The sequence below is a fragment of the Serinus canaria genome, chromosome Z (assembly GCF_022539315.1).
Source record: "Serinus canaria isolate serCan28SL12 chromosome Z, serCan2020, whole genome shotgun sequence".
NCBI classification, from domain to species: domain Eukaryota; kingdom Metazoa; phylum Chordata; class Aves; order Passeriformes; family Fringillidae; genus Serinus; species Serinus canaria.
In genome coordinates, this window is record NC_066343.1 from 58872705 (window position 1) to 58944793 (window position 72089).

A 72089-nucleotide genomic window follows, 5' to 3' on the forward strand; every position below is an offset into this window, starting at 1 on the left:
CTCTTCTAGTAATTTGGTCCTCTCCCAGGCTGTGTCTCCCTTGTTTCAGACACACTTCTTGCTACATACTTCCTATGCCCTTCCAGGCATCTCATTCACAGCCCTCCTGAAAATGATCTGGTTAGAGCCATATGGGCAGTGTGGAGGTTACCCTCGAGACCTGGCAATACAAACCTGTGGTGATGGTCCTTCCTCAGCTGGAGATGCCGCCTCTGGGGGCCAACATCAGCATAACCAGTAATACTGTTGCTTGTATGGATTAGGGGATCTAGGATCCACAGAAGCAGCCTGGCAAGTGACTGGCAAGTCCTTTTGAAGTCTACTCCTCTTGCTGCCAATCTGAATCCATTTCTTTAGACAAAGCAGGCACTGGGGGACAAGTGGGGCTCACCCATCATCTTGGCAGATGTGCAGCACAAGCAGTGCACGGTGCACCCCACTGCTGGGCTGTGTGCATGCAAAAGACTTTCTGTTTTAGCAATACTGGCAACATTTCTTCACCTGAGCAAGACAGTACTTTTGTTGGTGCTGCCTAAACCAGTTCAGAGTGGAAGAAACTCCACTGACAGGAGACTCTTTTATTGGAATAAATTCATAGCCACTAAGGCTTTTCTTGGCAATTTTCTTCAGACTCATAGCCAGCACTACCACGATGCACCGGCCTGCTGGTGGAGTGGCTATTTGCTCAAATCATAATGTCAAGGAAGTCTGATTCCAAGTGAAAGATCCAGGTGCTCTGTTCATTTCTTGTTAAGAAAGAAATAATTTCTTTACCTCTGCAAACTTTACTGGGATTGTGCTTGCAGTCAGTCACCTGAGAATTTCACCATTGGCTGAAAAAGTGTTGCTTAGCTCTTGCTGATCTAAATCTCCTAAATATGATTTTACTGGATGAAATCTGAGGAGTTAAAAGTGCAGTTCAAGAAACTAGGTGGAATAAAATAAAGAACTGACAAATCAACAAATCATGGAACCTGGACATTTGTAAGAATTACTGTGTTGGGTTTTTTCCTTAAAGCAGTAGTAAAGTGCTTTGGGAACATTGCAGGTTTGGATATTGATGAATATTTGCTTTAAAATGTAGCTTGGTAAATTTTATGTAAAATCCAGATAAAAAATAATGAAAAACATACATTTTAGTATCATGCCAAAATCCATTATAACTGTAAGTAAGCACTTTAAAATGAAGTTCTCTAAGTAAAATAAATACTTATTACACATCAAATATTATGAATAAAATCTATAAGTAAAATTGTTATGATAACATATTATGTTGTTGGTATTTTCTTTAACTAAGAACTATCAAATGACATCTATTTTATTCTTCATTTGCTTCAGAATGTTGTTGGCAACATTAATGAGTGATTTTTGGTTATAACTATTGGGGAAAAAAAGACCACAGATGAAGGCTTTTCTGTTTCTCTTTTCATTTGTTTGTTTTGTGTGGAGAGGAAGAGTTTTATATGTTGTATTCTGAGCCAAAAATTGTTGTAAAATGATATTGGCACAAATATCTGAAAAATGCCAGAGAAAAACAGCTTAGGAAAATAAAGAATAAATATTTTTCAAGAGGAAAGCTAGTGGGGTTTTATGTTTTAAAAATGCACTCTCTGTGGTAGGCCTCACTGGCTGTGAGCTCAGTTCTCACATGAGATCAGCTTTCTGACTGATGTATTTAAATTTAGGAATATAAGTAAAACTCTATTCCATCATGCAGCTTGGAATACTTGGAAAACACTTGGAAATTTCCCTACATGAGATGCAAATGAGATTCATGGGATTCTGAAGCTACCTCTGGGATAAATGGAGAGGCTCCCATTTCTTGTCAGTGACTGATTGCTGTGACTCAGCTCTCATTAGCCAAGTATGCCATCAGAGGACATCATCGCAGCTGAAAGGACTTCAGGACTTAGACTCTACTACCACTGTACTGCTTTTTCTTAGCTAAAACGTAGATCAAAACTGTTTGGAAATGGCATTTGAACGCACAAGACAACCAGATCTCCTGGAGACATTTCTGGGGATGTGTGATTCTGTCACTGGAATTCTCCTTCCCCCTTTATGTTTGGGTTTGAGCAATGTCTCAGTGAGACCAGGCTGCCTGCAAGGTGATGCTAGACAAAATCTTAGACTGCCTTGGCCAGCAAGATGATAGCTCAAGTATTTACACGTGCCCCAGAATAAATTTATCTTCAAATCAATCAAATTTTCTTACTAAGGGATGCTGCTCTCTGTTTGCAAGAAAAACAGCAGGTAGGACATGTGCACAATTCATCCACGAGCATTTGCATAACTAAAATCCCACCTGTAATTGATTTCTCAAGTTAAAAATACACGTTTTAATTGCAAAACTGGTATCTTGTTTATGAACCTAGGACAGTGTATAGGCCTACCTAAGGCTGACCGGTGTTTGCATCCCGCCTCTTTAAAGACAGAATGTATCTGCCATTCCTTGTAACAGTGGCTGAGCCCTCAGAGCATTCATTGCACAATTCGGTGACAATCCATGTACCCACTGTGTGCAAGGTGCCTCTGTGAGCTTGAGTGAACTGGTAAATTACACCTAGACAAAGAACAGTGCTGACCTCCTGAAAAGATAAAAAGCAGCCAAGGTGAGAAGGGGGGGGGGGGGGGGATGCACGTGCAGTAAAAAGGACTCTGAGCAGGGCTTACCACATCAAAAGGAGATAGGCTGCAAACACTACCAGTCTGGACTAAGAGAGCTTAATGGTGTGGCCAGTCAGCATGTGCTAGTGCCAAGGTGACACAGAACTATGTTGCCAGCCAAAAAGCTGTGGTTGACCTCATGCATCATGTCCACCGTGGAGGGCAGGTTGGACTCCAGCCCTCCACGGTCCCCTCTAACTACCACCTACACAATTCTTATTTAAAGTGCTCATACAACTGTAGAGTCATTAGCTTTCCTTCTAAACCTGTAGAACTGTAAACCCAGGTCATTCACAACAACTGTACACACTCATCCAACCCATTCTTGATGTTCTTTAGAGGGTGAGAGGAATTGTATCAAATAACCTATTCTCTATAAATTATGTAGGGAATCTAGGACAGTGTAGGGAATCTAGGGAGAACAGATCACAGAAACACAGAATCACAGAATCACAGAATCGTAGAATCACAGAATCACAGAATATTCTGGGTTGGAAGGCATCCACAGAAAAATAATAGTTTTCTGCACTGCACTTGTGTGAGTTAAGTGAGGTGAACATTATTTCAGTCTTTCAGCTGAGATAAATACCACAACATTCTTCTGGACCATGTATTAAAATAGTACTTATAGCTATATACATAATAGATATAGTGAACCATAACACAGTACCAAGGACACATATTATCTGGCAGTTGGTGAGAGGAAGTTGGATGGAATGGAATGGAATGGAGTGGAGTGGATTGGAATGGAATGGAATGGAGTGGAATGGAATGGAATGGAATGGAATGGAATGGAATGGAATGGAATGGAATGGAATGGAATGGAATGGAATGGAACGGAATGGATTTTTTCCATTGGAAGGCATCTACAAAAACCATCTCACCCAAACCTACAATGCAGTGGCAGAGAAATCAAGGACCTTTTTATTGCTATTAGACCAGAATGAAGTAAAAAGAAGAAAATAGAGTTGTCAAGAGGGAAGTAGAGGAATATGTAAAATTGTTGTTGATTGAATAGATATGTGCACATTCTGTGTGAAAATAAAATTTTCCAATAAGACATCCAACTATGGAAACAGAAGCAGGGCAGAGTATGTGAATAAGTTTTTCTACCTGACATTGACCTTTGAAAATCTAGGTTTGACTGTTTTCTTGGACATTTGGCCTTGGACAACTGTGACAAATATGAAAGCAATCTGTTAGACAAACAGAAAACAAATCAAAGTGGCCAAAGCATCCATGCAGAGGAAAAGGCATTCTGATTTGGGGTCATAATTCTGTGATGATCATGACTGACATTTCTGTTTTCAAAAGGCACTTAACAACAACAGAAATAACTTTTTCCTGTGGAATGAAAGAATGATAATAGAAATATCTTGAGAGAGATGTTAAGCATATCAGGATCCCTTACTGAGGTTTTAGAGAGATATAACAAAGCACAAGTGTCTCACCATCTTGTTGGAAATGGCTTTTGAGGCAGTTACCAGAGATCAAGAACTACAGAGAAACAACAGCAACAAAATATTCAATGACTCAGAAAAATGACAGATCCTTTTTCTTCCTCTTTCCTGAGGAGTGATCCCAAACACCAAACCAGTAGGAGTAAAGAATCTGAAATATTTTGGATAAATGTAATTCTGACTACATTCCATCCTGCGTGGTACTTAAATAGAAGATCCAGATTTGTATCTTAAACCCTTACTGAGGAAGGAAGAACTGCATTAAAACTGTGCATTCAGAGTGTAGCTGCGGATATGACTAGGGAATTAGGCATTTCCTAAATTTCCAAAACATTTTATTGGAGTTCATCTTCACCAGGTCATCTGGGTCTGGCAGTAGGTTGAAGAATACATCAGCTGTATGAGTGAAATATTAAGCCGCGGTTAATTCAGGCCACACAATTGCAGAGGTGCAGCCAAGGGCAGAGCTTGTACAAGTTGGAGTTGACACCCCAAGAGGTGATGCTAAAAAGGCAATGTGTTGGGAAAAAACTGAAGGGACTTCAGGACTTTATGGATTCTAGAGGGCTGTGTGCTGGGAGAGAACCCAAGGTCCTGAAGGATACCAGAGAGTGGGAGGTGAGCTTGCTGCTGTGCTGGGGACTTCATCTGTTAGTCCTGAGCTTCTCTTGGAGTGGAAATTACTTTACTTGGGGGGATGGCACACTCTTATGATTTGATGGATACTTTCCCTTAATGAAAAACAACAGATAGAAAACTTTGTTATAGCCTGCTTAATAAATAATTTGTGGGTTTTGTAATTTTTTTTCACCACAAAGAAAAAGGTATTTTGCCTAGTTTGTGAATTCTTAAACTGATAGCTTTGTGAGGAAATCTATCTGATTCAGCTTTGGAACCAAAAATTTGCTTTCAAGGTGTGGAAGTTCAGAGGATAAAATGTCACAACTAGAACAACCTAATAACCTGAGATTTCTTAAATTTCCTCATCTGAAAAGCAGCCAGATCTCATTTGGCTGAGCTTACGGATGAGGACAAATTCACAGAAATCAAGTAGGGGTAGAAATGAAAAACTTTTTACGGAGCCATGTAGATTACATAGCCTGCCTGGACAGGAACAATTGAGCATTTTAAGAAATCATATAACATCTACATGTTATCCAGAAGTTAAACATGTCAGGAGGAGAAGGTAATTAAAAACCTCGGTATGAAGTTATATGACATGGAGAGTTTACTAGAGCATGCAGTGACAGAATAAGGGGGAATGGATTCAAACTGAAAGAAGATTTTGATTAGATATTAGGAAGAAATTCTTTACTGTGAGGATAGTGAGGCACCCTCACGGGTTGCCCAGAGAAGCTGTGGATGCCCCACCCCTGTAATTGTTCAGGGCCAGGCTGGATGGAGCTCTGAGCAACCTGGGATAGTGGAAGATGTCTCTTTAGAACTGGAACTAAGGTTCCTCCCAGCTGAAGCCGTTTTATGATCCTATGATTTTTATTAATGTTATATCACATACAGATTTTGTGAGCTTATTCTAAGTCCTTAATAATAGCAGCAGAAATGAAGGAAAACAACAGTGTCACACACTCAGTGCAGCACTGAAGTACTAAGTACCAAATAGAATAATATGCAGCCACAAATAGGTTGTGGACATGTAGGTTCGACTCTGAGATTTTTCTCTAAATCTTATAGCACAAATGCTAAGAAAGATGCTATTTAACAATGATGAAACAAAAATATTAAACCCTGAGAATTTGGTAATGAATCTGAATAGCTACTACATTACATATGAGTTACGTTAATAGAACTTTACTTTAGCCAACAGATTTATCTCTTGGTGGCCTTTCTGGTGTGTGTTCTCTAGGACACAATGTCGTTTTGCCTATAACCACAATATTTCTACAATACTTTAGGAAAAAAATATCTAGACCTCCCAAAGTTTGGTTTGTTACTAACTTTCTTTGTTGTTCTACTGCAATTCCTTATTGCAAAATCAAGATATTTTGCAAAGGTTTTTGGCTAGGAGTGTACCGCATATCCATAGAGACAGACATAAAAGTAGGATAGCCAAAACCACTGAAAAAGATTTAGGAGCTACACCGTAAATAAGTTAGATAACTACCCTGATAATTATATTGGTGACTTTTGACACACTGGTAAATACAGTTTATATAATAATATTATTTAGCAGAAAGAATATAGGCTTCATGTACTCTTAAAGAGAAAAAATAAAGCAACTTGGCAAACTATCTTAAAGAAAACATTTTTGGCCATATTTGACAGCATTTGCTGAAAGGACTCTGGATTTTTGAATTACCTCTGTATCTCTTCTGTAGTCCGTGTTTTCTCTCAAATGAAAACAGCCCAATTATGCAAATCTACACACACAGATGCAAACTATTCAAGGTTGTCTTCATAAACTTTTGAACCCTTCTGGCATCTAAAAAGGAACACAATCACAAAAGAATTTTAAAGAATTATTGGAATCATTTATCAGAATAGGGGAGCAAGTACTAGCAAACAATAAGCTGTCATTGGTATTTTCCAAAGATGCAAACCTAGTTCACAATTACACATTGCAAGTATTTGTGAGACTTCCAATACGATACCCAAGGACTGTGATTAATGTCATGTGCCTGTTTATTTTTCCCCTGAGAACCTGAAAGAGTAAAAAAAAGATCACAACTAAACAAAAGCATATCAATAACAGGAAACTGTTGGTGAGAAATACCCCGATCTTCCTGTAAATTCACGTCACCACATTCCCCAGGGACAAAGGTGCGTGAACAGCATGGTAAATAATTATGATTTAATATGAGGCCTTGCTATGCTGTTTACAGTTTAACAACAAAAAGGAATTGTTTCTCAAGGCGCAAAATAAGCAAATAATAGAAACACATATCAATATAATCAGGAAATGATGATGTTATGTCTGGGTCAGCTGCTGAAAACAGATTGCAATCTATCAAAGTATCAACCTGATATCCCTGTGCAGCCCAGAGAAACATCAGTGATGGGAGACAGTCTTTCCCTGGTTTACATGCCAGTTATCTAATTTTGATTGTTTTATGAAAGTGCTGGGGTCTTGCAGAAGATTCTCTATGGCTATTTTTGCTTTCTGATCAGGGAATTTGACACTTGTATTTGCAAATTCCTTGCATTTTGCATAATAAAAACTGAAAATAAAACAGAAGAAGGATAGAATGGAAAGAAGAATAATAGCTGGTCTCTTTTGGGAACATTATTTTGTTGAATCTAGCTGGCAATAATGAGAAAAAAATAACAGTGGAGAAGCAAACGCCACTTTCAGCAGACACCACTGAAGATTCTTAAGTCCTTAAAAATATATTTTAATGAGAAATAAAAAAACTTATAGGATCTCAGAGTTCAGTAATTTTTTCCTTCAGAAATATTTTTTAGGGCTGCCAAGACAAAATCAGCTGTGTAAAGGTCAGATAGAACAATTTACCGTTGATCAGAGGACCAATATTGACAGTAGAGGCCTCAAGCATTTAAACATTCATTCAACCCTTAGATACAGAAAAAAATAATTCCAGAACCTTCTGGTCAGATTTTAAAGTTAAGCAGGGTCAGGTAAGGTCAAAGCTTGAACTGGAAAACATCAAGAATTTTCTTAGTGTTGCCTGAAATAGCACTGATGACTGGAGAGACTTTCCTCTATCACTCAGGGCTGAAATAAAGCATCAAGACTTGAAGTCTGTCAGGTACCAGCTTCTAGGATTGCAAACATTCCTTAAAGCTTCCAAGAACAATTATATTTGAAGAACTCTGGGGTTTTTTGTCTTTATCCAGACTATTTCCCTTAAAAGTATGCTGGAGCTTAGCATCTATGTAAATGTCAGCTCCTGCTGAAGGAAGCAGGGTGTGTATGCTTGCCATGAATAGGGAGCCTAGGAAGTAAGCAGCAGGCTTTGCACAGCTGCTTTAATTCTCCTGGAATTAAAGCATATGTTTTATCATAGCCTCTGCAGAATGAAGCTACAGTAAATTTTGTTTGGCTGTGCCTGCCTGCCTTCCCAAGCAGATGATTTCTACACTGTTGTTAATATAATGCCAGTCATCTTAACAGATGCTTGCACTTTTATCTGTAGTCTGCATCACATTCCTTGAAGAGAAGGCTGCCAGAAACAAAAAGTTTTTCTGAGGGTAAATAAGGGAACAATGGACAATAGAAGTTGTTTTATACTGCTGGGTGTAAACAAGAACAACCTAGTTCACATGAAATGAAAAACAATGTTTACCAAGCTGTATGTCAGTGGCTGGCAGGTGGCAGAAAATATTTGGCATCTGACAGTGCATTAGAGCAGGCCACAGGCATTGAGTTTGTTTAAAAAAGATGCTTCTCTGGTTGGATGGAGAGAATGGTACTGATCAGGTTGGTTCTGTAAACCAGAGTAAGAAAAAGATCATTTATTTATTTCTAGAAAACTCAAGACATGTAATTCTAAAGTTTCCAAATAGACTATTACAAAAGATCTTTTGAAATGACTCTTCAGGACTATCAATTGTCGTTACTGTTCTCCAAATATCAGATTAGGAAAAGGATATCACTTTAAAAGACATTAAGCTAGTTGTCAGATAGGGTGTCTTTTCCCTATAAGTCAGACAGGATGCTTAGAAAGTATATGAGGAACAAGAGAAAACATCTCTGTCCTCTCCAAGCTTTTATCTCTTCTCTCCCCAGCTGCCTTCCTGTATACTCTCAGATCCCAGCATCTGGCTCTGTTGGATGACATGGCTGGATAAGAAGAGAAAGAGAGGAAGGGAAACATTTGCCAGAGTTGGATGGGAAGGGGAGGTGGTGTTGGCAATAGAGCTGCTATTTTTGGCTGACAACTTCTTAAAGATATTCTTTCAATTGATTACTAGGATTAAAAATCAAGGTTAAGAGATGTGTTTAAGATAAAGCTCAGCTAAATGCAAGTAAAAAAGCTGTAAGGCTGCTTCTTTCCCTTACTATTCCTTGACAAAGAAGAAATCAGTTCTGTTGTGATAAAATGGGCAAACTCATTTGCACTTGCTTATATGCAAGCAAACACTGTTTCACTGTGCTTGCTTTTCAGCACTGCTGAAAATTAAATAAACGATATGTTAATGGATCTAAAAAAATACTTAATTTCACCACATTTTCAGCACTTTTCTTTCCCAAATTATATCCAAAATATTCCATGAGTTTGCTCCCTCATTGAAATATAAAATGATTCTCACCATCCTACAAGAATATAACTAAGACTCAGACACTTCAGAGTTAAGTGCTTATTTGACTATCCTTGGTGTGTCCAGAAAATGATAACGAACAAAGATGCCATAACTTTAATCCAAACATTATTCTCCATTGTTGCAAGAACAATGTGACTGCCTTGCATGCTTCCTAAGAATGTCTTAAAACACATCGTGAGTTTTACCTATGTACCAAAACGGGTCTGATAATTAGACAGGGGCTGCATATGTTTTCCCATTTATATTTGAAGAAGACAAGGTAAGAACAGGGGATGAGTCATCAGAAATATCAGGAATGAATCATATTCACACTGGAAAATGAATCTAAGATTTTCATCTCTTGACAAGAAGAGTGGGTAATATTTGCAAATTTAAAATATTTGCAGACAAACAAACTTACTGTATCCCTATATCAGCAAGTGAGGTTTGTAAAAGCTACTTACAAATATTGTATCTGAATTTTTGTATATTTTTCATATTACTTTTGCTGTGGCTTGTAACATTAGTAAGACTAAGTGAGGAACTAGAAAAAGAAAAATAATTAAACTCCAGCATGCTATGTTACTCAGCTCACTGGAATATACCTTTCTCACCATGGTTACAAACAGCAACATGAACTCAAATGCTCAGATGGTATAAATCATCATTGCTACAATCACTGAAGCAGAACTGAGACAATTTCTATCTCAGCTGGACTTGGGATCCAGTTAGTCTGTTTTAAGTTTTCACAAGTTCTCTCTGGAAAAGCAAATTACTGTAATGTTCAAATTCCAGTGATTAACTAATGGACATCCATTCCTAAGTCTCAATGGTCTCCAAGGCATCTCCTTTCACAATTCAGAAGTTTTCTCTGCCTGATACTGCAGTGGTATCTGCCACATTGGTGCTAGCATATGCTTATCCTCACTAGCCAGCACAGGCAAGATTTTAGGGCTACTCTCTGATTTCACAGACAGAAATAACTGGTGACTTTGTGGTTTCTTTGGCAACACTGACATTTGATTGCAAGTCTTTCCACTGAAAACACAATGAAGGAAGTGTTAAACATTTAATTTGATCATTCAAAACAGCAGCAACTGGGGAATATTGAGTTTCGAGACAGGGACAAGAAGTTAAGATGATTGGTTAAGATGTGTACAAATCCCAACTCCATCCCCTAGACAGGTGAACAAGATGTCAGTTTTTTTAAAAACAACTGGCCATGAAGCACTTTGTTTTGGAACTGGAAGGAGGTGTTGAATGCTCAACACGTTCAGGTAAGAGGACTGGAAGCACAAAGGAAATTCTTTCTGCTGGAGGATGGAGGGTTTAGCCGTACAGTCCCTGCACTGGGATTCTGTCAAAGGAGAAAATAACAGAAGAAGTAAATTTCTCCCTTTGTTATTATTTCTCTCTTGATTACTGCTACCCAAATGGGGGAATATTCTATAAAGAAGATTAAGTATCAGGAAAAGTAGTTCTCTCAATGGGTCTATTTCTGAAGTCATGCTGCATTCAAAGAAGGCTGAGCATCTGCAAAATTTAGTTCCTAGGCTACCCATAACAGAAGAAATTCCCGTTTGACTGTCAGACAGATGATTAAAGCTACCTCCTCAAGCAAACCCAAATGTTAAGGACATTTTTACAATAGAAGGATTTTGATTGTCAGAGCAACAGATATTTGTGTAGCATTGTGTTTAAGGGAAAAAGACTGCAACATAACATGACTCAAATGTCAGTTATCAAAAGACTAATCCTGTTTTTTCTATATGAAAAATAGTATTCACAAAAAGGAAGGCAATGGACTGCCTTCTTTCAAAACCCCAAATTCTTTAATAACTACAACAAAAAAAACCTATCTTGAGCTATTAAGCATTACACTTTGAGAGCATCTGTGGTGCAGACCTAAAAACAAAGTTAGGAGTGGGATGGAAAAAATTGCAAACACATGTAAAATACACACAAGTAGGTGGGTTTGATGCTGTTCTCATTGTCAGCAGTGTTTTCAAACACTGGAGTTCAACTGGGTTCAGTGATGTCACATCACTAGGACTGAGGATGGAGCAAGAGTCCCTGCAGGCAGTCTGCTCTTCAGAAAACATCTATGGAAGTGCTTAGGCCTGAGATCTCATTGCGAGAATTCAATTAGATTTGGCTCTGCCACTCTTAATGAGAAAATTGGGATAATACTGGAAAATAAAGCTTTTGTAGTTTTAGAGTGTTTTGGTCAATGTCTGCCACAAATTGTTCTCAATAACCACACCAGATCAACAGTGGCAGAAGATGTAAAATGGCACAGATCAGTGTGCTGTGAATACAGAGTGCAGTGGAGATACAGGTCTGTTTTTCTAATATGTTGGGTAAAAAGAGAAAGGAAGCCAAAATAAACCAGACATGCTGTGTTTAAAAGCTAAAGTGTTTGCAGAAGAAGCATGGCCAAAGTATGTAACAGTAAAAGTAGTGTTCTGTGCAAGGAATACAAATGGAGAGCCTCAGAAAATCACACTTCATTGTGAGCATAAAGAAAAGGGAAGAGAATCTCTCTTTTGAAGGAGAACAGGAATCAGCAATTTGCAATTTTCAGCTTGGGGATATGCCTATGAAGTAATTTTAGAGTCTCTGGATTATCCTAGCTTTAGGGGAAACACTGACAGACTGTTAAAATAAATGGTCAATGAAACCTCTTCTGTAATTCGTTACGGCCCTCTTCTTTCTAGTATCTCTATCCCAGGCACACACTTACCACCTGCAGAGCAGGCAGCAAGGGAGACACTCTTTCCCTTCTCTTTCTTTTCCACATTTTTTCCTTTTCTGCCAACATTCCTTTCTCTGTCTTCTTCATTGACCTCCCACAATCCTTTCTAGGTCTCCCAGATAGAAGTTGGACTGACCACCAGAATCCAGGCTACCTCTGTTTTGAAGCAGTTCATCTCTGTTTCCTTTTGACTCCAGTGATGCTGCAGTAAAGAAATTCTACTTTGAAACTCCCTGCAGAGTGAACACATCTTTAAAGAAGCCAGAAGCAGCCTGGATATAATTTGGAAAGTAATACTGCCACTCCATGTACCTGGCCCTATTTTTGCTCTCAGAGCCAACTCAGACATGCTCATACCATGCGTGGCCATGGCTCAGTGAAGCTGCCATGGTCTCCAAACCCAGATACTGCTTTCAACCACCATACCAGTAGGCCCACTCTTCAACAAGAGCACAAGTTTTGCTAGTGCTGATAGTATCCCAGGGGCAGTGGGAAAGTATGGAAGTAGTGTAACCTGCCTTGATGAGATCTGCCATTTTTAAACTGTTGACGAGAAAAATAATTCCCATTCTAGCCTGAAGCACCTGGTGAAGAACAACAGCACTACACAGATCTGAGATGACCAGCAATGCTCCTCTGGAAGGAGAAACTAACTCTCACAACATTTCCTTTTAAATTTTTTCACTGAAAGACATTGCAGATCAACCCTGCTGATGCCTGTGATTCCTCAGGGCCTTAATGCATATTTCTTGCTCTACAAGCAGTTCTTGCTGAACACAGGGCATCAAGATATTTAGATGATTGTTTTATCTGTGTCTTTTGTATTGAGTCTTCCTACCTAAATAACAACAAGAAAACAAACTTTCATCAGTGATCAGTCTAAAAGAGGTATACAGGATTAGCACAAGATCTGACAGCCGGAAAAAAACTCCAGGGTGACTGTATTACTAATATTGGAGCCCCTGTCTCCAAAGGGGTGTCTGGGAACATGTGCAATGAACTGTGGGTCTATTTGCAGGGCCAGTGGGTGGGCAATGGTCAGTTTTGTGGACAGCTATACACCAGATAGGGAAGAAAAGCAGAAGACCAGTACCTCCTGTAGTGTAGTCTTCAAGCATATGACCTGGAGTAGTGAAAACATTTGATAAAATGGAGTAGGCACTGTGGACACCATTTACAGCTGAGGAGGTCTGTGGCTGGTTTCAGAGTACATCTTTCTCTCTCCCAGTTGCCACAGGGCCACCCAAACCCCTGAAACATTCTTTGGTAGTAACAGCACAGAGTGAACTGGCTCCAGTTCAGCTGGTCTGGACAATTGAGTGGGATACAGGACTGCTTCCAAAATGTAATCTCAGAGTTGAAATACCACACACTAGAACAAAGTGTTCACACCCGATTTGTTATGGCAGTGAGAGATCAGTCAGACAGGATGAGTCAAACATACCCAAAGTGTTAAGACATTGCTTTTCAAATCCACATGGACTTTCTTAAGGAAATTATTGGATTTAAAATGAAAGCAATCTTCCTCTTCTTCGTATAAGAAACTGTAGTGGCTGGGAGACACCAGGAAACCTGGCTGCATGACAAGTTAGCCACAGAGCAACAAAAACTGAAGAGATGTCAGAACTTTTTCCTGCTGCTTGTAAAAATTACAGCCATTAAGAACCCACTTCTACTGGTGACCAAGTCACCTTGAGACCTCCCATGTCTCCATGTTTCTATGAGTACTTAATTAAGAATTTTTTATTAAATCCCAGCTCTGTGAAGCTCAATGCAAATGTTTTTGATAGGGCTAGCAGGTCTTTAGGTCAGTAATATTATTTGTCTTTCTGTCCAAGGCCATACATCACTGAATTTTTTCATCTGCTTCATCAAGGACAGTAGCTTTGATGGTTTTTCAATCTTCTCTTCACTCTAAATCTCTTATGTACTTTTTCAGATAATCTAATCTGATGCAATGCTCCAAGCACCAGAGCACCAAGCCAACAGCCCAGCCTTCAAATCCTATTCTTCCAAACTCTGTGGCAAAAATTACACAATATATAAAATATTAACCCTATTAATCATTGCAGTAACACTATAACAAAGTATTAAAAACGTACAGGCTGCCTTTCCAGTCCTGGTCATCACACCGCACTGAGGTCCATCGTTTCACTCGTTTCTCATTATTTATCAGACCCATTTCCTAAACTATTGGGCTGTGACTGTTTTTAAACTGTCCATACAGGGAGGAGTACAGTACTTGTATTACCCCATACAAATAAATGACAATGATGCAGCAAAAGAGAACTGGCAGAGAGTTCTCAAGAAAATTTGCAATAAAGCAACTTGTTTAGGTATGAGAAAACCAAAAGAACTCAAGTTCTAAAAGGTGCATGAAATTAATAACATAATTATAGGGATTAAAGAGCTAATATGGTGAATCTAATACAGTGTGTACACAGGCTGTCAGCTGGGATAAATGTGGTAAACCCTGTTAAGACACAAGGTCAATGCCAATGCCAGTCATGCTCCTCATGTAGGGCATGGGGAGCCTAGTTATTAATCCAGTGTTTCCATTGGTCTAATCCATCACTTGGAGGTTGTTATCAGAAAGCCAAACCAGAGAAATCTGGAGCCTCTGGAGACCAGCATGGTGGCAGCCATCTCCCTTGCCAGATGTTGCAGCTGTTCCCTTCTTTGCCAGGTTTGAGGTGAATGGATTTCTCTTGGATTTGACACTCTGGTCATCTGGTCTGCTCTCTAAGAGCCAGCCCATCTGAAGCAATGAGAGGAAAGTGTGAGAAAAAGCCTTTCTGTGACCAAGTCTGAGTGGCTACACATTATTCTGTTTACCTCTGTTTCTGAAAGGTAGATTCAAACCAGCAAAGAAGGAGAAGGCTGAAAACAACACTGAGTACTTAATTTGCTAGAAGAGGCTAGATAGACAAGGCAGGCTTGTTCAGCCAGGGCTGATGGGAAAAAGAGTGTTAGCTACAAATACATTGAGGAAAATGTCAGCACATAGAGTTTGCTATTTTGATTCAAAAGTAATGTTGGCAAAAATGAGATATCAACTGCACATGAAGAACTTCAGTTGAAAATCAGTAGTTTCCAATCATGTTCAGGGGAGGCTTTGCAAAAATTACATTAGGTAAAGGACAGGGATGAGTCCAAGCCATCTGAATGCTTTTAAGAGTTCAATAACTGAGTAACAGTGATTATTATATCAGGTGATGTTTGCAGAAGCTGGAAGGTCTCATTTAATGATACAGGTGGTTCCTTCCATCCTATGTTATTATTCATCCATAGCCAACATTGTTCTGTAACCATGGCTAACAGAAAAAAAAAGGCAGGATCACATTTCTCCTAATGCGAGTGCTTTAGTATGAACAAAACAGTCAAAATCATCAAGGTTATGCAAATAGCTAGCATGAGCCAGAGGTTGTTTAGCCAGTGCAGCAGCATCTCTGTAAGACTGATGCAAGACAGGAATCCCATCCAGATATCAACAAAGGGTATTGATTTAGACAAAGAGATGGTTTTCTGCATAGCACTGGTATGAACTTACTATAACTGCAGTTTGATGAGTAATCCAAAAAGCAAAGCCATACAAAATATATTTGCAAATGCATTTTTTAATACTGGCAGCAGGAATGAAAGTGATGTGAGTTATCAGAGCAGGTGGGCTAGAAAGACACCACTCACTTACAGTGATGCTAAAGAGAGCACAAGAAAAAAAGTACGAGATCCTCCACCACATCAATAACAGTGGCATTGGACAGTTCTCACAGATCCAGGATGAGTTAGTTTTGTGGGAAGAATCCAAACAATTTTCACAGGGAATTGAGAAAAACAGATTGGTGTGGAGGAATGTAAGTGGTTTTCCTAAAGAAGAAGTGTCTAACCAAAGGAGACTGGGTACAAACAACTCTCATGAAGGTCCTGATCTGCAGAAGTGGCATAAAAACCTGCTAAAGCCAAAAAGTATTAGTGAAGTGCACAAATCAGTGCAGCAAAAAAATCCCCCAAATTCAAATCTGTAGGAATGTTTTGGGTTTTTTTTCCCTATTTAACTACTTTTATTTAGCATTCTGTCACACTGCTTGTAATTGAGCTGCTTCCCTCTCTGATCCCTATACAGTCTCTAACTCAGAATGCGATGATATTTTTCACTAAAACCTAAGAACCTAAATTCTTCAAATATCTTAAGAAAGACCATATACAACTGCCCTAGAAGTGAAGCCCTCTCCAGGGAGTTGCTTTATCTCTTTCAGTGTACTGCAGCCAGGGGCATGAAAGCATTTTCTTTCGCAGCATCCCTTTGAGTTCCTCTGCCTCCTTTGACCTGTACAAAAGCTGCATTCTAGTCTCCTCCCTGTGCAAAGATAACTTGCATAGTTTTGCTGTGGCTGCTGTTTTTTTCTTTGCTGGACTTTTGGCTGACTGACAGTTGATTTGCTTTGGTAGATAGGAATGAAGGTCTGTTTCAAGACTCCCAGTTCTGAAAGATTATCTCTGAGGAAAGATTATCACTTTTGGAGTTGGATGTTTTAAATAGGTATGAAAAAAATGACCAGAGACTTTTGTACAGATTTTCAGAAGAGAGTACACTAAATTGCAACACTCAACACTGAACTTGGGACAAAGGAAGGTTCCTTTTAAGGCCAGTGTGAAAATTCAGACTCTTTCATATTTGCAAATCAGTAAATACCCAGGATAAAGAACCACATTTTCCACACAGCAAAGAAGAACAAGCAAGTAAAAATGATACAAACTAAGGCTTCTGCATTGTTTCCTGCACTTCCTTATTTATTTTAAAAATAATACATTGATTTCAATAATACTTAATATGCAAGGTTCTAGTTATACTAGTTATTATATTCTGTAAATTAAGTAAGTGTGTTGCTAGAAAATAACGATAGTTTGATCTGTGACTAGGAGAGATCACAGGGTGAGTGGCCTGTGTTGGCTAGCATTTACCCTACAGGGGATAAGGCAGACTCTATGCCATGGCATCATAATATACATCCATGCTTCTTTGTCCCTTCAAAAACTCTACTGCTTTAGCAGCCTTTATTAGAGCAATTGAGCAGCCATGACAATTCAAGCATGAATGTGAAGACAGCAGATCCTCTACTGCAGTCTGAAGATGTACACAGCTGCAAACTGATGTAATTGAGCCTTACCACCCACAGAGGAAAAAAGGAGGATGAGCAAACCTTTACTCCATGAATATCTTAAGGGAGAAAGTCTGCTATATGGCCTGCTTACATGGCTGTGATTTTTCTCTTCCCCTGATAACATTATTACAGTAGGGCTCTCCATTGGGCTGGCCTCTTAATAGCTTGATCTCAAAGGCACACTACTGTCTTGCAGGGAAAGGGCACCACTACCCACCAGGGTCATTCCACCAATTTCTTCTCTGGGTTCTCCAAACCTCTTCCTCCCAGTAATAGTTGCAGTGTCCTGTGCTGACTGCTGTGTTGAGTTTCTCAGACTATGCCATTTTAGCAGAAAATGATAATTTTGTTTTCTTGGATGACCTATGCCTGAGTCAATATTTGAGCTCTCCAATATTGCCCACTCAACATCAGGAGAGGAGCAAGAGGTGAGCACTCATTCTGTGAGATCCTGGAAGGGACAAGAATATGGTGAATACCTGAAGCAGGCTAAGAGGTATTGGTTTGAGGCATGGAGAAGAAAGGAAGCATTTTGATCCCTAGAGAATGCCTATGTCTTCCTCCCGCTTAATTCAGAACATAGAGCTTTGTCTTGCTTTAGGCTTACAATTTAGGATCTGCCACATCATAAGAAATATTCCCAATCCCAGTGGCACATGATAAACTATAATTGTGAGCTACTGAGGACTTCCAGTCCTGCATGCATATGAATTTCTCTTTCAGATACCTGGAGTTTTCAAAATTGTCAATGTGGTTTAGGAACATGCATGGGCCAGTATACCACAGTACTTGTGGGATGCACCAAGGCACTTTTAGGAAACCTATTTTTATTGCAAATGTGATGCTGAGAGCTTATAACTGCCATTAACTTCAGTAAAAGCCTTTACTCTCACTTGAAAACGAACAGCCTATTAATTTTAAGTCTTCAGTTTGGTAGCATGAGAAGAGCATAGCTTTTTAGAACAGGTCCCTTGTAATTTAAATTACCAGAACAATAATGTGAGAGATTAATTTTGAATGATGACTTTCAATACACTCTTTACTGAAAAAAAAAAAAAAGAAAGCTTTTATTAAAAAAAAAAAAAAGCCCTTTTAAAAATTCAATTGTATTAATGAATCATTGCAAGCTTAGAATTTAGAAGTTAAATACTGTTTGATCCCATCTAAACTAACAGTTTCTTCACTTTTCCCAGGAGCTCTATTTCAACATTTTCATTTATAAGGCACTATTTACTTAAGGAGCTGTTACAAGAAAAAAGGACTCCCTCTAGTGTCATTCCAGCTGACATCTTTGGGGATTTGTATGGACCACTGAAAGCTTGTGCTTGCTTTTGATGAGCCAATAGAGCATACACACACAACTACTTTGTATCTGTGATATTAAGACGCTTTGTCCACTACTCTGCACCTCCATTCAGGAAATCAAACTTCAGTATTTTTGAACTGACGTAATGTAGCCAGTGTTCAATCTTTCCCATTATATTTATCCAGGCATATCTGCTAAGTCTTTGTAACTTACCGTCAACTGCAATTTCAGCATAATTTAACCAAATTCAAAGAAATAAGTTAGAAGTTGTTTCAAAACATGTTGAGACCTTTGGTGGGGAATTTTTTTAAATTTGTTTTTGGTTTTGTATTTCCCCCCAGCAATTGTTGGAAAGCCTATGGGAACCCTAAGAAAATCTTGTATGCAGCAGCAATTTGCAAAGAGTATGATTAATTAAAAATTATATAGGAACTAATTTTAAAGTGGTTTCCAGTACCACATGAAAATCCTGTCTTCTAAGTGGAACCTTTTTCCAACCAAACAAAATGAAAATAAACTGTTATGCTGATAGGCGGTCAGATGAAAACAAGCAGATCTCCATCGTTATTAGGAAAGAATCGGTCAACTAGTTGCATGATCTTACACATTCGCACAGAACTATTCAGCACTGAGATCAACTACTGGATATACAGCTGGCATACAGAAACCATTCCATGTAGGCAACAAATCATGTTGTGCTTTTAAGACATAATAAATCCTTGAATAACATATGCCAAATATTATAAAAAGGGGAAAAATTTAAAACCCCCAAATCACAGACATATGGGAAAAGAAAAAATAAAAAAAAGGAAAAAGATTGATGGTGCTTAACAATGATGAAGTATGGTTTAACAGAAATAGTATTTATCCAAATCTTTATTGCATTTCTTTGGAAACCTCTGTTCCACTAAAAGCGAGTAGGATCTATAGCTGGAAAATCCTCATTGACTTGAGAAAATGTGCCTTAAAGCCATAGCCATGTAGGCATTGTTCAAAATATGGCCTTTCTCTTTGCAGAAGTCTCAATGTTTTTTTAAATATCCATGAAATTTCTGACTCACAGCACCACAGAGCAGTTGAGAGCCTGGAGCCTGTCCAGACCAACCCCTCTGTTCCAAGTAGAGTCACTGAGAGCTGGTCGCTCAGGGCTGTGCTCTCTCAAGTTTTGAGTGTGAATAAAGATGGAGATCCTGCCTAAGCAACCTGTTCTAGTGCTCCTAATCCTCCTCATCCTTCTAATCCTTCAAGCATGAGGAGGATTTTTTTGCATTTAAATGTAATTTCCTTTATTTCAGTTTGGGCTGAATTGTGCTTGTACTTTCCCTGGACACCTGTAACAAGTCCTACTCCTTCTTTTCACATGCTCCTATCACCTGTTCATAGACATTGATAGAATCATGGATTAGATTCCCCTGAACCTCCTCTTCCCCAGGCTGAACAATCCTAGCTCTGTCAGTCCCTTCTCTGATCTGAGTCAATTGTCTTTCTTTGGACAAAAGGTAAATTTTAAATGAGCATAGAAAAAAGGAGATTATTTTGTTTAAGGAAAATATTTGTTCAGTGATTCCCACCATTACTAACTAGAGACTGATTCCCTTTTTTCGACTGTACTGATAGCTATAACGTGAAATAGATTACCTAAAATAACTGCATCAAGTTCCCAAATTTCATCCTATACCATGAATCATGAGGTATTTTAAAAATATGTCTTGTTAATATTTTTTCATATTCAAAAAGATTTTGCAGCTCAGCCCAGCGACATTGTTTATTTATTTTTCCTTCTCTGAACTCAGACCTCCAGTGGTGCTCTGGTCCAGCACAGATGTGCCCCCTGCTTGCAGTGTCCTCCTGCACATGCCTCACCAGGTGTACATGTGATGCCAGGGCCCTCATGCTCCCTATCTCACTGTCTTTGCGTTTAGTCCCAAAACCCCTCCCCTGTATGGGACACTCATTTACCTACCATGTGCCCCTCATTCAAGCACCTTGCCGCAGTATTTTTTGATTACTACTTCTCAAGGCCCACAGTGCAAGTGATGCTCTCCCTTCTGAGGTATAATCCAGTGACTTTCCCTGCAAACTTCTCTGCACAGGGTAGGGATAAGTTAAATGAGACTTGTGCAACTCAGGTGAATGATGCAAAGGCAAAACTTCTCCCCAGGCTTCCCTGTTGCAGCACAGGGGTTTGTTGATGCACATCTGCTTTTCCAGTATCAGTCATGTTATAAACTGTTCTCCCACAATAAATCCTCTTTCTGACCTTATTGTTCACATCTTAAACTTTTTGCAATACGTTCTCCAGGTTTTCACAAATCTTCTCTAAGTGCCAGTCTGAAGTGAATGAAATTTATCAGGCCTCTGCCTTTGAGACCTTTAGTAAAGCTTTAAAGAGATATTTAGAGGAAGATTCCTCTCCATGATTTCCATCTGGGCACAGATTCCCTCTGCTGTCACATACATTATTCTAAAACGGTAAAGATAGCAAAGCCTGCCAAAATTTTCTAAGGAAAATCTAGACTAAATGCTGATTGCAAACCTCAAAGGAAGAGAAGAACCAGACAGCTGACCCAGAAAAGATATTCATGCCATCACCATTTTTTCTTGGTTTTTTTTTTTCAGTTTTGGTATCTCAGTTACTCACTCTGCTAGCCTAGTGTCATATTTCAGGTCAGAGATTCCAGTCCTATGTGTAAGGAAGTAACAAGTTAAAAAAACAACCGACCTGTTGAGACACATTGCAATGCACCCTGCTAGCTGATAAAATCGCAGAAAATTTTATGACTGCAAGGCGGCTCCTGGCACGGATCACATCTGTAACTCAAGGCATGTCTGCATATTTGAATTAGGTGTGGTAAAGGCTTATAAATGACTGGTTGAAATGTGCCCTTTAAAAACATTTCCTAAGCTGACACTGTGCTTTTAAGCACAGGACTGAAGTGAGGAGGTGTGAACTGCATATTTTTTCTAATTTAGGACCTGTACTTGTTGTAATCAGACCTTATCACTATAAGTAGCTTGGAGGACTTTGTAACCAGGTAGGGGTTAGCCTCTTCTCCCAGGAAACAGGATGAGAGGACATGGTCTTAAGCTGTGCCAGGGAAGGCACAGGATGGACATTACGAGGAATTTCTTCTCAGAAGAGGTGATTAGACATAGGAATGGGGTGCCCAGGGAGATGGTGGAGTTACCTTCACCTGAAGGTGCTGAAAGAAAGGCTGGATGTGGCAGTCAGTGGCATGATAGAGTTGTAACAGTGCTGTTCGGTCATAGATTGGCCTCAGTTTCAGAGGTCTTTCTAGCCTAATTGATTCTATGATCATCTCAACTTCTGAAACCATTGTTTGGTCCACCTGTAACATGTTTCTTTGCTAAAGCAGTGTGATGTGTTTCTTTAGGGACAGCATGCAAAGACTCTGAGGGATGGAGATGCTCCAGCCAGCCGAGGGGAAGATTTGGGGTACCTCAGGGAAATCTCCCACTTCGACAGGCAGGCCATGGAGACAAAGGGTGCGCAGTGGGTGAGTACGGACAACAGCTGTAACCCACACGTGGGCAGGTCCCACCCGAAGCACGCACTAAGCCGCAGCCGTGAAGGGCACTCGACGCTGCAGTGAAGCACTGCCGCGTCTCCCGTCTCAGGCCGGGGCTCCTGGAGCGGGGGCGGGCCGGCGCGGGGGCTGCGCTGTGAGGAGGGCGGGAAGGAGGGGAGTGGGGCGGAGACCGTCCCGGGGTCGGGCGGGGAGCGGGGCCCGGGGCTCGGGGCTGTGACGCTCCCCGCCGCTGCCCAGGGCTGCGCCCCGGCCCTAGCGCCGCCCGCGCTGGAAGAGCCCGGCCGGGCCGCGGCTCCTGCATGGCCGGTACGCCCGCCGCGCTGCTACGGCCGGCGCTGCTGGTGCTGCTGCTGGCCTCCGGCCGGCCCGCTCTCGCAGGTAGGGCCGTGGCGGGGCCGGAAGGCACCTGCACCCGCGGGAAGGGGCTGCTCGGCCAGAGCTCCGGCGCCCGAGCTGCTTGGAGCGCTGGAGCGACTTGTTGCCGGAGTTCTCGGGAAAGCAGCAGCCCGACGGGGAGTGCCCCTGTCCCGGCCCGGTGGGGCGGCGTGGGCCCCGTGCTCGGGCCGGCTGCCGCCGCAGCCCCTTGGCCGGTAGCAGGGGCGGCCGCACAGGTGGTGGGGCGGCGGGCTTTTTGTGAAGGCGTGGTGTCCTCTTGCCTTAGAGTGAAGGCCGAGCTGTCCGCTCGGATGTGATGGCGCCTTGTGCTTGCCTCCCCTCCTGCTGCAGAGACACTGAGACGTGACACAGCTATTCTTCGTAATAAAAACGTGGATGCTTTGCAAGCAACGTAGATGTAAACCTTTTCCCTTCGCCTCTTATCAAAATTGTAGTATGTCATAAGGAAAAGTGCTGAGGTAGAAACAGGAATATTCCCTGCATTTCCTGCCCTGCTCGTACCTGGGAGCTAGTAGTCCCGATGATAAGTATCAGCCAGCAGCTGCAGGTATCTAGGTTTTAGCACACAGCTTCGGCTGTCCTGTGCCTGGCTTTTCAAGACTGGCCAGGCACCTCACCAGTAGTGATGCATATTAAGGTGCAGGTCTTGGGCAGTCATCAAAACCGTTGAAACAGCCAAAAACTTGACATGCAAATTCTGTTTCTTCTTGACATGTAACTTGGAGTACATTGCAATTTGAGCTTAAAAGACTGGTAATAAAGTTTATTACTTTCATATATTTTAAAAACTATTAGATGAGCATGCATTTGAAGAAGTGTGGTCTTTCATCCACCTTCACCCATCTTCCATTCCTCACTGCAATCACATATGAGACAAGCCAATCGCTGTAATGTTTTTTAGAACAAGTGGTCAGTTCTGTGGTTATGTGGCAGCTGTTTCACTAGCTGAGAAGACTGGTTAGAAATGAACTAATATTTAATTGTAACCTTAAAAAAAAACTTTTTACTTCAGAAATTAATGAAGAGATTAATGAAAGGATTAAATTCAGATACTGTCTATGAAATACACCAGTCTTTTCTATCCATGAGAATTTCACTGCATGGAGCTCTGGAGTGATGTTCATCAGTTTTGTGAATGAAGACCCTGCAGCCAGAGTGGATGGAGGAATTTTTTTATTTCTTATAGAGATGTCTCAGACATACCAATGATGTCAGAAGATTTGAGTGCCACTGAAATGGCAACCTCTAGTAACAGCAGCATTATCTTGAAGACATGACAAAGGGTTTTGTGGATATTACTGATAGAGGTGTTAGGCCAGGCAGTGCTTTATGGCTTGTTGTTATAGTGGTGTCCTCTGTCCCTGGCACTGCAGGGAGTGCAAGGCAAAGCCAGATGATACATTTCCAAACCACCTAGTAGGGACACAAGCCTGCTGCTTCTAGGTGCACCACCCTTTGATGCTCTGCTGGCGCTGCCTTCAAGCTGACGTTGGCTAGGCCACGTGGACTGACTTCACCACCAGAAGAGCTTGTTAAAATCCAGCTCTCTTCATTTGCTCCAGGTGCTGTTACAGCTATAACTTCACCCAGAGGCAATCTAGCAAAAGGAAAGAAACAGTTGAATGCTGGGAAGGAAAAAAATTCATGAGCTTCTTATAGGCAGTGCACTGAAATTAGGTTTTTAAGTGACTTTTTCAACTCTTCAGTTTTCAGTGAGTTTCTGTAATAGAACCAGAAAATAACGTCAGCACTGTTCATTTCACATTCAGTGCTTTAACTACAGGGCTGTCTTTTATCTGGAAGTCATATAATGCTTTGGTTTGGAAGGGACCTTTAAGCATTTTTTGTGGTGTGTAAAGCATTTGTAGATGCAGCATAGAGATATTCTTCATTGTGTACCTTTTAGGTGAGTGTAACAGGCTTACACACTCTGGTAGTGTTTGATTTACCCTCAAAATCTCACTAGATCTTACACTGAGAGTGTGAATCAACCCTCATAATTCCCTTTTGAATAATTGTTATATTTAGCCTTAAAGGGCATTCCCAATGAATCTGGCAGCTTCCTTTTCCACTTCATTTTTTCCTATGTTATATGCTGTTGATATCATCTGCTACCAGCTTAGATAGGCTGCCAAAAATGGAGGAATGTTTTTTCATGATGAAGTGTCCTGTTTTGATTCTTTGGAGGTTTTTTCACCTCTCATTCTGCTATTTGTCCTTGTAACAAAGCTTCATTAACCCAACTCCTGTGGGTTGAAATATCAGCACCATGTTTTGGAGAGTATAAGATTTGTAAGCAAACAAAATTATGTATTTTGTCATTGTGGTGATGTTTTTCAATCTCAACAGTGGATTTTGTTCTTATCTGTGATACAGCAAGTAATGTGTCAAAAAAAAAAATACAGTTCTGCTAGCTGTAAAAGAAATCATGCCAAGGCATTGTCGGTGGTTCAAAATCTTGTTAACTGGTGGATCAGTGGCTACCTGCCCCACCTTCAGTGACGGATTCGGACTCTAAAGAGTTTTATGGAAGGCAGAAGGTTTAACTTAGGGTTTTTTTTTTTCTTTCCAGAAAATTCATATATAGTATAAGTATCAAACTGTTGCCTAGTGGTACTCTGTGAAATATTGACTTCACAGCTTCATTGTAGCTATTCTAAATTGCACTGGATAATCCATAATCTCTCTGCTTAATTTCTTCCCCCAAAATCCAATATATGAATTTAGCATAATATAAAAATTTATAATTATTTAACCTATTTCCTGTCTAATTAGTTAGTCCTTATTCATACTGGGGATTTGTCTCTAGGTATGTTATTCCACTACTTGCTTTAAAGAGTAGGTCTTTATTTACCTCACAGAATAACATTTTTATGTACAAGAATAGGTCCTCTCAGTATATAAATTTAATCTAAAACCTGCAAGGTGTATTTGAGCTTTTTGATGAAAGCTTCTTTTAAACTAGAAGCAAATTGCTGGGGAAGAATTCCTTTTTGTTCCATTTGATATCAGTTTTTCTAGGCACAATGGTGACTGTTTCATTGGAAGAAATATGTGTATTTCAGTAATGGAAAGATCTTTCTTGTGTTTCTTTGGGTACTTAATATAATTTGATATTACCTAGTTGTTGGCTGTGGGTTTTGCTGAAATCTTGTTCTTGGGAGAGCTATGTAGAATTCTTATACATCCTATAGGATAGTTTTAGATACTATTATTGATAGTTATTTCATGAATGAGCTACTAAATGAGGTCTTTGGTTTGGTACTCTGTACAGAGTCCAGTTCAGAGTCAGAGTTAAAGTCACACTTTATAGGAGTTGTCAGAGTGCGTTAGATTAAGCATGGGGACAGCTGATGTAGGAACTGGAACATTTAAACCTCAAAAGTCCTCTGCAGTAATGCTTGATTTTAAAATGAGAAAATTATTTCAGAATGAAGCTAAAAACTGCAAAATCAATATTTTACTGGTGGTGTTCTTATACGCTGTATCCAAACACAGCTGAAAGCATCATAACCTTTAGCAGATAGAATTTGAAAATAGACGTGCTTTGAAAAAAAAAGGTCAAGGACCAGCTTGAAGGAATCAAAGCTTTTACTAAATCCTTCTTAAGTACATCAAGAACAAAAACCCTGCAGAGGCTCTGTGCAGCCAGTTGATTAAGTTACTAGTATAAAAGAAACACTCAGAAAGGGCATGGCTGCTGCAGAAAAGCTAAAGTAAATGGCGTTTACTGCTAATTGGGAAGATTCCCAAACTGAAATTCCTTTTTTGGGGTGGTGAAAGGGGAGGAGAAGGCTTGACCTAAAAACCTTCGTGATGAAATAACTTGCTTGCTAATGGTAGTGTCTGATCCCGTGTTTAAACTCCCTGGTACCTGAAACCTGGATGGTGGCAGATTTTATGCTAATATTTAAAACAAGAATTACCAGGGGACTGTAAGCCTGACATCCATAACTTTGTAGATATTGTAACAAAGGATAAAAGATGCACAAGTGAGAAGGATCAATTTTGAAGGAGTCTGTAAGATTTCTTTAAAGAGTCCCTTAAAAACCCCTTGGAGTTTTCTTGATGGGTCTGGCAAGGTGACCAAGATTTAGTGTTTCAAATACTTTTTATAAAATTTGGTGCCAAAGGCTTTTTAGCATTCATTGGAGTGCAGGGCTTTGTATATTAAGTAATTGATTAAAGAGGAGGAGTGGTAGATTTTTTTTTTTTTTTAATGTGTCAGCTGGAAGTTACCAGAAGAATTTTGGAGAATTTGATCTTTGAATCTGTTGTGTTGTTCAAAATAGTAATAATGGGGATGGTAAAAGCAGTGAGCAGTCACATGAAAACTCTTGCTGGTGTTACTGTTCTCAGAGCAGAAAAGAGGGAACACAATGAAGGAGGCTTGTTTAGATTTGAGTGAGTGGCCAGCAAGATGGTGGGGTGGTTGGAAGCTGCATACAGGAAACAAGAGGACAGTTATGCCGGGAGGAGAGGGATGAAAACATCTGAAAATGACACATGTGGCAGGAGACTTGACATCTTTTCTGCAGAGATGACATAGATTGTCTCTGATGGAGATGTATGAGACAGAGTATGTTGTAGATGAAAATGTTTCCAAAGAGAAACTAGAGGAATACTTCAGAGAGAAATTCTCTGGCAACTACAAAATAGACTGGGTGTGACAAGCTCAGGAGAAGATCTGAAACAAACAAACAAAAAAAAATTAAAGAGTATTTAAAAGAAATTATTAAGTATAATTTCTTGGTTCTTACCATTCTAGTCATCATGGCTGGAGATAAGAAAACTGGGCTGTATTCATCCCTTGTCCATTCTGGTATCGCTGTTGGGCTCTTATTAAATTGCTTGGGTTGGTGAATTTGATATCTGAGATTTATTTTCATTTGTATGTGAATGAGTGTATAGAAAATAATATATATTGTTTGCATATATACAGGTATGAATAAGAAAGATTTTTGTGTGTGTGTGTGTGTGTGATTGAATTTCCTATTTATTTTCCTTTATTTCTTTCAGTATCATTTTATGGTGGTAGCTTTGTGGAGCTGAACATGGCAGAAGCATCCCCTCAGACATCCTTACAGTTGCAGTTTCGGACAAGCAAGCCACAAGGACTGCTTCTTCTTGCAGCTGGGAAGACTGATTATTGTTTAATGGAGCTGCGCTCAGGATATGTACAGGTATGCTTTATAACTGTAGCTGAAAATCATGTGTAGCCTATGTTTATCAGAGTTTTTCTTAAGGCTTTTATCTATAACAAGATAACTAAACAAGTTGCTGTTCAGAGAAATTGAAAAGTCACTTAATATAATTGATAATTTCAAAGTATGGCTTTTATTTATTACAATTATATCTCTATAGCCTTGAGATCTCTAGATCTTAAAATCAAGATCATTGTGTTCAAAGCATGAGGTTCGGCAAAGACAAAATTTCAAATTTGATGTTGTTAGCATTACAGAAAATGCTTGTATCCAAGTAATTTTTTTTTTCTGCAAGGTAAGTTTTTGAAAGATCACTTTTATTTGGGCTTTCAGGAGTTGTTTTTTCCAGCAGAATTGCAGAGGAGTCCATTGCTGCTTCTGCAGTTATTCAAACACCTGTGACAACAAGTAAACCTAGACAGAATTTTATTAGGATTTTATTTTTTCAAATCTATTTTGTAAATTATATGGTTAGTGTGAAAAGATATGAAAATTAATATATTAACTATATCTAAATGTATGATTGTGAAAAAGATAATTTTGGATTTTTATAGTTAAAATTCTATCTCTTGCAGTTAAGAATTAACTTTGGTGTGGGAGAACAAGTACTGCATTCTCAGCAAAGATCTCAGCTGAATGATTTGGCCTGGCACCTGGTTGAACTACATCATGAACATGATAATGTCACATTGATAATTGATAAACATGATAGAACTAGTGCAAAAATGCCTGGAATTCTTTATGAATTAGACATTGATTATGGATTCTACATAGGTGGTACTGGTAAACTTGATGTTCCCTACCTTGTTGGAGCACTACCCAGTTTCCGAGGATGTATTGATGGTGTGATATTCAATCAGTTAGACATTTTGATGCCTCTGAGACCTTCTCCTGGCTTCAAAAACATCCATGAAGTTTCAGTGAGGTCAAGTGATGAATTCTTTGCAGGTGAAGAAGAACCCATTAGTTTCTTCAGTTCCAGGTCATATATTTCTTTCCCAACATGGAATGTGGACGACGAGGGAATCTTTGAGTATGCCTTACAAACCTCAGCTGCATGTGGCTTGCTGCTTTACCAGCCTGGGCAAATGGGAGATTTCATTGCAATGGAAATGGAAAATGGTTTCATTAGAGCTTATGTTGGAAAACATGAAAGTAGAACCCATCTTTCTTCTCGTAGGTCAGTCAATGATAGTCGTTGGCACTACATCAAACTGAAATTTACTGCAGAATATTTGCAGCTAACATTGGATGAAGAAACTGTGAAAAAGTCATTACCTCCCCAGAGTAAGCTGCCCTTCTGAAGGGATCTTTCTTTGTAGGTGGCGTAGATGACAGCATACGATCGGAAGTGATGAAGTTAATCTCAGTATCTAGGAAATATGCCAGAGGAGGATCCTTCAAAGGCTGTTTAAGGAACCTGAAAATCAACTCAGAAAAGAAATCACTGAAGAATGTTGTAGTAACTAAGGACATTTCAGCTGGATGCGAAGCTGAAATGCCAAGTTCTTTTAAAACAAATCTTTCTTTAGAGATGGCTGAAAAGAGCCCTCCTCCAAAAGCAGCTCCTGTATTTGCCATTTCCCATGAAAGCTCGATTTCTCTGGGCAAGGAAGACAAAAGCCACCTTTTAGTTCTGAGTAACTTGATTGTGCTAGAGGGTGAACAAGCTTCACTTGAATCTAAGCATATTAAAGTTAACTTAGACTTTGAGAAATTAGGAATTAATCAGTCACAAATTCTTTTTGATATAAAGAAACCAGCCTCTCATGGGCACTTGAAACTGAATGTTGAACCATTGCAGGAGGTAAATACATTTACTATTCAGGATGTGTGGCAAGGGAAGATTCTATACGTCCATGATGGCTCTGAGGTCACTTCAGATTATTTTAATTTCTCCATTTCTGCCAGCAGTGAGAAGATTGTGTCTCCATATTTGGAAGGAAATGAGCAGCATATGTTTAGCATTACTGTTACTCCAGTAAATGATGCACCTGAGATACTTCCTAAGGGAAACTTGCTTCTTCTCTCAGAGGACTCAAAGAAATGTTTGACTAATGACCTGATAAAAGTTCTAGATGACGATACAGACTCTGTGGGTCTCAGACTTTCAGTGCTTGGAAATCTGAATGCAGATGCAGGATTTTTAGAAAATTCAAGGCATCCTGGAAAAGCTATCACTACTTTTTCTTGTGAGGATTTAGACAAAGGCACTGTTTTCTTTGTCCACACTGGTGTCCGGAACTCAAGGATTGTTCTCAGGGCAAGTGATGGTGAGAAGGTGAGCAACACTGTTTTCTTACGTGTTATGGCAGTTCCTTTGGATTACAGAGTTGTCAACAACTCAGGAATAAATCTCCTCCAAGGTGTTGCAGCTCTTATAAGACCCAGGCATCTGGCAGTTGAAACAAATGTTATCCTCCAGGAACTGGAGATACGGTACGAGATCACAGAGCCATCTCACTTTGGTCAGGTCCAAAGACAGCATTCAAGGGGGATATGGAAGCAAGTCAGCTCTTTTTCTCAACGCTCTCTTCAGCGCAGCCGGGTGAGGTACTGTAGCACTTTTAAAGACATTCATCTGGAAAACATTACTGACCAATTTAAGTTCAAAGTTAGCATAGGAAACAAAATCAGTGAAGAGCACACATTTCCAATCAGGGTGAAATGGTTAAGGTACAATTTATTGAAACTTGCTCCTCTAAAAATTGAAAAACCAAAAAAGAAGTACTTGAATTCTGATAATCTGTTTGCTGTGATTGCAGATCTAGAAATACCTGAAGATGAGCTTCATTTTAAACTTCTGTCCCTACCAAAGAGTGGACAGATACTGCTTAATGACCAGCCTTTGAAAAAAGGTTCAGTCTTTAGCCAGAAAGATATTACTGATCAAAGAGTGGCATATGAATTAATCAGCCAGTACCATGAAGACCATGATTCATTTAGATTCCTCATTTCTACAAAGTATCTGGATTCTAATTTCTATGACTTTGAAGTCTACATCAAATCAGATTTCAGAAATATTATTTTGACTAACAATGGCCTTAATGTTATTGAAGGGGAAGGACAATTAATAACAAGCACAAAGCTATTTGTGCAAACACCAGATAGTAAAACTTTCCAATATGAAGTTACACAGTTTCCTAAGCATGGGAAATTAAAACTTACTAATTTTTCTGGTTCATGTGAGAATAATGACAATCTTACAACTTTCACTAATGAAGATATAACTGATAAGTGCCTTATGTATGTGCATGATGATTCTGAGACCATGTTTGATGAGCTTCTTGTCAAAGCTTACAGCAAAGAGTCAGGAAAGGGGGCAAACTTTGATCCAGAAGTAGAACCTTTGTCAGTAGAAATCAGATTCTATATTACTGTCCAGCTGAAGAATGATGAGAAGCCAGTTCGCATAGTTGATAGGATATTTGACATAGTGAGAAATGGGCAGCGATTATTAACTTTGGCAGATCTTTGCTATCATGATCCTGATTCTGATTTTGATGATGGACAGCTTCTATATACCAGACATGGTATTTCCAATGGGGACTTGGTGCTAACAAATGATACTTTGCGTAGACTCTACCAATTCAAACAAGTGGACCTGGAGCGAAAGCAAGTTCTGTTTGTACACCATGGTGCAGATTTTGGGCGTTTTGTGCTTTTTGTGACAGATGGCAAGCACTATACCTCCTTGCTTTTGGAAGTTAATGCCACTGATCCTTATGTTATGTTGGCAAATAATACAGGATTGTTGGTTCAAAAAGGAAAAGAAGAAACTGTTTCAACAGCTAAGCTCAGTGCTACGACAAACCAAGACATAAGAAATGATCATGAGCTTACATACAAGATACTCTCTTTCCCAGCATATGGAAGAATATATGTGAATAATGTATTAAAGGATTCCTTTACTCAGCTTGATCTGATAAAAGGACATGTGACCTACAGACATGATGACAGCAACAACCTTATTGAAGAATTTAACTTTACAGTCCATGCTGGAGATGTCCATCTGGATGCTGGGCTACAGGTTCGCGTGTATTTGGAAAGTCATCAGCAGCCACCAAGGATTGTGAACAAAAACAATCTCTTGGTTGAAGAAGGAAAACCAGTGAAAATCAGTAAAGGAAAACTGCAAGTATGTTAACTGTGTTGTCCATTCCTCCAGTCTTGTACTAAGTTTTCCTCAGTTTTTTCAGCCATTGGCAGTGTCTTTAGTTTGTGTTTTCTCTTCTTTAACTCCTTTTGATTACTACTAATATGACTGCATTCTGGGTGGTTAGTTCAGGAGAGATTGACACAAGCAAGCTTCCATTTTTAGGAAGGAAAACGGATTGCGTTAAAGAAAATACTCCCCATAGTCTTTGACTTTGTTACATATTGGAGCATAAGAAAATTATCATTTGGAGATTCTGCATGTATATATTTGTTTTAGGTGTAACAATTATTTGTATTTCGTGTAATGCTCTTAATTGAGCTAGTGGGAAATGTGAAGGATGAAAGTTGTTTGTTTGAATTTGGAGCTAGCTCAGTTAAAATTGTTTGAGAGTGATATCCAAAATTTTAAAAAAATAAGTCACAAACTTGAGGCTGTTTCTTTTTTATTAATTCTTCTCTGCCCAATTTTTGTGCGTAGCCTTCCAGTAACCACCACGAGAGGGCTCTGGCTGCCCGTTGCTGAAATCCTGAGTTCCTTGTTTCAGGCAGGTATCTCTAGATGTGAGGCCAGTAGTTAATTATGCAGTGTGTTCCTTTTAAAAACTTACAAAACATATTTGGGGTTACAAAATGGCTCCCATGCAACCTTTATTTAACATGTGTCTGCTTAAAGTATTGTATTGCTTTGGGAACTGTGTAAACCTACTAAAAAGTGCCGGTTTAGTTAGGCAGACAATCCCAGAATTAAAAATTAAAAATTCAGAAGAGAATTATAGAATTTCTCCCATTGAATAATTCCATTTGAATAATTTTGGGATATGTTCTTAAATTGAAGGTTGTTCATGAAAATAGTCCTCCATCTGAGATTGTGTTCACAGTAAGGCAGCTTCCAGTACACGGATGCATTCAGAAGTTTTCCTCAGAAGAAAATTCTTTCAGTTCTGACCAAAGGCCATCTTTGAGCTTCACACAGCAGGATGTCGACGAGGGCAAAGTTCAGTATGTGCAGACAGTTCTGACCAACTAGATGACCATTTTTTTCTGGATGTGACCAATGGTATCAGAACAGTGAGTGGAATAGAGATCTCTGTAGACATCATCCCCAGAATGATTCCACTGGAAGTACGGAACATCACAGTATTTGAAGGGGACTCAAGAACCCTGGTGGAAGACTATCTAAAAATTTCTAGTAGACACTTTGCAGAACTCAGCTGTGAATTCATTTTAACAGAGCAGCCAAAACATGGGTATGTTGAAAACTCTCGTGTTCCTGGAGAAATAATAAAGTTAGCCACATTTACCAGAAAACAGGTAATACCTTTAGATCTTCTTAGACGTAGTCTTGATTAATTATTTGCTTTGCTAAAAGCTGTGGGATTTTGTGAGAGTTAGTGAGATACAGGAGTTTGAGCTTTATCCTGGCCTTGAGTTAAAGATCTTTCTATTTTTTTCCATCTGGTCATTTGGAGTTGGGAGGGAGGATGCCTTGTTGTGGTGAACCACATCACTTCCTTGATGGCACTATAGACACAGACTAATGTACTGCAGCCACGGTAGACTGATGAACCACTCACATTCAGGCAGAGTTGTAGATACTCTGGAAATGTGAGACTGTGGGTGTATTTTGAAAAGACCAAAGAAAGTGCTATGTAGATTTAGCAAGTAGAAAAGCGGGAAAAATAGTAATATTTTGAGGTAATTTATTTGCTTACAGATAGCCACTATATGCCCAATGTGCTAATTTTCAGTCATTCTTCTCCAAGAAGCAAGATGGTATCATGGGTCACCATCTAGCACTGTGTTCAGTTTATAGATTCTAGGAAATGTTGTTACATATAGTGGGGTTGGATTTCCATTTTTCCTTCAGGAGGAAGGAAAGAATGCCAAGACTGGCAAGATATTCTGACTAGAATATCTTGAATGGACAGATAAGCAGTAAAATTTACTGTTGTGAATGGAGCAAAGATAGAGGTACAATCTGATATTATAGCATAAATAAAATGTTCATGCAATAAATACAGAGAGTCATGACTAGGATGTTTTTCAATGGGACATTTATTTTCTTCTAGCCTCTTCAGTTTTTCAGCTTGTTATATCTTTCAGGTGGACCAAGAATTAACCTACTATGTTCATGATGACAGTGAAGAACTGATGGACAGTTTTACTGTGATAGTAAATAACACAGAGTTGTGGAAACAGAGTTTACCCCGAACTGTGTTTGTAACTGTTACTGCAGTAAATGATGAAGCTCCTTTTGTAAAAGTAAACAGAATTCTTCAGGTAGGTATGTCAACCTGTTAAAGTGTTAGAATTCATTCCATTAATTCTGATGCCATTTAATGAACCTTCATTAACAGACTATTAGGTTTGTATCTGGTAGGATAGTCAGTATGTAGTATATATGTAGTAGTCCTTGGATTTAGAGAAATTAATGCTAATGAAAGGAGCCAGTACAGAGATTATTTGTATTTAGGAAGATTTTAAACATGGAGAACTCTTTTGGCTGTTGTAAAGTTCATCTAGATGGCTAAATGAACATTCTTTTAATCTTAAACTTGTATGAGGTCTCTTGGACTGATGTAGGGCTTGTGAGGGTGGATGGCTTGCACCTGGATGTTTGTTACATTTTTGTGTTGTTTGCTGAGGCGTCTTGAGGGCTGTTAATAAACATGTACTTGATAGTTAGAAAAGTACTAAGAATAGTGATGATGAGAATGCCAGCTTTTCACTATTGTTTTTGCACAGCCTTCCAACCCTATGCCTCTTGCCATGAAGTGCCCTAAAAGGTCAGACCTGCTGAGGTACAGTCTACCGCCTGCTCTTGTCTGGATATACACATAATAAATTCTCTCTTGTCCGGTAGGATGGGACAAGAGAGAATTTATTATGTGTTGGTTATTTCTTACAAAAACAGGAGTAGTTCCCTTTTAAGAAGTTGCAAATAATATGATGCAATGTGTGGAAATCTAGGGTCATCAAAATATTAGTCTAGTCACTAAAATTATTACTTCAGAGAATCGCAGTGTGATACTGTGAGTTAAGAAAAAACACGTTAACTTTTTCTAACTGCCTTATCCCCAGGAAATCCTGAAGAAAATTTGAAAGTTACCTTTAGCTAAAGCTACCTTTAGCTCTTAATAACCACAGCTGACTTTATAAGCTACAGATCCTTGAAAAGTTATCTACCACTACAGAAGTGACTACTGTCATTTCAGTTTCAGTGCACTTTTAGATTGATTAATTAATTAATTTTTTTTAATGGTGTTTAAACCAGGACATATTTATATAGTATTTGTTTGTGTTATGATAGCAGTCAATAATGAAAACCATTTTAGTAAAGACACTGTGCCCAAAAAGCCCCCCACATGTAAAGACTTTAAGTCTGAGGTCTGATGAGTAAAAACAAATTAAGTGACTCCAAAAATCAGGATGAAATAAACATGGTCAGCTAAGCGGTCACAGTAAACCAGGTGGAAGACATTAAGGTGGAGAAGGTATTTAGGAATAGGCTTGAAAGAAGATGTGCAGGACATTTTGAAGCTGCAATCATTCCCTATTCTCTATGTTGCAGTTTATAAATTGGTGGTACCAAAACATGCATTTAATTTTAGGTAGTTAATTGTGTGTTGGAGAGGGAGAGTGTATTACTGTAAAGATGATGGTAACCTTGAGTTGTATATTTCACATATTTTCATATGAGAAAATACATAATTTTTTAACTAGCTGTAGTGGAAGTATTGTACAACTTCACAGTGAAAGCAGATAACCTGCAGATGCCCACAACAGAAGATAGCCTGCCCTGTGCAGAGACTGCTGGCAGAAGGGCAGACTGCATTAACAAACATTTGGGTGGCACAGAGCAAAATCTTCTGTGGTTAAAGTAATTACAGTGGTACTCTACAGACATCAGCACAGCAGGCAGAAATCTTTGTCTAGTCACAGAGAAGAGAGCACCATCTTCAGCCAAGTTTTTTGGGGTCTCTGTTCTGGTGCATTGCTGGCATTAAACTGTTGGCATTGAACTGCTGGAATTGCAGTCTATTAATAGACCTAAGGCTGTGTATTGCACTGCAATGCAGCTTATGGATTTTTCTAAAAACATCTGTGAATCTAGGCTTCCCAAGAGCAGAGTTAACAAAGCTTCACCTACCCAGAGCTGGTGCTCTCTACTGGGGAGGCAGTCTGTGTACTAAAACCAGGATGCTGCATTTGTGCCTGTGGTTTTGCTAATCAAGCACAAGCTATTGTTGAAAAATCAAGTTTGTATCTCTTGAGAGTGGCTCCCAATATGTACACATGTGGTGGATTCATGTGCAATCTAAAACAAATTTGGCAGTCAAGTTTTCTGCTGGGAGGAATATGCTGAGATGATTCTTCCTTGAATCAAACTTGCACATCTTACAGTGGATGGAAGAAAATGGGTTTTGCTTAGTCCTTCTAAATATTGAGATGAGATGGGCATTCCTGTGTAGGGTGATGGTGGCTGACTCCATGTTCAGCCAAACAGTCTGTGCTCATAATGAACATTGCTGGTGGTAGATACTGAATAACAGACAATGTTGCTTTTAAAAACTCAGTAGCTCTTTTATCTATTTTGTAAGGTTGGAAATGTACAAAGTATAAAATGACTGACAAGTACTGTGAAAACTGAAGTCCAGTAGAACTGTTGGAGTTGACTGAAGTTTAGGACCTCAGAAATTTGGCAGGTCACAATATAACTAGTCAGAAAGAAATGCTGAATAATTAAAAATATAGGCTAGGATATGGCATCTGCTGCTGAGAAGTAGCTTATGTGAAGAGGTGCATTATGTGGCCAGTGATGTTGGGGTGGGCATATGGAAGTTAACTTATGCCTTTGTCATGGGCTTCTGTCCAAACGCAAGTAACTGTTGGGTGTGTGCACACATGCTGAATGAGTGTAGCTCTAGCTTCCTCACTTCAGAGACAACCATAACATCCCTTCTTCAAACAGCCTTGTCTGTGGCTGTCAACATTATGAGCGCCATGGGGGGAGTTTCAGGGTGACAGACATCCAACCATTTTGGGAATTTTTCTCTGTTTTTTTTCTAGGAAGCAGAAGTAAATGAGGTTTAAGGTGTTTTGGTTTTTGGTTCCCCCCCCCCACACCCCCGCTAAGAATTTATGACATAATATCTGAGATACAGAAATTTTTACTGTCCTGAAAACTTCTGTAGTGCATTTAATTTAAATCCTTTCTATTGCAACACATTTGTGAGATGTATTTTTACTTAGAAACTTAAATTATCAGCATTTTAGATATAATTTCTTGAAATTTCCACAGGTTCCATGGACTTTTTTTTTCCTGGAATGGGAATGGATGAAGGAAAAAGGATGTTTTGAAAAAAATCCTGGTTCTGGCATTACATGCTGCAGTTATATGTGTTTAAATACATGGGTGGCAATCCTATGAAATGAATGTATTCTGTTGCCACAAGAGGGCTATATTTTCCTAGAATTAGATTTTTTTAAAAATGCACAAATTTAAACTGATTATTTTTGTTATTTTCTCTAAATTGCTCTCTAGAGTGTTAAAATGTGAATACAGACTGCCTGGTAGAATATGTGGCATGCAATGAGATTCTGATGAGCTGAGTCCTGTAAGTAGAGCAGAATAAATTATTTTACATCAGCAAGGTCATGAACTTTCTTTTGGACTCTGCCTGTGGAATATGTTAGGCAATGAAAAATCAGTGTCATGCTACATCTTGGAAGTTCAGATACAGTTTTCATGGTGCTCTTCAAGGAGATTTTGATCTCAGATATGAAAAATAATATGCTTGTAACATTCTTGGTGTGTCCTCAGTGTTTGCTTCCCTATAGTTCTTTTCAGCTCTTAGATCTCCTTTCACTCTTCAAGGATCATGTTGCAGGCCGTGCACAGTACTTAAAAGCATTAAGTGGTAGTGTGCTGGGACAACAGAATTAAATACTGACAGAAAAAATGTTTTTCTATAATTAGATATTTTAATTCTTTTTTCCTTTAGTAAGGAAAATAATTTGAAACTTAGTGAGTAATTTGTAATAACATGTGTCCATTATAATTTCTTATGTTTTTTCATATTCTGTATGTGTTTTCTTCATAGAATAATCTACGCAAGTGCTACTGAGACAAATTAAAAGGTCTCAATACAAAACCTGTGACACTGAGAAGCTTATTTGTTGCCACTCCCTAAGTCACCCTGTGCTGTTATTTGTCATTCTCTGCCATAAGTGTAATTCTTTATCAAAATTTAATATTAATGATTACATTACAGCAAAATTCATATTTCAGGGGAGAAAATAACTATTTGCTAGTTGAAAGGTATTCTCTATTATAAACTTACTTCTCAAACTTCTTCTGATTAGAAAAAAAAATCAAACTTTTCTTTAGTATCTCTTTTTCCATGGCACATATTTTGTGACACAATGTAGAATGAAATCTTTCCTTTATTGAAGTGTGGTGGCATGAATTTCAGTCTCTTAAAAGGTTTTCTTTCATGGTTCATGTTAAAAAGTAGAATTAATACTTCGTGAATTGTGATTGCTGATTTTTTGGCTTTGGCAGAGGTAAAATGCTCTTTGTTAAGGATCATTTGTCCCCTTCAACCATTTGGTGTGATGTTACTACTAGATATTTATTAATTGTTGGTTATTTCTTACCATAGAAATTACCATAGACCCTAGGAAGAGAGGAGGGAATGATGCAATGTGTTTTGAAGCTCAAGTTGAGGTATTTAAAGGTTTAGGCTCTTAAGATTTTACTCTCTGTTATGAATTGTGTATGGAAATAATTGGTATTGATGTAGTGAATATTTTAGAAATTTCACTTCATGTTGAGATAAATATGTATTTTTCTTTGTTAGCACCTCTGTCTGTGCTTCCAGATATATACAGCAGAGATGAAGAATAACATGGGCCATTGCTTATCCTTTCCAAACAAGAAATTATCCGGTCAGATAGGAATGAAGCCCAGAGAGCAGTCCTTTCTGCTTGAAATAATGGACCTTAAAGATCATCTAGTCCCAAATCCCCCTTCTGTGGGCAGGAGCAGCTCCCACTAGACCAGGCTGCTTGAAGCCTTATCCAACCTGGCTTTGAACGCTGCTGGAATTTGGGAATCCATAACCTCCTTGGGCAACCTGTTCCAGTATCTCACCACCCTCACAGTAAAGAATTCGTCCTAATACCTAACTAAAGTTCCCCTCTTGCGGTGTATACCCATTCCTTCTTGCCCTGTCACTTCAGTTCCAGTCAGAGAATCCCACTCCAGCTTCCCTGTAGGCCCTTCAGATACTGGAAGGTGTCTGTGAGGGTTCCACACAACCCTCTCTTCTCCAGGCTGAACAGCCCCCATTTTCCCAGCCTGACTTCATAGAAGAGGTGCTCCAGTCCATTTATCAATCTCATGGCTTTCTTCTGGAATTAGACTTATAATGTGCTCCAGCTTTAGATTTACCAGAAGTAAATAATGGATTTTATACCATCTTTCTGAAAACTACTTAACTATTTTTCTGCAATTGTAACCTTACAAAATGGTAGGCAGCTTGTTGGAGGCATTGGTTGTTTCATCTCCCTGAGTGCTCTGACTGAGCGTCTCTGGGCTTTTTAGTGCACTAAAAAAGGGCCTTCAGTGCATTTTGCTAGAATAAAATAGTGCAGCTACAAGAAGTGTTCCATTTGTATTAGAGTTTGTGCTGTCCCCAGGCTGTTTTTCTTTCATCTTTTCTGCTGGTGAAAGTAGAACATATTCAGTGCCTTACCTGCTGTGAAATACATGACACTAATATTCATGTGTATGTGTTGGAAAGCAGCTCCTTGACTCAGTTATCATAATACAATTTTTGTTATGTTTCTAAGAATTTAGAGCACTTGTGCTCCAACTGTCTGAAATTCTTGACTAGTGTAGGGTGTGTTTGCTTGCATTATTTCAAGGTCTTGTATTTTGCAGACTATTTGCCAAGATGAGCTATGTCAGTCTGTGATCAGAGATTTGGATGGATAGTTAGGAAACTTATTATAGCTCCAAGTGTTGCACAGCACAAATCTTTATTCTTCCTTTTTCTTGGAGTCATGTGTCATTCATTCCTGCCCCTCGTTTCCTGTTGTCCCAGTTTTATTTTGTATGCATTTTCTTTCTTTATTTATTTTTAAAATTATTTTTGCTTTTCTAGGTCTGGGTGGGTTCAGTCACAGAAATAACTATTGATGAACTCTGTGTAGAAGACAAGGACTCTTCACCATCAGAACTGGTGTATTATGTTACTCCACCTAGCAATAGACACTTGGCTCTGACATTTTCTCCAAACAAGAGCATCCTTACTTTTACCCAGGCTCATATAATTAAAGGGCAGCTGGTATTTGTACACAATGGTATGTGATTTCAAAAATACCACATCTGATACCAGAGTAGTGCTCCTATTCAGTATATTTGTGCTTATAATCCATTAAAGATCCCATTGTAATGTCACAAAGATTTTGGAACACTGGTTATGTGAAGTATTATACACTGGTTATACATTATCTCAAAAACTAAACAAAATGTCTGATGTCTACTTAAATGTGTGCTCACTGGGAAACCTTGGTGTTCTTGTGGTTCATTAGATAGCAGCCTTCTTTCTCACAGCAATTTTGCAGTAGGGGAACATTTCCATGCACCTTTCAGAGATAGGAAATCCATTTTTTTGACTGCTGTGATCGAAAATTTCCTGAAGCTTTTCTGTCTTGCTACAGTGCAGAGCTGTTCATGGACCAGCAGTCTCACAGATACCTGCCATAGTGCAGTGATGGATGATGAAGTTATGGTTCATCTGTGTGATGTTGGTGTCCCTTTCAGGTTCTGGAAGAATTAAACTGTAAACATTGACTCTTTCTCCTGTTGTCCAGAGCTAGAGATTGGGGTTTTTTCATTTGGGAGAACGTGTGGGGAGTAAAAGAAGTCAGGACAGCTTCATGCATCCTTGAGTGGCAGCAGTGGGAAGCCACAGTAAAGAACTTCCCAGTGGGGTTCCAGCCAGAAGAGGCAGGGCTTTCACAGGGTGATAGCTACCTGTTTCCTGCTCCAGTTGTATTACTACTTGCCTCAGTTGAAAGAGGAATGGAGATGCTACAGAAGGAATAAATTGTTGTTTTGGGATGAAGATAGAAGAGATACACTGCTCTGCTGGCAGCCCTGAGGCAGGCTGGAGTTCCAGTGCTCCCTTGGGTGCAGCAGTCACTCCAGATTTGTGCTGTGTCTTCATGAGGCTGAAGTACTCTGCCTTATGATGCACTGTCTTGCAAGGTGCATATGTGTTGTTGAAATTGCTTTACAGTCAGCTGCTGATGAGCTGTAAGTGTCTTGCTCAAATAATTTGGTCAGGAAATAAAAGGTCAAGAGCATGATAAAAGTGAGCCAAGCTATTTAAATTGGTACAAGAGAGACTTTGACATGTAAGAAGCCCTGTGATGGTAGGACAGTGGTAAATGTGATCTGCTCTGTGTTCCAAAAAGGGCAAAACTTGGAGAGTGAATCTTGATTAATAAAAGTGAAAAGAACAGAAAATTTTGTTTTCCAGTGAATGGAGTGTAACGTAAATTTGTAACATAAAATTACCCAGGTTGTGTGTCAGGTCTTGCAGCTGCTCTGGCTCTGCTCAACCATATGGTCTCCAGTGCTTCACAAAGTACTCTCATCATTTTGCTTCTTTGCATTTCATGGTCAGTGGTTTTCTTCCCTTCTCCATCTTGACCTGTTGCTGGAAATGTAGTTGTTACTCCCATCTTATTGCCTCCAGCCTTACCTGGGACCTTTTCTTATACCTGGGGCCTTTCCTTATGTTGTTGCTGTCATTCAGCTTTTTATTCCTTTTCTCTGTGTTTCCTCTGTTCCTTGTCGTCAGTTTTACAATGAGTGCTGGCTACTTTGTCTCCTCTTGGAAGTACCCCCATCTACTCTTCCTACTCACTTGAACCCTTTCCAAAGGGAAGAGCAAGTTCTTCTTGGCTGAGGCAACTCTTCCATCCTCTGGCTACTCCTCATGGCACTATACATTTTTTACACCTGTAGTACGTGGCAATGACTTCATTCTCAGTGTTCTTTTTTACTGCCAGTGAAAGTACTAGTATACATTGCTTTTATGCCTCTAAATTAAACCTCAGAATTTTCCCTTCGCATTGCTCAGCCTTATAAGTTACATTATGCTGTGGTGTGAGTTGCAAACCTTCCTCTTTGCTCTCATGTTTTCCCCTTGGATTTTTATTTCTTTCCTTCATAATCCCTAATTGTTCTATCACTAGCATAAATGCAAAACTAGAACAGACTTTTCCTTTTCTGTACCTCTCTTTCAGCATAAGAATTCCTTCTCTTTTTCACTCTTGCTTCACTCTGGGGTTCTCCCCTCTCACTTTTGCAGTATGGGCCCTGCCCTTAAACCCTCACACAGTGTTTTTCTTAGGGCAGTAATAAATTGAACTCTTGTTGGTTCTGAAATCTTTGTGCTTCTCAGTGCAGCTTTTATAAACCCTCTTTCTGATGTCCTTTTAATCACCTCTGATCAGACACATTTAAAAAAATTAATTGTGATAAAATGATAAATGCTCCACCCAATCAGAACTTCAAGATGGAGTTCTGTTCCTGACTGCTGATGACAAAATGTCTGTGTCTATCAAGCAGTTGACCTTAGCCAAAAAAGCAAGTGAGGTTGAATAAGCAGGTTTGTTTAGGGTGTTTTTTCAACTTAGTACATATAGTAGACTCCCAGATGCTTTTTTTAATAAACAACCGGTTCTTTTTTATTAAAATATATCAGAAAATAAAAAATTTTAAAATAAAAACAATATGTTTAGATCTTCTAGAGCTGCTTCAGCTGCCTTGCTAATATAAGAGCATTTCCTAGGTGTATTTTTAACTGCAATCTCAGACACATATTTGATTCTTCTGATATGTTAATTTATAGTTAGGCAAAGTATGATGGTCTTTACAAGAAAGTATGGGGTACTCTCTAGCTTTTAGTATCTATATTCTTGTAGCAATATCTTATGGCTAAATTGGGCAAAGCAAATATGAGAGCATGGTAATTCTTTGCAACAGTTAATGGTTCACTTTTTTTGGGTCTTTTTTACCTAATTGAACAACCTGGAGAACCTCTGCTTAAAAGCAGCCTGTCAGTTCTGAGATATGTATTTTTACAGGAATCCACTCAGACTCCTGGAGGTATTTTGCTATTGCTTGTGCCAAAGTACATACAGGTCCTAAGATTAAAGGGAAAAATGTGCATTTATTATGAGTACACATAACCTCTGAAATAGTTTAAGCTGTGACAACATACCTTCTTCAGCAAAGCTGAAGTACAGCGAAGAGGCTAAGAAAACAACCCGAGAGTTTACTCAGACCTTTAAATATAAAACAAAATGAAGGAACATTCAAGTTACCTTTCTCCCCAAATTCCTTCTTTGCCAAAATGTGACTGCTCTAAGTGCTTTGGACCCTCCTAAGACATAAATGGAGTTGGAAATTTTGGAGTAATTTTCTCCCCAAGTTTAACTAGATTTCAGCTCCACTGAGTCAGTGAAGAAAGAGAAGAAGGGGCACTCTTGCTGATATACATCTAAGGGGTGTCTGGCTTTTGCTGAATAGTAGTTCTTCCTGGGGAATGTGTTAATTGCATTATAAATTTATTTAATTCTAATTAAAATACAAGGGCTCTGATCAAAAGTTACTTTCGGGATGATCTTGTATATATTGCAAAGGAAACTTTCCTGTCTGCTCATCCGGGAGTCACTTTGTCAGTCACACTGACACCACCCAAGACTTTGTGGAGATGGACCCCCTTTCTCATCTGATGGCTCCAGTGAGCCCTGTTTGACTCTCTACAGACCTAACACTCACACAGTCAAACAAGGATTCCTCACTGACTTCACTCAGGTTTCCCTTAGCAGAATCTCAGGTGCCTGTATCCTTAAAATAATTTAATTATTGTGCAACTACAGAATAACGGCTCTGGCTAGCAGCCCCTGACAGGGGACCCTGACCAAAAGACTTTGCAGTTTAAGCCAAGAAAGTCTGAAGTCCTCAGCTCCTGCCATGTCTCTGAGTGTTGGTCCCCTGGCAGCAGGTCCCAGTGCCCTTGTTAAGCAAAGGCTCAGCAGTTCAGGACTTCTTGCCTCATGTTCCTGCCCCCCAGAGCTCAACCTGCACAGCTCCACTGCAGCTGCACCCAGATCTACCTATCTTGAATGTATTCCTTAACAATATTTCACTGTAGCTACGAGTGAAAGGTGTCCAGTGTATGTTTGTGTTTTGTGTGACAGAGTAATACAAGAATAAATTTATGGTTTTGATTTCCACAGGATGTCTGGAGGCTTCAACTTTCAGGTGACAGATGGTTTGAACTTTGCACCCCGACAGATTTTTAGCATCACAGCTCAGATGCTGGTCATTACCCTTGAAGTGAACAAAGGGCTCGGAGTCTTTCCAGGTCTGTTTTTTGAGATGATTATGATTTTGTCTGCTTGAAAATATTGCCTGATAGAAAGTTATTTGTCAGATAATTAGCTGACTAAACTGTAGAAAACTGTTGCTGGGAACATTTATGTGTGTTTTTAAAAAAAGGGTTAATGTTTTCTCAAACAGAATACTGCTTTTTTTGCTTTGCAGTCTTTAACCTTTTGATATGTGCATGCTTGGAGTCATAGAAACTGGCAGTGAAATGTTCAACTAAAATGTGAGAATAAAACCATCTGCCTAGGCTCTGGAGATTTCCCATTTAGGTTTGTTTAAAGTATCTGTAGTCCATTCGGATATTTAGAGATGTCTTAGATGGTTGTGATAGTGCCTTGTAAAAGCAATAGAGGAGTGAAGCGTGTGGCCATGAGATTCTGAATAGCACATGTAAGTTTTCCAGATTGCTAGTTCACTTTTTTTGTTTAAAATGAGTTACAGATAGCAGCACAGACTCACTGAGGAATCAGAAGGCTGGAAAACTTTGATTCATATTTGTGCATTTGTAGCTACTTGGTTCAGCAGCTTAGTATTTTTTTAATGAAATTATACCATTGAAGGAGTTGATGTGCAAGAGGTCTCATCAGAGCCATTTATTATTGCACTGGCGAGAGTAATCCCTCATTGAGTTAGGAATCTAACATTTATTGCAGGACTCAAGGAGAAATAAAGATTAGTTTTCTCTCAGTAGTATCACTTTTGTTTGTGATGCCTTCTTTTTTTGTTTCTCTGAATGTGATCTGTAGAATCAGAGAGATACTAAGAATTGGCAGAGTTCTAGACATTGTAATCTGTACCTTAATTTATTAATTGGATATGGAAGAGGAGCACTTTATGTTCTTACACTTCCTGAATATAAGTTGCATAAACAAAAGTTTGCAGCAAAATCCACTTAAACAGAGGCAACAAAAAACAAGATTGTAGCAGCATGATCTTCTAATTCAATCAATATAAATGGGATTCACATAATCCACTTGCAAAGCTTTTTAACCTGCAATTTTGGTGTGTAAGGTTGCCTTGGGCACAGGGATTTACTGGAATTCTATCTTAAGCCAATGATAATTGTAAGAAAAGTGTGCCTAATACTTCCATAGAAGGCAAAGTCGCTAGGCTGTCAATCAGTTCTTCCATTTACAAAATACAGTATTTCTTTCAGCACTGCAAACTGTATTCATCCAAGATTGTAGTTTTTTCCCTGAATTCTCACTTACTTTGGATTAGCAAAATTCCTTTTAGATGTTATAAAGTGTTACCTGCTTTTTTACATGTTCTCTTTATGGTATTTTTTAGAGACTTTCAGGAGCTGTATGGCTTTCAGCTGCAGTTTGCCATCATGAAATGACTATTGCAACAACTAGGGTGCCAAATGATTACTATATATAAAAGCAACAGCCAGTGTCCTGTTAAATTTTATAGCCCTACTAGAAAGGGATGTTTTTGAGCCAGCTTGAGAAATCTTCTCTCTGGGGTAGTGAAAATTGAATTTATTGTGAAGAATTTGCCATGTCTTCATAACTGGGTGTAAACTATTCTCTAAAGCATATTGTTCTGCAATTTTAAAAGAGCATGAACTGCGGTCTTTTTTTTTTGTGTTGGGTATACCAGATCTGTTGATATAATTCATTGATTTTTTTCTGTTTTTACAGAAGCTTGGTTTATTCAGCATACTCAGAAAATTGACTGCTAGATATACTAGCTTTTTTGCTGTATGATAGATATGTGCAGTGCAAGGATTTGCTTCTTCAGGAAGGCAATTGCTCAAAAAAGAATTCAGCTGAGTTTCTCTGAGGAGCGTAAGCCTGACTTGTAGTTAATTGGAAGCAGAGCTGTCTAATCAGTCTGTGGAAGAGATGATTTATAACTTTCCAGCAGTAGTAGGGAGAATGCTCATGCCAAAGCATTTTCCAAATCTTAAATGTAGGCAGTAAAAATGTGTAACAAAATTATAAGGCAACAGCATTATGCTGTTGCACTCTACTTGAATTGATTTGCTTGGCCCTACTCAATGTCACCTGTTCTTGTTGTGTCTTCCTCCTCTATCTGTTCCTGTCCCCTGTGTTTGGGTGGGGTTTTTGTGATCTCTCCTTCTGTGACTGGGAATACACAGGCAGTGTTCTCACTTCATTTTCTTTAACCCAGTCTGCTGGCTGGCGAATAACCTTCTCTCCCTGTTGAGGTGTCAGACCTGAGAACTACTGTAAGTGCTAGGAAAGTTCTCAACTCGCAGGTGAGAAGTGGATGAAGGAGAAGGTTACGTTTGGAGAGGGTGCTGATTTACAGAAGAGCATGATAGACTATGTTGTCTGTGTCTGTAGACTGTATTTCAGCCTGTGGTGTTCAGTGACTGAGGTCAGGTCTGCTAGGAATCAAGGGAGTTGTGTGAAAGGAAAGTTGCCCTTGCTCCCCGAGGTTGTGCTCTGTGATGTCAGTGGTGTGGTACCCTGGTATGGTCAAGAAAGATTGGAGCAGTATCTTCCACCACTACAGTGTGACCATGTTTTAGTGTTACTCTGTCCTACTCTGTTAAGGCAATAAGGCCTGATTTGCATAACTAGCAGGTTATGCAAATAACTGCATTTGCAGGTTTCTGTGGTCTGATTAACTGTTGTGCTAAGTTGTACATTCTTGACCACATCTGCTGTATGCACAAGGTCATGGTTCCCTCCCTTCCTGTCACAGAAAAAAAGGAAAAGAAGGGAGAAGTAGAGGAGGGAGATTTCTTGAATTAAATATTGTCTGGGAGAATTTTTCTCAACCTGAGAGACTCCTTAATTTTTTAAAACAGTATGGACATGGGAAGGTAAAAATGGGAAAACAGGAAGAGACAGAAGATCTTGTAACAGCTCTGTTTCAAAGCAGTTGTTATTTGAACCAGAGCACAAGCAGATATGAACAAGCAGGCTCCTGGTATTAATAATGGCTTTCAAAGCATCCCTATTCTTCACTGTCCTTACCATGTTTTTTTCTTCTGAATATTATGGCATATATGGTATGTATGTATATAAAATACATGTGTTATTTTGTGTTATTCTTGTATGAGATAGGTTGATAATTCAGACTTCAAGTATATTTAATACCATACAGTCTTCGAAATTTTGTATTGAAACTTATAAAGCTTATTGCTCAAAGAGAAGAGAAAATATGAAAACGGAGGCAGAAGTGGGGATACAGGGGGAAAAGGATCATGGGAATCTTGCTCCTCTAAAATGATAATTGAACATAAATTTTAATTTGTTGACTGTGTACCTTGACACTGCATCAAAAAGAAGCCAGATAATTTTTTTCTTTTAGGAAATTTTGCCCCAGCTGTGTCAAAAATTATCTTGGTTTGACTAATTCCAGAAAGCTCTTTATAATCTTTAGGACAGAAGGTAACCTTAGTAAGGTTAGCATCATGCTATGTATTAAAAGAATTTTGTTACCACTCAGTCTCCATATATCTTAATAAACAATACATTATTTCAGTTCAGGCTGTTATTTCTGTTACATGGTGTTCTTCCTAGTTTGTTTAATTTAGTACTTATGTTTTAATTTTATTTAATGAAAATCCTATTTCATATTGATAAAGTGTACTTTTGTTAATGATTGATTTTGGTTTATGTGTAAACTAGAAACTTTGCCATTTTGAGTCTTCTCTGAGTCAAATCACCCATGTCTTCTGTGGCAACTGGGAATCCCAAAAACATTGGAGTTTGAATTTGATTCCAGACATGTGATGTAGAAACAGAACTTCTTATACGTGCTCTGATCTATACTTCAGGTAGATTTTGCAGAAGCCAGTATTTAGCAATTTCATGTGCTGAAGAGAACTGCATTTTTTCATTTTTAAAACGTGGGTACATCCTACTAATGTGATTTTTATTGAAAAAGCTGTTGAAGAGTTGTAACCAGAAGGTAACTAGAAAAAGAGTAACCCTTCTGATCTTATAAAATGTTACTAAAATGCTAAGTAGAATACCTGGGTGAGAGTGTGAGTTGTGCATACAAAACTCAGTCTTTTGGCAAAAAACTCTGTTGTAAATGTTCTTCCTATACTTGACATTTTTTAGGTTCCAGGAAACCTATTTCACAGCGTGATCTGAAAGCTGTAACCAATGATGTGACCAATACAGGAAACAGAACTATAACTTTTGTGATTGTAACTTCCCCAAAACTTGGAAGGCTGATCAAACTAGATTCTGATAATACCACTCAGGAAATCTTCACTTTTACGCAGTCTATGGTAAGCATTTACTTTATAACAGCTAGTTGAGGGTAGATTGTTACTTCAAAGGCCATCTCAGTTGCTCATTCTTCGTGTGATCCATTTATATCTATTAAGTAACCAGGCATATGTGACCCATCAGTGCAGTCACCAAGATTTGCTATGTCATTAAATATCTGGCGTCTAGTAATGAACACAAGAGGAATCTTTGTTCCCTTCTGCTTGGATACTAGCAGGGTCTTGGCAATTCCCACTGTTTTGCTTGTAAGACTATTTGTCAAGAAGAGCTGTTCTGGTGCCATTAACCAGCAGTCAGAGGTTGGAAGCTTTTAGTTTTTGGCAGAAGGAGCAGCCTTTTTCTCTATGAAAAGTCCAAGTATCAGATCCATTTCAGCTGTACAAAGTCCTCATGGCTGTCCCCAAGATGACTTTTATTGACTAGATTGGCTGTGGTACTAAATGTGTGAAGTATCTTAACTGTGATACAGGCTCTCTTACTGAATGACTAAAACGTGGCAGCTTATGTAACTTGATGGAAAAATTCTTCCACAAAAGGAATAATTTGTCTGTGTGCAGAATTCGAATATAACTATCTTCAGCATACATTAAGCTATTCTCAGAAAATTAAAGGGAGGGAGATAAAAGAGGGTCAATCTTCTGACTTTGCTAATGGAAAAGCATATTTTTACAGATTTTAAATGCTATCTGATTGAGTATATGAAGGAAGAAGAAAATCTATTGGCCAGAATTTGAAACTTGGGCAGTAAAACCTGGAAAAAAGGACAACATTTTTATTTGTTGTCATCAGGCTTTGAAACAACCTGACCAAGAACAGTTGTAGAATTCCACCACCTGGACTTTATAAATCAAGATGAACACAGAATGGTTCTCATAAAAAACATGTTGTAATCCCATTATGTCATTGGTCTTATTTCAAAAGTTGCTGAGCTTTGTCTTGTTTTATGAAAGCGATGAACTGTATAATGATGCTTTACCATTCTGATCCCAAAATATGTGATTTTTTTGAGTATTAGATGAAACAGTTAAACACATTAGACAGAAAATATTTCAGCTAAGGTTTTGAAGTGTCACTCTTTTTGCCGATGGATATGATCATAATGTGTGTTTATCGGATGGTACCATGTCAGAACATATCACTTATTATCTGTAGCTTTAATTTTTAGTAATGTATAGCTAACTTTACTTTTAACTTTGTAAACTGTGAAAGGTTTTGGGCTGAAATAAAAGTTATGCTTTTCTTGTCTGTTGGAGATATTTCTATTGGCCATTTTAATTTCAAAAACGTAGAGCTAAATGACTTCTTGCAGGTGGAATTCAAGTATCCAAACAAGATTGCTATTTATTCTGGTAGAGGGTGAGATGTAAGAGAGAGAAAAGGGATCCTAAATAAACTTTCAGTTCAGTGTGTTGTAATCACAGGGAGTTAAACGTGAGTGAAGAAAATGACGGTCATGTTACAAACATTGTAAATTGCCCAAGTAATGGAGACTAAAGCATTTAGTTTCTGTTTGGTAATAAGCTTGAAAAACTGATTTGAATAGAAAAACATTTTGTGTTACTGTAGGTCTGTGGGTATTTGTTGACTTAATTCTGTGTGGAGGAACTTGAAATTTCCCTTTGGAAAAGTAGTTTTTCCTTTTGCTGGGGTGCTGAACTCTTCTGTATGCGCTGCAGTTTATTGCTTTGTTGCCAAAGGGAAAGAAAAAAACAGCAAAAAGAAACAGAAATTACTATTGCATTCCAAGACTTTTTTTTTTAACAGATGCTCTTCAGCTAATACAAGAAAATTCACTCATTAAACACTTTCGAGAAACTCAGGACTTTTTCCACATAATGTTTGATTTTAGTTTTTCTCTGCAGCATTTTCTGAGATATCTTAAAAGTATTTTCAACTCACAGCAAGCCACAGCTTCTTCATTATATAGAGTCATTGCAGAGGTAAACACAGATATCCTCACCAATTCTGTTCAGTTCTTAGCCCAGACATTAGAATGGATTTGGAGTCAAAAAACCCCAAAACAAGCAGCCAATTAAGATGGATACTAAACACTGCTGAATTTAAAGGATGTGTATTGTGCCTTTATTTGTTTAATTTTTATTTGCCTAAAAATTTGCTGTCTTCAGCTTGAAGTCCTAGAGAGGTTTTGGAAAGTTCCCCTGAACTAACATACCCTTTTGCTATTGTTTTTTTTGTTTGTTTGTTTGTCCTATAATAGCCATTAAGAATTAAATCAGTATAGGGAAGGCAAAAACCTGGAGATGTGCATAAAGGATTTTGTCACACCAGTCTAAATTTTTTAGAGAAAAATTGGGATGGTTTTGAGGCTGCTGAGAAAACTGACCTTGAAAGCCCAGTTTGCCTAGTGATCTCAGTGAGGGCTGTTGCAGTAATTTCAGGATTCAATCTCTCTGTATTTATATCTCAGATTCTATACTTCTAAACTTCATCTGTGATAACAGCAGGGGCGTTTTGTTTTCTTCTTTTCACATCTTTCAAGCATATATGATAGAAATGTGTACTAATGAGTCCCTTCAAAGTGTTTGCAGGGTGTGAGGAGTGTGTTAAAATATATTTAAACCCAGCGCCATCTCAGACAGGGATGTCTCAGGCAGTTACAAACTAACATGTGCAGGTCTGGTCAGTGGTTGCCTGGGAACTTGCCAAGGATTTAATGGGTGTAGCTGTCATCTCTCCAGGGCAGTGAATGAATTATCAAGCAGACCACATGCTGAATCTACTGGATAAGATTCAGTAAGTGGTCTAGTCTTCCTATCATAAGGAATTCTATTACAGTTCCAATGTATTACAGTATTGATCACAAAATTCAGGTATAGTTCCAGATGGTGAGAAATAATCTGAAAATACTGCCTTTTGCTTTGGGGTCAAAAGAGAGAAACAGTTTTATCTTACATGTGCATTTGTTTTTCTGGAGATGTACTACAGTATCTTGCAATACTTTGAAGCTTGTTTACTCACAGTAGTCTGATTAGATTCCTTGAGTATGATGATCTGCGAGGTCACTGCAGACAGGGAGAAGACAAACCAGATTCCTTCTTCTCTTTTAGGAATCCCCATCTTGCTGTGATGTAGAAATTTTCCACTGCATAGTTCCATCAACTTTTTGCTTTAAGTGAGAGTAAATACCAGTGGTCATTACACTTCCTTCAGGTTTCTTAGTTTCTTACCAAGTGTCTTTTGCCATTTGAAGGAAATAACTGCATCAAAATCCTTCTCCAGCCTTCAGCCTTTCATATGCTCTTTCAGGACAAATAATCCAGCCCTGCTAGTGTCCTTGCAAAGAAAACCCAAGATACTTTGATTTACTAAAAATACAGTCCATCTGAGCACATGATACCATTACTAGCTTGAGGCAGTTTCTCAGTGTTATGTATCTCTTTGCTTTTCATGTAAGGCTTTTACTGAGCATTCATGCCCAGTAACATTTCACTTTCAGGTGTTTATCTGGCAACACAGAGTCCATCTTAAGAGAAAGAGAAATGCAGGATAATCTCAGTGTACATACAAGCTGGATTGATAGGCTGAGGCCAGTGGAGCGAGGTTCACCAATGGCCAGTGCCAGGTTCTGCCCTTGGGTCACAACAACCCCAGGCAGTACCACAGGCTGGGGCAGAGTGGCCCAGGGGAAAAGAGCTGGGAGTGCTGGTGACAGCAGCTGAACATGAGCCAGGGTGTGCCCAGGTGGCCAAGAAGGCCAATGGCATCCTGGCCAGGATCAGCCACGGTGTGGCCAGCAGGGCCAGGGCAGGGATTGTCCCCAGTACTGGGCACTGGTGAGGGCACACCTGGAGTGCTGTGTCCAGCTCTGGGCCCTCCCTGCAAGAAAGGCACTGAGGAGCTGGAGAGAGTCCAGAGAAGGGCAATGGAGCTGGGGCAGGGTCTGGAGCACAAGTCCTGTGAGGAGCAGCTGAGGGAGCTGGGGGTGTTTGTCCTGGAGAAAAGGAGACTCAGGGGAGACCTTATCAATGTCTACAACTGCCTGAAAGGAGGTTGTGTCCAGGTGGTGTTGGCCTCTTTGCCCAAGTCAGAAGTAGTAGGATGAGAGGACATGGCCTCAGTCTGTGCCAGGGAAGTTTAAATAGAATAGTAGGACACCTGTCTTCATGTGAAACATAGCTGAGTATTGAGCCAGACTGCTCAGAAAAGTGGTGGAATCACCAACTGGATATTTTAAAAGACATGTAGATGTGACACTTGGGACATGGTTTAGTGTGGACTTGGCAGCTCTGGGTTAACAGTTGGGTTTGATCTTACAGGTCTTTTGCAACCTAAACAATTTGGTGATTCTGTAAACACTGCATGGACTAAGGTACAAAGCTCTCTTTGAACAGTGTTCTCAAGATACTTTTTCTGTCCTTAACACTCCTCTGTTTATAATCACCTTGCTCTTGTACATATGTCTTTTTCTTACCTACAACAGGTTGATGAAGGTGTGATCATGTATGAACACTTACATGCTGAGTCAGCTGACTGGAGTGAAGAAGATTTCTTTACATTTACTGTATCCTCTCCACCATCAGCTCTAGATATCCAGATATTCCATGTTGTCATTTCATATGAAATTGACAGGCATGATCAGAATAGTCGTCTTCTAGCAAATACAGGTAAAAATGCTTCACTGTTTTCGATCAAAATTGTTTTGGATCTGTCAGGGGTCCATTGAAGAATGGAGAAAAAAACAAACATTTCTTTCTCTCAATAAGCAGTGACCAGAATACTTCTGAGACAGGGAGTACTATAGGGTAGTAGTTTGGAAAGCTGCATTCACTGCACCCTTAGAAATGAGGTAGTTAGATATGTTTGATGCGTCCTACTGCTGTAGAAGATATTTTGTTTTCTAATAACAAAATAATGGTTAGGTGAAAATGGTAGGTGAAAAACACTATCAGAAGCTTTGAGATACTTGTATTTCTTTAATCTTAGTGTATGCATCAATCAAAAATCTTGTCTTTCGTATCTGATTGTATTTTAAAAGTAATGGCAATAAATTTTTAGCCATGACATGTGGAAACCAAGGATACCACAAAGGATAAATTTTTTTGAGCATCATCAGTGTTTGATATGTAGTTTCTGAAATAGTGCAACTATAAAATGTTCGGTTTCTAAGATTCTCTTTTCTTTTCTGCCAGGTGCCATATCCAGGAAGGAGGTAGAGTATTAATCAACAAAACAAATTTAGATGCTTCAAACCTATTGATTAAGCTACCTGATGTGCAGCGTTCCATGTATGAAGTATGGTATCAGGTTGTGTCTTTACCCCAGCATGGCATGATTGTTGTTGGAGAACGAAACATTACCAAAGAAAAGCCTAACTTCTCCCAGTATGTACTGGACAAATTTGGAATTATGTACATACATGATAATTCTGAATCTCTAAATGACAATTTCACTTTTGCTGTTTGGTTGAACCTGAGGAGCAAGCCTGCTACAAAGCCCCGTAGTGAGGTTTTAGAGGAGCTGTTTAATATCACTGTTTTCCCAGTGAATGATCAATCTCCAGAACTGAAGATTAAAAGACTGCACTTGAAAGTCCTGCAGGGAGATGTGTCAAAGCTGGGGGCAGAGAATCTGAAAGTTGAAAACTTAGATAATGTTCCAGCTGAACTGAAATACACCTTTGTTAGCAACCCCAATAATGGTTACTTAGCAATGAAAAGCAATCTCAGTGTCTCTATAAAAGATTTCACACAAGCTGATGTTGACAGTGGTAAAGTGTGGTTTGTACAGGATGGAAGTTCATCTTCTGGGGTGTTTTATTTCAGTGTGACTGATGGTAAACATCGCCCTTTATACAAACTATTCAGTCTTGAAGTCGTACCAATTGCTCTTGTCCTCATCAACCTGACCAATGTTGTGCTGCCACAGGGCCAGACATCTGTCACTATTACTGACATTCAGCTTTCAGCCGTCACAAATGGAAAAAGCACTAATATTATGTATGAAATAACTCAGCCACTCAAATATGGGCACCTCATGATTTGAAATGAACAGGTTACTAAATTTGAGCAGGCAGATTTGTACTCAGGAAGGCTGTCTTACCACCTGACAAATATTTCTGCTTCCAGTGATGTACTGGAGTTTATGCTTTTTACTGCAGAAGACAATCTAACAGGACAATTGCTGAACATCACAGTGAAGCCTTTAGTACAAATTGTATCTGACCTGCAGATCTCAAATCAAGCAACTTATAAATTTGGAAGCAGTGACCTGTATGCTTCTGAGCTAGCCAATTTGACAAACAGTAATGCTAGCTTTGAAGTGATTGTGCCCCCGTCTCACGGGAGGATATTTAAGAAAAGGTTTGTGAATGATGCAGTGTTTGAAGATATTCAAATGTTCACCCAGGCTGACATTGATAGTGGTGTTTTGCTTCTAGACATAGACACAAATATGACAGGCATCGATCTATTGAATGACTCATTTACATTTATACTCAGAGCAGATGCTGTGCAGCCTGCTGTTGGCTGTTTTCAGTATTCCATTGTGCCACACAGTCCTCCACTTGTGCAGGGTTTTACAACAGAAGTGCTTTTCGTAACCAGTATGACCACTTTCAAGGCTCACTCTACCTCAAAGGATGAGGCACTAGTCTCCTCACAGAATGAAGAGCCTGCAATAGGACCACAGAAGACTGAACCAACTATGCGGCCAGGGCAGAATCACTGGGGAAACCTACATGAGGAAGATCCGTTGCTAAATCAGGCCATGGGAACAAGTGCATCTGGGGAGTTGAAGATTACAAATCAGGTTAATGCCAGGAGTCCCAGAGAGCAGGCAGGTGAAAGCAGCCCTTGGTACATTATTATCCCCCTGGTCCTGGTGTCTGTCCTACTCATTATTGCTGTTACTTCTGTGTGCATTTTGTTAATGTGTCAGAAGAAAGAGAAGACAAAACCTTTAGTCAGAAGTCAGACAGATGCAATCCTCATCAGTGCAGATTGATGTCTGGAACGGAGTTTGACTGTGCCCTCTGTCACAGTGACTCCTCTACTGAAGGGAGCTGAGAGAAGTACAGCCTCTACCTTTGTGGCAGTAAAACATGAGCAGCTGCTTTCTACAGTGACATTTCCAACTACAGAAACGTATCTGAAAAGCAGCTTTTTAAATCTTGATCCTGAAATGATCCAATATTGTCGAAAAACAAACCCAACTTTGAAGCGCAATCAGTACTGGGTGTAGTTACACCAGTTTTTGGTCATGCTGATTGATGTTGTATGGAAAAGTGAATATATATTATTGACATATATTTTTTTCTTTATTACACTCATTTATTATAGGTCAAATGACACACTGTGTTAGGTGAAATCTAAATACCTGTGAAATAATAATAACAAAAATCCTACTGATTACAGTGGCCATGATAGAAGATTTGCAGTTGGTATGTCAGCAAAATTCTCACCTAATTCAGTGGGAAATTTGGCCTCATGGATTTTGAGTGCATCCCATGTATGCAGTATTTTTATTTCCCATGAAAGGCAAAATATAATGTTCTGTCATGGATAATATATTTTTTGTGGAATTGTTGGGGGTTTTTTAAACTGATTTTGCCATAAAGGTCTTTTATTCCTTCTGAATCACTCCTTCTCTTTGAAGAACTTCAGATTGTCTCAGTAATTTTTCCATGATGCTAATTTCAATAATGTAATTTTGACCTTAGGGCTGTTCAGAGGCCAATACTAAAGAAACAAAACTGAATATTTTGACAGGTCACTAAACTTGATTACCAGAATTCAATTCAGCACCAACAGTACAGCAGTGAATAAGGATTGTGGTGGAATTCTGTGAGATGTTGTTGTTTTTTGGTTTGGTTTATTTTTTCTTGATTTTATACTGAATTCTAACCTTTAGTGTCTGAAAACTGCTAAAATATGTCCTGAAACTCTACTCCACATGGCAAAAATTGAGTATCTGTCAGTTAGCCTGTCTGCTTATTTACCTTTAGGCTTAGATTATGTCTGGATGTGCATAAAATTTCCTGCTCCTGAGAAGGGGGTAAATTCTCCTTTCAGTGAAGCAAACACAACTTTCTCTGGGGTCTATGTACTCAAGTGGATGGCACTAGAATCAAGGCCTGGACTGAGTACTGTCATGGCACCTGAAGCTACTGGCAAAAGCAATCCTGCAAGGTAGTATGTGTCCTCTTCAGAAGTTTCACAGTTTACCCCTTCATCTTCCAGAACACTGAACAAGTAAGCTTTATGCACTGCTACCAAGCACTCTCTACTCCAGCTTTGCTCTGGTGATTATGTGTGCAATAATTTCTGTGCTAAGGGAATATTTCTCTTTTTGGAAATCCTAGCTCAGTAGTGATGTGCAGTCTCCAGTTAAGGCTCAATTTTATTTCCACTGAGAACAAATAATGTAATTCCTGTTGACTACAAAGAATGAACTGACTTCAATGAAATGGCACTGTGATCATAGCCAGTCTCTTATTAACAGTCTGTTATGAACTTCTTATCTGTTTTTTGCCTTTAAATCCTACAGATTCCATCCAGCCTCTTTGTAAAAACTCTGTTCTCAGCAGTCTCAGAACTGCAACCACTCAGTAAACACTGGAATACCATTTTTATTTAGACCTAGTTTTATTTAGGTACTGCCATTTTCAGTTTTATAGAATGGATTTGCTGACCTCAAGATCCTTGGTGCTATTCATCTCATACTACTTTGTTTTAGATGATTTTAAATTTTTTTTATGACTAAGTGTGTTTCTGTCAATTATATATCCTAGTTGTGGGTAATTTTCACCCACAAGGTGGGCCAGATGTAAACTGTGTTTACTGCTGTGTTCTGGGAGCTGAACACAGGAGCAGCGGGGGTAGTCCTTATCTTTACCACCTCTGCCATGGGCAGACACGATTGTGGTGCATTTTTAGAGGCCACTTCAAGAAGAGTAGTCCATGTCAGTGGAAAGTATACAAGCCAAGTCTTCAGCTGGTCAAGTTATTAGAACACCAAAGACTAAAGGTATGAACCTGTCATATGCTCAAACTAAATGTATTAGAACCTTGTTACACAGTTTTTGCATTTTTCATTACTGTATCTTCCCTGATGTCAGTGTGTGAGTTCAGGCATGTGATCTGTGTAAAGGGCTCTGGGTGTTCCAGTGTCTCAGCTGGATCTCACTGATCTGTCTGGCGGACCTTTTCTGCTTCCCCAGAGGAGTTCTCTGGGACTGTTCTGAGCAGCTCTTAGCCAGAGGTGGTGTTTCCCACCACCACAGGGACGCCCCTGCACCCTTTGTGGAGGTACAGCCATATGTCTCTTGCCATTTCCTGGGATCCCTTCTACCAACACCGAGCAGACACCAGCTTCCTCCAGATCCCAGCTGTCCGATGCAGCCTGCCTCCAGCACCTTCTAGACAGTAGCAGCAACCTGATCCCTTTTCACCTTCTCCAGGACACACTCCAAAGAGGAGTAAAGAATTTTAATCTCAATACTTTTCCTGACACATGAAGATGCCTGCTTTGCATTTTTCTAGCTCTGAGACCTTCCTGTAAAGAGCAAAAGACACCTCGTGCTCCAAATCCTTCCAAACAGTGCACCTACATTTTGATACCAAAATAGTGCACTGCTGAAAACTCCTGGAGTCTGGTGACAAAATCCACACTGTCAGCTTGTGACAGGGTGAACAAATATACAGAAATGAAATGTGTTCTTTATGAGATTTTGCTAAGAGTATAGGTGTAAAGACAACTGTGCCTGAATTTATGGTGTTTAGTGTGCGGTGGAGATGGAACAAAGGGCTCATGTAGTGCTGGTGATGTAAAAAATGAGGCCATGACATAATAGTAAAACTGCTGTTCAGTTATAACTCCACAATTGAATGGGCATTATTGAGTTCGAGCATTGGCATGGTAGGAGAGAAATGCATTATATAAGACCATCAAAAAAGGTGGTGGAATTTGTGCTGGCTCTTTTGGCTTTAGCACAAGGGGCTGAAATCTTGCTCTGTTTCAGAAATGATTTTGGTTGACAAGAGATGGTAATTTCCAGTAGAATAGCCATTTAGGGATTATATCTTGTGCATTTTGCTCAATTTTTTAAGCATTGAGGGTTTTTTTCAGTTTTGCTTTTGTTTTTATAGTTAAAATCAGCCTTAACACCTAATTAATCAGTGAAGTGTGCTAGCATTCTGTTTTCTTCCTCAGTTTTTGCTGCTGTGAGACAACTGTGCCAAAGTGTCTGCTATATTATGGAATATTTTGATGAAAACTTTGTATGAATGTAAGTTTATTGTTAATCATTGATTACTTGGTTTAATGCAAAATGCAGAAACAATATTGAAACTGATAACTACATAAGAAGCTTTAAAATCCCATCCTGAATCCCTAGTAAAAAAACCCCTAAATTAAAAACTCTGATTATGTTACAGTTTCCCTGTGGACAGTGCAGAATAGTCTTTGGGAGAGGATAGTTTATCTTGTTCATGCATAGATATTTAATATAGATAAGTCTGCTCTGGTTTAGCTAGTCCAGGTTTGAGATGATAAAAACTAGCTGGGATGAATCTCTTACTGGGTTTCCTAAATTACAATCAATCTAGAAAATGCAAAAAAAGCCTACCCCATTTTGTGGTTATGCATTCTTTTGAGATTCTAGGTATACACATACTTTATGGTCAGAATCTGGCTTGAATATTTTGGTTGTTTCCCTTGGACTTGAAATAGAGATGGGGTTTCTTCTCCCCGCTCCGAGCGGGGGGAAGGCGGCAGTGGCTAGCTCGGAGCACAGCAGCAGCTAGCAGCTAAGGGGGCACTACCCAGATCCGTCAGGGACGTCCGGGCTGCGCCTTCCTCGGCAGGACAGCAGCAATAGTATCGAGAGGAAGCGGCAAGGCGGAGAAGCCGAGAGAAAAGAGGGTCTTGACACGCCCGGTGTAGCCCAGTGGTTTTAATGTATCATTCCTCCACTGCGTCCAGGCGGGAAAAGACGGGACAAAAGGGGGAGAAGCAATATATAAAGGGGTGTACAAGAACCAATCGGGAGAAACTGAGGAGGGGAATTCAACATGACTGACAGGGGTGGCAACAAGTGATACACGAACGAAGGAGGGGCTAGGGGCACCTGCCCAATCACCCCCTGTGGAAGGGAGAAGTTTCTGGAAGGATGGGGGGGTTTCAGGAGATGAACGGGGCTCTGGAGGAGGGGAAAGGGGCAGTTGCCAGGGGACCGGGGGTGGAGACAAGGGCTTGGCAGCGAGCCCAGACAGGGAGGACACCATTCGAGGGAAAGGGGGAACCAGGACTGAACCATCGAACTGGGTATAGGGGTGTAACTGGGGGAAGCATCACAAAACAATACAAAACAGGGAAGATAACTCAATTGGGAACTGAACACACACCACAACATTCCCCTTTTTACCAAATGGAGTTACAAAGTGCAACATGAAAGTGCCTTGAAAACATGTATTAAATAAATAAACTTTTTGTTTATAATCCATGCACTTAATGTTTTTGTGCTTTTTTTAAAGACCTCTGAAGTGCAGAGACACAAGAAAATCCCATTGCCAGTAACAGAATTCTTCTGAGTTTTCTAATGTTATATTTTTTAAATTACATGTGGGCTGGAGTGGATGCTGTGCTGTGCCGAGTGCCAGTACTCAGTGTGTGTGGCCAGAAAAGGAGACACTTCTCACTGTGCACCTAACCAGACCATGCCCAGCACTTGCAGAAATGTAACATCAAAATAAATGCATTGATTTGAACTTGCTCAAACAGGACTGCACTGGGTTTATTTCAGAAAGATTTTCTGTTATTTAACTGCCTCTGATTTTAAAATAGCAAGTTATTAAATACATTCATGCATTTACATTAGTGCTGTTTCTTCTTTGATTTTCATCTTGATTGAAAGTACCCCCTCACTCCAGCCTCACACCAAATGCACTGTTCAACCCCATTCTTTTTCTCAATCAGAACTTAGCTGGTTTGCAGTAATTCTTGTAAACTGAGGTAAGGAACTTCCTCTTGAGACATCAGAAATGCTGGTGGCCCTGGGAAGCAGCTTCCTGTACACCATGAATTAGTGGCCTGTGCACAGAAATCTGTCAGCAGTAATGAGTTGTGTCCCCCTCCTACTGGTTTGGAAAGAAGAGAAAATAAGACAGAAATGGTTATAAACCCTTTACATTCTCCTTTTATATAAGTATGGATGAGGGCCAGCTACAACTTTTGCTGCAGTAGCCTTTGCTACCTTCTACAATTCCAAATTCAGCAGAGAGTCTACTTACGTGGCCTCCAATCTGCTTTGCACCACTTTTTCAAGTCCTTGTGATTCTATGTTGAAATAAATTCTGTGAATATTTTTATACAGGCTGAAAATAATTGTCCTGGCATATTCAATGGAAACTGTATTAATTTATCTTCACTCATTTCAAGCTAAGTAATTCCTGCCAGAGCTTGCATGCCCCAAATGCAGTACCAGAACAAAACGTTCTTTCATTGCAACTGGCGAAATCTGTATTTTCACATCTATTTGTAGGGAGATTCTGCATGGTGAAATGCTTGCTTTACGTGACCATATCCTCATTTCCAGTCTTGCTGCTTCGTTGTTTCTGTGGGAATGATGTATACATGTTGGTAGGCACTGCTAGACGTGAAGTTATTTGCAATTTGAGGTTTTAGCTGCAAAGCATTTGCATGGCTTCACAGTGAGAGGGGCATTATTTCACATAAATTTGTTGGGGAAAAACAAAGGAGGAGCAGATTGAACATTGGGATGGGAGTGTCAGAACTCCTTGCAAGAACACAGGCAATAGATCAGAATAAAATTATGCAATGTAAGACATGTGACTGATCACAGTGATTTGCTCCAGCTCATACACTTCATCTTGCATAGGTACAAGATGTGGTGCATGAAAGCACATTGGTGAGAAAATTCTTGAGGGAATAAAAAATAAGTAATTGAGAGCTTGCTTTTCATATACAAGTATAAACATATCAATGAAATTGAATCTCTTAGGGAGAGGCATGGAGGAGGATGTTTTGAGACATGCAAAGCCCCTGGGAAGCTGCTTTGCTGGCAGTGAGTGCTGAGAAAGGAGCTTGTTAGACAGGCAGGGAGAGATAGGAGGATTACAGAGGCAAGCTTTCTGGGATTAGATGAAGTTTCTAAAAATGGGGAGGTCATTTGGAAGCAGACCCATGGGTTTGTTTGAAAGGCAGAGATGTGCTGGACTGTGCCTTAGGCAAGCAGGCTATGATCTGCCACACTGCCTGGGAAAAGAGTGTCAAGGTGAGTTTTGCTCCTACTAGAAGGGAGAGTCCTGCTTAGGGATGGGTGTCAAGATCTAGAAGCTCAGTTTGCCTTTTCTTTTGTTCCCTCTGCAGCTGGCAAGAGCTATTATTTCTATTAGAAATAAATAATCTATGACATGAACATTTTGAATTTTGACTTAAGAAGATTCTTTCAAGAAGAACAGTTGTGGAGTTCATCAGATCAGATCGCTAAAATCCTTCTTTATACAACCATCACCCAGACTGACTGAGTTAAGTTGTCTAGGGTGTAATTCAGATATTATGTCTGTTGGCATGAATGTTACCTTAAAAATAGAGTTGCAGTGTTCCTAGTGTCTTGGTCAAAGTGCAGAAAGGAACAGGATGGACATGCTTTGCATTAATTGGAAGCAATTAATGATTAATGGTAAATCTAGCAATCTGCAGATACAAGAAGTATTTATAAGTAAGGCAACAGAGGTCTTGATTTTGAGCACTGAGCTAACCATACAGACAAAAATGGACCTAAGCTTAATCCTTGAAGAAATGAATGTGTTTGGAGAGCTGATCTCATTTACACACGGTTGCACAAAATGCTGTTGAAAAGCAGCATTAGAATATGATTAGATCAGGTGTAAAAGTAAGCAGAAATGGGATGAATCAGCCAGAACAAGCCTTCTTCATTAACTGTCTGAGTGAGACATTGACTGTCTCACTCAACCTGTATAGTCAATCTGTAAAGTCCTATACGTTTCTAGGAATGCTGCAATATAATCATCAGTGAGTGCCCATTTTCCTTCCTGAAGTCACCTTGTTCCTGGTTGCAGCATTTAAGTTCATTTAATTTCTCTGTGCTGATTTCTGGGATTACAGAGACATGTCCTTGTTTCTCAGCATGGAATCTGCCCTCAGAAGACAAGTACTTCTGTGCATGCCATTCAAGAACAAGGAGGGAGGTAATGGTTGGTCACCACTGATCTCTGTAATGGCCTACTCTGATCTGAACCTACAATTTAAACTTAAAGGCACTTCAAACTCATTTCCATTTTATTGGCTCCCCAGAAAGCCTGAGAGGTTGTAAAATGGTGGGTTCATGGTGCCTCTGTGTGACTCCACAGCTCAGGAAGCAGTGGCTTGTTCTCTCAACACCAAGCTCAGCTTGTGCAGTGCTTGGCAGACCTTGGACATTTAGCAGCCTATTTCATGTCACACTAGGCTGCGGCACAGACAGAGGGCAAGAGCCTTCACTGCCCAGCCTCTCTGCACTCCTGCTGTCAGAGAGAGACCCTCTCCTGCATCTTCAGTGCAGCTGCAGAAGAAGGAGTTGCTCTCAGGGTCTGTCAGGCAGTGGAGCCCTGATCTAATTTCACACATGTCCTACTGCCACCCTGCTGGGGAGTTCTCAGGCTGGCAGCTATATGCAGTGGCCACTTCTTTGCTAAGAAATGCCTAAGTTCGTGTTCTGCTTTAGGATTTTATCTTCCTTAAAAAAAAAACAACAAACCAACAAACCAATCTCTTCTTTGAGAAACACAAACACAGAAGAAGAATATATAACACAGATATAGATACATATATATATATATATATATATATATATATATATATATATAATGTAAGTCAGACCCTCTGTCAGATATTGGAATAGCAGTAAACAGTGCATCTCCTTCCTTCCAGGCACTATAGGATGGATGTACATACTGAATGCAGTTTTGCCCATTACCACAGTGATATTTTAAGTCATTCTCCATTGTGGGTGTTGTCATTTTGTTTAACAATTCTGACTGCTTAGCAATTCACTTGTCTCCCTTAAGTGACTATTATGTGGTTTAATTGCTCACTGGCCACAAGTCACCAATACATGTTTATTTTATGGGAAAGTTCAATGAGAAGATGTTCCTGTACATAGATTTTGGAACAGAAAGTTTCTAGTTCTTCAAATATTTGAAAGTCTTTGTAACTCCAGACCTCCAGGAGCTGATATGTGTATTTCAAGGAATAGCATGGCTGCAACTTGTCTAGCTTTTACTGCTTTGGGAAAAAACACACTAACCCTGTTACACGTGGGTAACTCTAGAGTAATTTGAAATAAATAGCAAAATGTATTTTGTCTACACAATCTTTTCTGGTATGCAAGACACAGACCTGTTTATTTCTTAGCTATTGATACAATAAACAAAATAAAGCAAAAGTGATGAAGCCAGTTTGTATGTACAGCCAATGCAGCGTCCACTGAGACTGAGTGCCTTTCTTTAGCAAGCGCAGAGCAGCTCTGACTGGAAATGTGTTTGCATGCTGTGTGGGTAAATCATCCAACTGGTTATACTGACAGCATATGCTTAAGAAATACAAAAGCAAGTATCCAGCAAGTATCTCAAAAAGATGTTTTATTTTCTTGTTTACAATTTCCATAGAGGAATGGAAGTTTTTATTTTCCTGTTAGGAGATACTTACATTTACAAAGTATTTGACTGAGCTCAGCTTTTTGTCCCATGAGAGAATAGATGACACATGTGACTAATAGCTTCTACACAAGCATGTGATATGGAAAGAGGAGATGCCTGACTCAAAGTCTCTGCAAACTGCCTTTGAAGAGTCCACAGACACAGGAAATGGCATGGCCTTTCTTGCTTTTAGGGTAGACAAACAGGATGCGTACATTCTTTGAAAATAAAATGGATGCTGGAAACTTGGATAGTTACACAGCAAGTCTGTAGCCTCTCTTGACTGGAAGTGACTCCTCTGTGTCAATTTGCCCTTTCAAACCTGACTCAGGGGGATCTCACACAGAGGTGCAATGGGAGCAAGCACTGTTGGCACTAGGGTGTTGCTCAGCCTGTGAAATCTCCTGGGTTGGCCATTGCCACTGATAAAAAGGAAGACTATCAAGTGAGCTCTTTCACTCTGAGGTTAAAGAGCAACAAGGACCTGGAATCACCATACCTGCATATTGATGACATACACCAGCATTCACTAAACCTTCAACACCCCAGCAGGAGCCTGACAGTGCCTGGTTTCACTGGAAGATACTGAAATCACAATGGCCTTTCTTTGGGCTTGCCATGGACTCACACTCTGCTGACTGATGGAGGAGAGAGCCCGGGCTGGCATTTCAGGGTCTCAAGTGATCCAGCTCTAGCCTACATCTTGCCACTAGGTTTGCAAATCCCATGTACTCTGCGAAAGTCTCGGTGTGGTTAGGTAAGGATTGTGACTGGGGTATTCATGTAATATGGGGGAAATCCAGATTTAAACCTCCCATCTCTGACTGAGAAAATGTCCCCTCCCAGAAGAGAGTCCAAACCTGTGAGCCATACAGGCTCTTTGCAAAGATATTGAAGGAGCAAGAGGACACTAAATGAGGCAGGGTGCTCTCCAGAGAACCAGGGTCAAGACTTCAGTAAGCTAGGTGAGTGTTCTTTTTCCAAAAAAACAAAAAGCAAGGGAAAATATGTTTTCCTGTGGAGGATTCTCCAGGGCCTTCTGGGGAGCACTGGTGAGCTGGCTTAGCTGTTACCTGAGTCACTGACTGGTGAGTGCTGGCAGTCCATGGTGAATGGAGACTGGCCCTGTCCTGCAGCCCACAGCTGGAAACCAACCTCTCTTTCATGACACAGACCTGTTCCTTTGGTTTGGAACAGGCAGCTCCAGGTCTGTATCAGTAGCCACTATGAAAAGTTTTTTCAGATATCTAATGCTCTGTGTCGAACACACTACCTTGGTGGTTTTATTTGTAATTTTTTTTTTTTTTAAATGTAAAGCCACTGACTCCCAGCATGTTTTTGTCTAAGTATTCAGGTATTTTGCAACAACAGCATTGCATACATTTTCTTCTCCAGACAACCACCTGTAGATGTTAATATGAAGGGTTTTTCTTTTCCAATTGCTTTACGGCTTCTTTTTTGTTATTTTCAGTTCTCACATAAATGGTCTCACAGAATTCATATCATCACACTTGCCAGCAGCCCCAGGCAAAGCAAACTTTCTGACATTTTACTGCCTCTCAGCAGTTACCCAACAGACACATTTTCCCATTGCTTTTGCAACAATGCTTACTCGGTTTTCAAGTTTTAATGGGTTATATTCAACTATGTCTTCTTTTACTTGACAGATCATTTTCCAATTGCTGCTCTATTTTCTACTGTTTTCTCTAACATCCAATAAATGGGCCCAGCTGGCAGCAGATGTGATTTCACACACATCTGCTGAGTCTCAAGAGTCAGCGTCATCTCAAGAGTCTCTTTCTCAGATAAAGAGTACAACACAAAATCACACCCATAGACCCCTGCTTTTTGGAACCACTTTGCAAGAGGTTATTTTGACTTGCTTTTAAAAATGCACGAGCCTTCACAGAACCCTGCCCAAACTTGCTGCTGAATGAACTTTTATTAAATTATGCTTTTTGAGAGTGGGAATAATAACATAAGGCTGCAGAATCCCTTGTGACATCTTACCAGGTTTCTCAGGTCAGTGCATTTCAAAACCTGGTTCTGTACTTATCTGAAAGTAATACAAAGAGCTACATATATCTAAGCTACAAATAGGTTAGGGGCAATATTGGCACAAAGAAAGGGCCCTCATCAAGTGTAAATAAAAATGATTTTTTATTGGAAGCTGATATAAATTTTAATCAGCTCAAATATTTCATTCGGCACAGTGATCATTTACATATAGTAAGGATGGTTTTAGGTGATGACTATGCATTGGGAAAAGCTGGTATAACAGGTGTGTTTGTATAATGCTGTCAATTCTTCATTGAGTTTTCTGGGTTTAATGGAATTTCAAAGTGTCTTGTCTGTGCTGGTACTCCTTATTATAGTGAAATAACTAACTAAAGCCACTGATCATCTGGTACTGAGTCCAGAATTTATCAATGATTCTCCTTTCCTTGTTCTCATAAACAAGGTGGTAATTTCTTTAATATTAAATGGTGGAAGATGAGGAGCAGCAAAATGAATAGCTTCCTGTGGTTGTGTGTTTTATATGCCCTGGTTCTGTCCTTGCTCAGGTTCATCTTCAGCCCCTTGCCCCCAGTCTTAAAAGGAAAATGTTCAGTGTTTCCTGTTGCTGATCCAGAGCTACATGTGTAGGATCTGCAGAGGGATCTGGGCAGGCTGGATCATGGGCTGAGGCCAATGGAGTGAGGTTTAACAATGCCCAGTGCCAGGTCCTGCCCTTGGGTCACAACAGCCCCAGGCAGCGCCACAGGCTGGGGCAGAGTGGCTGGAAAGGAGCTGGGGGTGCTGGTGACAGCAGCTGAACATGAGCCAGGGTGTGCCCAGGTGGCCAAGAAGGCCAATGGCATCCTGGCCTGGATCAGCCATGGTGTGGCCAGCAGGGCCAGGGCAGGGATTGTCCCCCTGCACTGGGCACTGCTGAGGGCACACCTGGAGTGCTGTGTCCAGCTCTGGGCCCTCCCTGCAAGAAAGGCACTGAGGAGCTGGAGAGAGTCCAGAGAAGGGCAGTGGAGCTGGGGCAGGGTCTGGAGCACCAGTCCTGTGAGGAGCAGCTGAGGGAGCTGGGGGTGTTTGTCCTGGAGAAAAGGAGGCTCGGGGGAGACCCTATCACTCCCTATACCTCCCTGAAAGGAGGTTATGGCCAGGTGGTGTTGGCCTCACCTCCCAGGCAACTAGTGACAGGATGAGAGGACATAACCTCAGTCTGTGCCAGAGGAGTTTCAGGTTGAACTTCAGGAAAAATTTTGTCATGGCAATGGTTGTTAAACTTTGGAATGGGCTGACCAGGAATGTGGTGGAATCACTGTCCTTGGATGTCTTCAGTAAATGACTGGATGTGGCACTAATTACTACTGCCTAGTTGTCAAGGTGTGATCAGTCAAAGGTATGCTTGGAGATTTTTTCCAGTCTATATTTTCCAGAATATAATTCTGTTACTTTGTGATTCTGTGTCTTGACAAACCAGCCAAAATGTGCCTACGTGCTGGCCAGATGGCTGCTGCCTCTTCAAATAGAGACGTTGAGTTGGATCTGACTTTGACTCACCATGAGATACTAAACTGGGCTTCTTTCCTCTTTTAGCTGCTAATTTTCCAATGAACTTGTAATAACTTATTATCTTTGAGAATGCTGCACCTCTCTCAAACTTGGCTCAAGGTGGATGTGGCACTGAATTTGGAGATGGGAGGCAGACAGGCAGATGGCATGTCTGCCTGTCTGCCTCTCTACAGGGGTGGTTCCCATGGAAAAACAAGCTAGAAAGGAAGAAATACAATTCAGAGTTCAGTAATTTTATGATGTTTCATATGTTGAAAGACTCAAATGTAAAACAGCTACACTAATGGTACCAAGTAAAGTGGTATTTTTCTAGAAAATTGAAGAGTGAGGAATTGTGCTCTAAGACACATTCTGTGATTGTCAAAGATAGATGTTATTAAAACACTGCTACGGTTTCCCCTCCCTTTCTTCCTGTGGTACTCTTAGTTATTGGGTTGGGTTTTTTCTCCCCCTTCTGAGTCCATTTTTTCTTTTCTGTACTTTGTTTGCAAGAACAGAGTGGACTTCGGAAAAACCTCCAACTGCATTGACACGTAACCATATCTGAGGGGAAAAAAAGACAAAATGAAGATTTTCCTCTTCCTAGAAATCAGTGACACCGAACAGAACGCAGATCAGGTTTTCTACTGTCATCTGCACATGAACGCAGATGACAGTAGAAAACCTGATCAGTTTAACCTGTTCTGCAGTACAGTTTTAGGTCAAAGAGGATAATCCTGGGCTCTAGTAGGTTATGAAAGAAGTGTTATCTCCATGCAGCATTGATAGGAGCAAAGTGAAATGGATTTTTTGATGCTGATGTCCATGTATGTGAAGGTAGGAACCTAGACCAGAGTGTTATAGTGAGGAGAGATATTTGAGAAAATAAAAAATTCTCCCTCTTGTGAGAAGATTAATAAGTCACAATTATTTTGCTTTATGAGAAAATGATCAAAATCTGTCTTGATGACGGCCTGTAGTAGGTTAACTAGTAGCCAAGGTAACTAAAAAAGGCAGAGTGAATAGAAAACATTTCTGGTGCACAGTTTAAGTATTGCAAAACCATACATGGGAACATCATTTTATGGTTGTTTATTTGGAAGTCTTCAAACTGAGCCTTCAGATGAAGGCTTTCTTAAATACAAAGACCCAAAGACATTCACAAGCTTGACCAGACCTAAAATCTGAAAAATGATGAACTCATGGACAGAGTAAAGTTGTCAAGCTGAAATGCTGTGCTGAAAGAGCGAGGTAAAAACGGATGCCAGCAGCCAAGCAAAGAGATCTACTCACCTCATCTCCTTGAGGAAGGGGGAAATGAATGGCTGGCCTATCCTGATGCCTGAGTACATCCTCATGGGCACAGCACATGAATTCTCCCCTTCCTTGCCTCTACTTTCTCCCATTCCAACAGTCTCCAGTTTCTGGGTCCACTGAGGGTAGGTACTGCCTGCCTGAACACATGGACTTCTGCAGTGGTGGGACAATCATTCGAGTCTTGACTATGTCACACTTTGCTCTGACAAACAGGCTGGTCAAATGTTCTCCTAAAATAACAGAGCCATAGCATGCTCTTTACCTCTTGGAATCAGTCTATGGTGTAAGTATTCTGCCAGGCATTTTGGAGTCTAATCAAACCCACCTTAAGTTTTAATTGTGGCCCCAGTGCATTCAGTCTCTGTCCTAGCAGATGTTTTTTCTCAAAGACTAGTCAAGTTTTGGTTTGGGAAGGAAGTTGAAGGCTTGGAAGGAAAGAGAAAATCTGGAAGAGTTGCCCTGTACTTCCTTAGGCTTTTGTTAACTAATACTCTTTCTTGGAAGAGTCAAGGAACCATCTGGCTGCAGCTGGGTGCCTGTGCAAAGCCCAGCAAAGACAGTCCTCACAGTGCTGTGCTCCCTGAGGACAGCAGCTCTCCTAGTGACCAATGCAGAGACCTTCAGTCATTCCCCATGTTTAAACAGAAGAAATCACTATTCCTTTTCAAAAGGAAATGACATTAGCATGAAAATTAACCTGTCTGCCTCAATGAGCAAGACAGGAAGTGTCTACAGTACTGAAGAAAAATATTCGACATACTTTGTCCTGCATTTTCCCACTATGTATACAGATCACATTCTTGGAAAAATGAAGAAAAGATGTTTCTCACTCTGTTTTTAAATTTCTAAAAGTAATTTTTATTGTATTACACCTAGCTGTTGTTAACGTGTCCTCAATGAAATAAGGACAGTAGTTTGAACAGGCATCCAAAGAACAAGTATTCATATCAGTGGAAATTACCAAGGTAATTGATAAAGAGGCCAGAATCTCTGGGGATATGCAGGGTAAGTAACCTTTCCTTAATGAACTCTTTTAGACTGCTAAAATGTGTAAGGTTTTTGGTTGAGCTTGTGGATTTTTTGGCTTTGTTTTTTCTCAGACAAAAATGTTGTGAAACACCCTGATGCCAAGTTTTTGGTATTTCTGTATTTCTAATCATAGAATGGCTTAGGCTGGAAGGGGCCTTAAAGTTTCCTAATTCCACTGCCTGTGCCATGGGCTGGGACACCTTTCACTAGACCCAGCTGCTCAGAGCCCCACATAGTGGGTGCTGTATGCCTGTCCTTGCATCTTAATTGTGTTAAATTAAACAATGGAAAATACAAATAAAACCAGGATGATTTATTTTTAGAAAGCTCGTTTTTCTTATTTGTCTTTTGACACTATTATTTTTAATTATAATAGCTTAACTGCTAGGCTGAAAACACTGAAAATTATTGCAATACAAAATAATAACAGGTATACCATTAATTGCAACTCAAGCAGTAAATGACACGAGCCTTTCCCATTGTAAATATATGCAGTATCTTATAAGCATGATATATAAGCAAAATAAATAAAAACAGGTTTCAGAAAATTCATTAAACATTTAAATCTCAAACTAACAACAAAAGATTATTTTGAGCAAGAACAGATTTGTTGTGGGTTTTCTGTCTCAGAGTGGAATTTAAATTAGATTCAATTATTCAGTAGTTTTATGCTTTTTAAGGCCATTAGACGGTAATACCATCCCAGAAGAAACTGTTTGCCAATCAATTAGAAAGGCTCCTAATGGGTTGTTTTAGAATGTACCCAATTATTTGGGTAACATTAGTAATGGCAAGAACTATATATTTGAGGTACATATTCAAAGCAGAGTATTTATATATTTGGGGAATTATAGCAGGTATAAGGACCTTAATTTTACTAATAGCTTGAAAATATTTTGAGTGTGACTTTTAGCTTTCAAATGTTAAATACAGACTAGCTTTCCCATCTCAACTTCATAATAAATAGAGAATGACACATACTTGTGGTTGGTTCTGCCCGAGATCTCTCTGTCATGAAACAAAACCCTTTCATTGCCCAGAATTTACTGCTGGTCACTCACTTTTGCAAGAAAATATAAGCTTTTGTTTCATTTCTGCTTACTTCAGTTGAAGTTGATATACTAGTGACTTCCCAAACAAAAGGCACATTTTGTATCCCTGTATTGATTAGAAGAGCATTCGAGGATTTGAGGATTGAAGAGAATTCAAGGATTCAAACTTAGCAGCAGGCAGGAACATGAGGACAAACAATTAAAATTTTGTCTATATGCAACTCATATTTCAGTTCAATTATTTCCACAACTTTTACATCATGTAAAAAATGTGTAGATTTGTGATTTATCTGTGATCACTTGCTTTGAATAGGAGGAAGTAGATAATAAGGGGTAGCTAAATATACCTGTCAAGATTTTAGAAATCTGGCTTCTCATAGTAATTCACACTGATTTAGTCAATGTCTTTAGCTGAAGTTCATTCATATGGAGACCATATACACACATCTTCAGGGCCTAAATATGAAGATCATCAGAAAACAATGGCTAAATAAACACCTAGACCTTATCTTTTGTTTGTCCCCAAAAAAATTTCTTGACTCTGAATATGATCATCATCTTTGCCGACTTGACACAAAGATTTACATATTAATGTTTTAAAAAACCTTTTTAATGCTTATTTTGATTAAATCTATGCAATTCAGCCGTATTACAGTCTCAGAAAAGGAGGAGAGCATGGAAAGTGAATTGCTGCTAAGAGGAGAACATAAAAGTGGGAGATCTGAAAGTGGTCTGAAAGCCATGGCCCCTGCAAGGACTTAGCAGCAGTCTGGAGTGCCAAGACAGGAGCACAGGCTCCACTCCTGTTTTGCAGCTCATGCTCTCACTTCCTCTCATGCAAATCACCCCAGTGGGCAGCAGGCAGATGGTCAGTGCCCTGCAGTG

The 72089-nt window shown here is 39.6% G+C and overlaps 1 protein-coding gene across 1 annotated transcript; it reads left to right on the forward strand.

The window, feature by feature from the left end:
- Positions 1–27082: 27082 nt before the first annotated feature.
- LOC103821092 (chondroitin sulfate proteoglycan 4-like) lies at positions 27083–59991 on the forward strand. The gene is given in 12 exon segments (XM_050987370.1): positions 27083–27161; positions 27537–27700; positions 28297–29017; positions 29020–31859; positions 32715–32889; positions 32892–33190; positions 33983–34159; positions 40051–40253; positions 44207–44334; positions 48407–48579; positions 53022–53221; positions 53731–59991. Coding segments are annotated over 12 exon segments (7209 nt in total). The 3' UTR covers positions 55781–59991.
- The last annotated feature ends 12098 nt before the right edge of the window (positions 59992–72089 follow it).